Below are 71,653 nucleotides of genomic sequence, written 5' to 3' on the forward strand. Positions count from 1 at the left end.
ATGGTCGCGTGGCTTAGTGTCCAAGGCACTCGCTTTCGGACCGCGGGAACCCGGGTTCAAACCCCAGCCCCGGACAATTTTTTATTTATTATTTCTTTGGTGCGCGCGCGCCAGCTGTGGGTGAGGAGGGTTTCTGGGAACACCACCAACTACACAGGTCAGTCAGTACAAACTTCGCTTGAAAATCTGGCAGATCCCACGCACTATGGGAATCGATGTAATGCGAAGCAGCCAGCAAACAGCTGGGTACATCGCCTTGCCTTTGAGGCAGATTAAGTCATGTCATGACATCCAGTTCTATATGTCCCATATTTGTCATGCATGCATGCATGTACAATCTGGTATATACCATGCTAATGAAACATATATTCTGGTATATAACATGCATGACCTGTCATTTCACCATGCAATCGTCATACCTTACCAATTTTGGTATATACCCAGTTAACAAAACGGCCGGACGCGTACCAAACAGTGTCATGTAAATCACTCCATACATGACGTGCATATCATGATTTGCATGTTAGGACCTGTCATTTATGTTCGTCATACAGTCACGTCGCGTAATACCAATTTTGGTGTATATCAAGCTAACGGCCACAAGCGCACCATGAGCATGGCCCGTAAATCATGCCGTACATGACATGCGTGCTATTATTTTCATGTTATTTCATGTTAGCACCTGTCATTTACGTTCGTCATACAGAAATGTCTCGCCATACCAACTTCAGTATATGCCTAATAAATTAAACGGCCGCGAGCGCCTCGAGACTATGCCATGTAAATTATGCCGTACATGACATGCACGTCATGATTTGCACGTTAGGACCCGTCAATTATGTTTGTCAAATACTCTTGTCACGCCACACCAATTTTGGTATACATCAAATTAACGAAACAATCATAAGAACACCAAGACCCTGGCATGTAAATCATGCCTTTCATGACGTCACGATTTTTATGTTATGACCTGTCATTTATGTTCGTCATACAGCCATGTCATGCCATACCAATTTTGGTATACACACCATTTACGAAACGTGCACGATAGCACAAAGTTGTAAATGGCTAGACAGACAGATAGAAAGATACAAACACTCAAGGTCGCAGAATTTCGCTAAAAAATGCTTTGCATTAAAAAAATTTAGCAGCTTCACTGACTTTACGTTGCAAAGGCTGGTTAAACAGTGAAGCTGGTGACATCACACTGGTAGGCATGGTCTGCATCAGTAAAAACGAGGACATACACATTTTCCACGAGCTCTCCCAACCAAATGTCTTCCACTAAGTTTCAAAGCACAGCTCTTACGCCCGTTTCTGCATTGAGTGGCGTCGGCGGCAGCGTGACCGGCAGAGCGAACGCAGAGGATGAAAGACTGCGAAGTGAGGAGAGTGCGAGGAGGAGGGGACGACAGTGGCGAGACAGGTTCCGCGGCGGCCACCAGCGGCACCACAGTAGTGCGCAACGTCGTGCGGTCGCCGATGACGTCATCACTGTGGTATGTGGTGAGGGTGTCCACTGATACCATGTATGGAAATAAAGCGCTGCATGAACGATGTTGCAGCGGCTGTTGCGGAACGCACCCACGCGCTGCCTTCCGCGGTCTCCCGGTCAGTGAGGCAGTCGCGCTACGCTCCATCTGCGGTGGTTCATGTGAAATGGGCTGCACGAAATTGTCCATGCCAGTCACGGAACTCACGGCGTTCTCTTCTTATGGTAAACCGTGTACCTATATACAAAATACCCTCAGCCAGTCTTTCTCCATAACACATCCATAGACCTCGTCTTTGAGAACGAAGCATTGGTGCAGCAAGTCGAACATATCTCTATTCACTTCGCCGACTACAAAGCTTCCTTCGTTACAATCGAAAGACTGGCAGAGGAGTGTTTCTTGAAGAAAGAACTGTGGAAAATAAAGAGCGGTATGCAACTGTACCTACATACATGTCTCTCTAAAATTGTTTGCCTCAACTTATTGCAAGATCAAAACACCTAAACAGCTGCGCTCAGAGTTCGCATTAGAGAGTATCGTAATAGTCAGTGAATTTTTTTCTTTTTTCATTTCTTTTTCTCTTTTTTTCTCTCCCCATGGCACATATGCTTTTGCCCACAGACTTCATTTTTAGTGCACCAGTGGCGAGTAGTGGAGCATGTCATATTTCTCTGGCACATACCCTCTAAGAACTGCGAACGCTCCTCGGGGAATACCGCATTTACACGATTGTAGGTCGACCCCTTTTATCTAAACTTGAAATCCAAAGTTGGGGGGGGGGGGGGTCGACTTACAATCAAAATCACAACTAGTTTCGGTTGTAAGGGCGGTTGTGAGCAAACGAGAAATCAGGCACGCTGTGGCATGGTTACGACATTATGTTTACATTCCGGCTCTACCTGTAACATATACCGTATTTTCTCGTGTACAACCCGCACCCTCAGACGCGATTCGCGGATAATTTTCTAAAAATGATCCCCTCGTACTGCCGCGAAGCTAGCTTTCTTGCATAGCTATGAAGCACTCCGTGAAGTCACCTTTGGATACCCAAATTCTAGTTCGTTTTCTTCGGCGACATCGTAAATAAATGTTCTTTATGAAATGCGCTCGCGCTCGTATTATTATTTTTTTTTTGATGTGCGATTTTCGGGGGTCGACTTACAATTGTGTAAATACGGTAACCTCAACACTCAACAGCTCCACTGTGAAAAGTGGGCTGTGCATGTCCCGCTGTTCAGCAAAGGATACTTTAACAAAATCTTCAGGCATTTAGGTGATGAAATACCTAAAAAAAGGTTGCAAAAGGGGAAAAACCTTATTTATTAGGCAACAACATGTGCGTCAGGAAAGGTCAGACAAAAAAAAATGCCACAAATTTCTACACGTATGAGAAGTGGTAGCAGAATACACAATAAGCCACCGGAGAAGAAGCGTCACCTACATTTTCATCTTTATATTGATATCTCGCTAAGAGGTTTCCCATCTCATCTGGCATACAATCTGCCACGTAATGTACGATGTGCGTTTATTGTGGCAAGAAACTGCACAGTTCATTCTACTAAACAGAAGTGAAAACTCTGCCGACACTGCTGTCAAATGCCATGCAAGCGACACAGTAACGCCGACAGTTCAAAATTTTAGATTTACCAAGCATGGTACACATGCTACGCACATCAGTGTCAGGGTAGCACTTTTAGGAACAAATATTCTCGCACAAGACTGAAAAATTTGCTGGCGGCCAGTCATTAAATCGAGGCAAAAGCACGTACAAAACTGTTAACTACACCTGGCTACGCCAGAGGCATTATCAGCAGCTGAAAGAAAAGCTGGAAAAAAAAACATTACCGTCCTCTGCAAATTGCCAACAACGAACTGGCAATTAGAGCTGGTGAAACAGATTAATGTCCCCATTATTCTGTCGTTGCATTTTCTGTATACTGGAGCCGCTGCTTATTCTAAACTAATTGGCTGCGGGTAATTACCCCAAAGGCTTTGTGCGATAGCATGACAACGGAACAGGCAAGAGAACATGGGCAACAAGAAAAAAAAAAAGAAAAGAAAAAGGCATATGAAGCACTCATGAGCCCAAGAGTTCTCAAGTGTGCAGCAGCGCGGCTGACTTGCACCACGCCTCCATACAAACCACTTCTTTCTTTACATAATTGATGATGCCAGGTGTGGCCAACCCCCTCCCGACAGCGCTAAGGTCACTCGGTCACCTCACAAAGTTCGTTGCGCACTTCACGAAGCTCATCGGTCCCTTTACGAAGTTCATCGCACACTTCACGAAGTGCATCTTTATCCGTGTCTTCTAGGCTTCGGAAGGCTAGGTGCCCCAGCCTTTACCAAAACCAGTTTGGCGCCTTTCGAAAAAGCATCAGTAGTCCACCAACGCCTTGGCCGACGACCACGACGAAGACGACGATGGTGGTTGTCGCGACCGGTGGCAGTCTTGCGGTGGAGATCGTGACCTTGATCGACTCCTAATTAGAAAGAAAATTCAAGCAATTAAGCTTACATGTCAAATTCATACATTGCGACCGAAACGGCTGTCGCTCTCTTAGTTTGTGATTTCTTGGCTAGTTTGCTTTGCTTTGTATTTACACGCCAATATTTTTGTTATCAGGTTATCGTACAATACGGTACACTCAACGAAACGCTTTGTGGTATGCAAAAAGAGAAAACACACTGCTCCCTACAAAAAGTGCATCACACTGTATAGCGTACATGGACTGAAATGTGACATCAAGACCTTTAGGATAACACCTAGAATGTGCAATTTATTAAGATAACCACAACGTGTCACAACGAGCCCAGTCGTTAAAGGTGCTGTTGGCTTTGATATAAGTGTCAGAGTCAAAATTATGTTAAAATGACACGAACTGAGGACATAGGAACCTAAAGTAGGTGCCTTACATATCCCTAAATTGCTGCATTTCAATCCACTAACGCTGTACATGGAAAGGTGCTTCAAATTGGAAGCCACAAGACCACAATGCCCACCCACCTTCGTCGAGAGTAGTACGTCGGATTTCTGGAGTACTCGATAGGGGGCGCATATGAAGAGTCGCCCGGGGGCCGGGGCTCAGGACTGCGGCTTGGGCTTCGCGAGCGGCTACCAGAGCGACTGGAATAGCCATCATGGCCGTCCCGGCTTCCATCCGGATCGTAGTCGTAGTCGTCCCTTTCTTTGTGCCTCTTCTCGCGTTCCCTAGGTGGCACCGGCGACAAAAACGAAGTCAGCCAGTGGACGCAGGCTCATAGCTAAATCGGCATCGTGTGCATCTCAATTGCACCAAGTTCTGTTGGTTTATATTGGAAAAAAGAAGTACGCGCACAAAAGAAAAGTGTGCCTCGTGAAAGTGGCACCAAGCTGAATTGTGAGTAAAATGAAGTGACTCCATGCCTTTCAAGTTCCAATAATAAGCCAAGTACCGATAATAGCAAGATCGTTGATAGGAGAAGTACACATCTGTAAAGTACTATATCAAAGTGTGATGATGTAGATATTGAAATGATTAGTGTGTGTGCGTCTGTGTGCGTGTGTGATATTAATGACAGATAGTATTCACGTACCACTTGTCTGCCTGCCACCCACGCACTGAAGTTAATTTCGTTCTGGTCTGTCTAAGCAATCCCAGCACCTCTAGTTTCAATCCTACTGACCGGAGTGGCTTTCACACGAACCGTGAAGCTCTCCATTGTAAACACACCCAAAGTCCAATTCCATAAGCACTGATAAATGACGGTAATCTAGAACACTTCTAGTTAATATAGAATGTAAAGAATGTGTTTGCATGCGGCACAACTTAATTAGAGCAAAACAGACTGCTTTATAGCTCTCACGTCTGTTTGGTTGATGCCGAATCTTCTTACACCGACCATTTCCTGCTATTTTGTATCACCTTCTTAACATGAAACCCTTCACTGAGGTTTTTCGATACCTCTGTTCAGACACCTAAGGCTAATAAACTTCACTGTTGCTGTTCCTCACCAACCAAAAAGCTTCCACGACCAAGTATCCTTTTACGCAGAGCCAGAACTGCATCCAGCACATCAAAAGGTTGTCGCAAACACTGGTTACGAGTGGCATGTTCTTTTGATGGGTGTGTGAGGTTGGTTCCATTAGTGGCATAGTCGGACAGAGAAAGTGCTACAATGGAATGAGGGTTTTCAAAGAAGCAGTCTCACAACGTACGATAGAAAACTTTTCAACTCTCATGAACAGAGAACCAATTCAACACTCGTGAAAATCAATGCCCAATCGTGTTTATCCTAGCAAGATACCCTCTAATGTAAACAACCCCGGCAGATCAGCAAGCTATAGCAACCGAAATGTAGGTAAACGTAAAAACCAAAACGCGGAGAATGATGTGATGTGGTGTTCTAGCAGTCGGCGGTGACAACGCGTAGAGAGAGATGGGGGGTCATGGCTTCTGCGCTTGGCACAGAGCAACGATGGGCACAATTACCATCTCTGTCATCATTGGATCGGGCCCGTCCAACGGGAAGATTTTCGGCGAAGGAGGAGCGCTTCGAGAAAAGATGCCGGACCTACCTCTGGCGCAGACGGAGGGCCATTCCCCGCAGCTCCTCGGCCCGATCCTGGTGGGTGCAGAAAAGAAAAAGAAAGTTCATAAGCCACTGCACTCCATGAAGGTGCATGACCAGCGAAGCTGCACGGTACAAAAGGTTCCTCGCCATGTAATGTGCCAGGACGGTCCCTCCCACCCCCCGTTTTCGCCCTCTCCCGCACCGCTAAAACCCTTGTTGCGCTGAAGAGGGCAACATGAGGGCAGCCGTAACGTCGCTGCTGCATTTACTTGGAACGAGAGAGATGCAGGGATGAAAGGGTGGCAGCTGCGGCAGTAGCGTCCGCGAAGAACCAACACGCACTCTTGGTTGCACGCTTCTCCCATTTTTCTGGCGTGTGCCTCAAGCCACGCAGCTCTTCCTTTTTTGGCCAAGACTGGCCGGATGCACTGCACCCATAGTTGCGCTACACCTTCCTTGCAACGCAATAGGCAAGGAGCATTTCCACACGCTGCTCTTCAGCAGACTTCACTGTTAACGACGGTGCCGAGTCGCTCATGCCGCTTGCAGCGGAATAATCTTTGATCCGTGGCTGTGACTTCAGTTGTCCCAAGATCAAGCTGCACATGTTTTGACAGGCCAACAGTGCGATTTCTGGCGGTAAAAACCGTATAAGCCGAGACTTCGACGCAGCTTGGCGCAATTTACACCATTTTACCAGGATGACGCAGTAAATTCAATTTGGCACACTTTCGCACAGTTGGTGCAAGAGTGGAATGGCTGATAAGGAAAGATGCCCGAGAGCACACTTACCCAGCGTTCCTGCTGAATTTTGTCCTGCTTTTCCCGTTCAGCCCGCTTGTCGGCCTTGTCTACAGGGTCAAGAAAAAGTTGAAGCAAAAGGGAGAGAGAGAGAAAAAAAAAGAAGAAAACAAGTAAGAAGTGTGTAACAAGATCTGTTGCAGCATGTGAAATCATTTGTATTCTGAGGTGTGCAGTAGAGATGTACGAGATGTCCCTGCTGACGTCGGGAAAGCTTGTACAGTTGAAGCCCTTTATAAAAAAACACTGATGTAAGAGACAACTGGTTACAGGAGAATCCGCTGTGCCGAACATCGAAATAAGAGTTGATCAGAAAATGAGAACACGGTACCCTACTTATAAGAGACGCCTCATATAAGGGCAGTAACGACTCCCAGGTGCATGCCTCTTATAAAGGGGTTCGGCCTTAATGTGTTCAGTTCTTTCTGGCGTCACAAATGTTATGGCTTGCAGATGCATAACCATGTGGCAGGTTTTGTAATCCGTGCGCCACGAGTAACTTGTGCTCTAAAATTACACCGCAAGGAGCAGACAGGAAAAAAAAGAAAGGACAAAAACAAATGATAGGATTCCGGATGCAATGTCGACTTGCCTAGTGAACAGCATCTAATTAGTTTATTAAGCTGCTGCTTAGCTGATTTTTCAGGAGGTATATAATATTTGCACAGAAATACCGCTACTGGTAACGAAAGACGACCCAAGACAAAACACTTCTCAGATATAAGCACTCATAAGTTTTTAACTATCTTTTCAATGGCTTGTCTACCATTACCTGGGACACGCTCTAGGATTTGTCAACTCACTTATGGGACTGACTGGCTGATTCACCTTTGAGGTTAAAGAAAACAATGCGGATCGCTTACACTGCTTGTTGAGGGCAGCCTGCATCTTCCGCTTGAGCTTCTCCCTCAACGTGAGACCACCCGCTCCACCTCCAGCCGCCGAACCGGCACCTGCAGGTGTCTAGAAACAAAGAACGGGGCACCAACAACAATCAGTCACACAGAAGCCGCCACTGAAATCACACACCGCGCACTCGTTCACGCCGCCATCAAAAGCGTGCAACGAGCCACAAGCTCACAAAAAGAAACGACAAAACGGGCTGCTGGAAACACAACTTGGTTCCACTAAAAGAGCTGTAGCCATTTTCCTAACGTGGCTTGAGCTACGACTTGTTTTTATTCCTAGCAACTAAGACTACATCTTGTTGCTGTGCAACTTTGTGTGTACCTTCAGAGAGGTAACAGGGTCAAGGGGGGGGGGGGGGGGAAGAGGTAGCATTTATCATCAACAGCTGTTTGCTGCCACACAGACATACAGACATACCATCTAAATTGCCTTCATTCTGTTCCAGAACTTGCTTACTACAATGTACGTGCTAGTGTGTCATCGTAGTCCATTCCAGTACCATTTCATTGGGATCAAATCTGTTAAAATTGCTTTTGGGTCCCATGATGTGATGCTTAGCATAGTACGAAACACACAACCCAGCATCACAGTATCAACATGGATCACATTACAAATATACACCTGCACAAGGATCCCTTACGAACACTGTCTACGACTTATGAATGCTGGAAGTCCAGTAGCAGACATTCACAAAACTTCCTAGACGCCAGATGAAACATGAAGACGGAGCAAGCACAAGGTAGTACAGTCACCGACCGATAAATTGGACACCGATAATTCAGACATGCTCGGTCATTCGGACAGCCGTGTGGCACCGCCAATGGCCCCACAGAAGTAATGTGTAAAGACGAACAATATTCTGGACAGTCGCCAGCCCTACATTCGATAATCCAGACCCTATCCGAGACTGTCACACACGCCGAATCAGCCGCCATTATCTCCTCCGGCACCCAGACGATACAAAGTATGGCATCAGAGATCAAAAACGAACTATGAGGCTTCATTTAGATCACGACTTTATGCCTCGGAGATTTATAATTGCAAATGCCAACCTTGGAGGCACTGCTCAACTGCGGGGGTCGCATCGACATCGCAAACATCCTATTCTGATTCCGGTATCCTCGCGCTGCGCTGCTATCACCATTCTGTCATTTGTGTCTGCTGTACAGCGTTCTGCTACATTCTGCGTGTGCATTTTTATTTTGAGACCTGGCAGCACTCTGTCTCAAGAGATCTGCATTAAATGACACCACTTTTGGAAATTTCCACTTTTGGAAGCCTTCTACAGTAAAAGCTTGTTAATTCGAATTCCACGGGAACGCTGAGCAATTTCAAATTAAACAAAATTCGAAATAATGAAAGTGAGCAAAAATGGGTGGATTTCGGGGGTGGGGGCACGAAGAATATTTATTGGCCAAAAAAGTCGGTGATGACAATCTGCTTCTTTTCTCTGAATGCCACAGCTGCAGCTCTCTGTTCCAGCGCGCGGACGCGGCGCAGGGAATCCTCTTCACCCCCTTCAAAGCTGAAGAAGAGAGGCGCCACATTAAGTGCCTCCATCACCGCAGAAGCTGACGGGCGCACAGGCGCTTCGTCATCTTCGTCTTCCTCACCTTCTGGCTCTTCAGCAACAGGCTGCGCACCGGCTACTTGAGCGATAATGTCCTCATCAGTCAGGGCACCACACACCGATGCACCGGTGTCAACTTCAACATAATTGGCAAAACGTGCGCCCCGAAGAGTGTCGCGCAATGCCACTGGCATGAGCTCCTCAGCCCGTCCACGTCGACGTCACAACTATCCTGCGCACTTCCAGCTGCAAATCCACTGTGGCGGAAACAGTTTGCGATTGTGGTCGCGGTCACCTGTTCCCATGCGCGCACCAACATGTGCATGGCAGTGAGCAGCGTAATGCCGGAGTCCTTCCTGTCGCCCGTGCACAAAATAATTCTCTCCAGCATGTGACGCCTATAAAAGCACTTGATGTTCCTTATCACACCCTGGTCCATTGGCTGTAGGGCCGCAGTCGTATTTGCTGGAAGGAACACTAACTTTGTTGCTCTCAGCTCAACGTCGACTTTGTGCGCCAAACAGTTGTCGACGACAAGAAGAACGCGTCTGCCGCCCAGTTCCATTCGCCTGTCGAATTTCAGTAGCCACTTCCTGAGTAGGTCACCTGTCATCCAGGCTTTCTTGTTTGCGGCGTACTCCGTCGGCAGTGACCGAATGTTTTTGAAGCACCGTGGCTTGAGTGCTTTGCCAATCACAAAAAGGGGAACCTTTTCCGTACCGGTCATATTTGCGGCGACCAGAACAGTGACACGCTCTTTGCTGCGCTTGCCGCCGGCACAGCTGTCTCCCTTGTATGTGATCGTCTTGTCTGGCTGCAACTTGAAAAATAACGCTGTCTCGTCAGCGTTAAACACATCCTGTGGTGAGTAGCTCTCCAAGTACTGCTGCAGGGTGTCGCTTCTCCAAGTAGCGCATGTTTCGGCGTCCACTTCCTTTGCCTCACCGGATAACGTGCGGAATACGTGGTTGTGCCGCTCCCTGAAACGATGAAACCATCCCTCGGAGGCGACAATGTCTTCAATGTCCAAGCGCAGGGCGAAATCGGCTGCCTTGGCCATGATGATAGGGCCGCTCAATGCGATACTCTGGGCTCTCATTTCTTTAACCCAGATAATCAAAGCCGACTCCAGTTCCGGGAACTTCGCTGTCCTTAGCCTTTTTCGACTGGCGCCAAAATCCTCGGCTTCATAGGCGTTTTCAATGGCCGTCCTGTTGCGTATGTAGGTTGACAACGTGCTCGGAGGTATGCCGTGCTTCCTCGCAATTTCGTATTTGCTCGAGTTCCCTTGGTCAACCTCTCGCAAAATCTCCACCTTCTCCTTGACAGTCTTCGCGCAGTAGTTTCCCCGCGGCATCTTGCAACTTCGATGCGGAATAAGACGGCTTGACGGCGCGAACGAACAACGTGCTCGAGGAACAAAGTGACGCTGCCGGGTGCGGCCTAGAACTGCTAGGACTACTCCGCCGACTCCTCAGCGTCCCGTGGGTCCCGCGTATACAAGTGGCGCCAGGCGCTGAGATAGCGGGAGGGCTACGGAAAAAAAAAAAATTGCTCCCTGGATTTCGGAGGCCATACTTTGCTCGCCCTTTGCTCGGAGGCCACTTGAAGCTCGAAAAAACCGGTCGTGCCACCTATCGTTCGGCCATAAAAGCTTCCACTAGTGTTTGACGATGATGACGCTCGGCGGCGCGCGCTTCGAATTATCAACAGAGGCGGCAATTTCTGTTCGAATTAACGAATCGTTTTACACATGGTCTCCTATGCACTGCGGACCGGACTGCGGCGACCATTTCGAATTATCCAAAATTTCGAATTAATGAGGTGTGAATTAACGAGCTTTCACTGTACTAGCATGGCAATGTGGCATTCAAAACACGAGTTCTGCGCACACAAAACATCCAATTTCTTGCTTACCACAAGACCTTTCTTGTGGCAATAAAACTGAACACAGGAGCAAATGTGGCACTTATAGCACACCTTATACCACACCTGTCTAACATAGAAGAGTGAATCTTTTTCACACTTGGCGGCAGTTCCACATCAACACCACTCAAGGCACGGTGATAGAAACACATGTCGGAAGACGTAATTCTTATAAGTTGAAGTTGGTTTCATCGTTTCAGCACAGTTTAATAGAGTTCAACTAATGTAATTTGAGGGCTTTTTCAAAGTCCAGAGAGGCGAATCTTGTTCCTTTTTTATTTTCCTTTTCTTTTGTTTTAGACTGGCTGTGGGCGGGGGGAAAGGGGAGGGGGGTGTAGCTTTCAAGTAGAAGAGAAAGTGAGACCAAGAGCTTACTGACTTTGGAGGCGGGACCTGGTTTACCCACAGAGACGTTGGGTCTGCAAGAGAAGGGAGAGACGGCGAGAACTATTACCACGACAAAAATTTATTTTAGTCTTGCACTAACAAGTCACACTAAAGTTCAAGATCGTTCATCCCCACACGAACTGTGTTCCCGATCTATAACAGGAAGTGGCATGGCGGCATGACAGTGTTTAACCCTTTTATGCGCAACTAATGAAGAACTGTCTGTAAATGCATCAAATTTACTCAACATCATTTCAAGGCACTCAGTATTCTGTTGCAAGAAAAATGATGCCATACTACATTGACCTACGTGTTTAATAGTAACTAATCCTAATTAAATTGTAATTAAATATCTGTTAACCTGATCGCATTCATGTTGTTCTTTCTAGGCTTGTGCGAATAGTAAATGTTAGGCTTGAAGCGAATAGTGATTTGGTGTAATAATTTCAAATCGAATTCGAATAGTATATATCACACATTATAGAGAAAAATGAGCATGTTTGTCATGACCCAACTAACCTGCACAACATTTTTTTTATTGAAACAAAGAAGGCACAAATGTCATTCTTTCTGGTTCAAAGGAAGTCAAAGCAACATTGAATAGTACAGTCGAATCCCGCTATAACGAAGTCTGATACAATGAAAACTTTGATTCCCCGTCAGCCTCCCATAGAAAACAATGCGAAAAATGTCTCGTCACAACCAATACTTTTCCTGGATACTTCCACTTCAACGAAGTTTTCGCGAGTGCTACCGCATAAGGAAAAGAAGCTTGCCTAGGATTGCTGCGCAATTCCGCTAGTAACTTGACGATTTCTTGTTGGCTCGTGACTTCCAGAGCTGTGCGGCTGCGTCGCAACACCCGTGTCTTCATCAGAGACATGCTTTCTGCCATTACACGCACATCCCGGTAAATTTTTCACCACTGAGATTCTCGGCGACAGATCGCCCATACACCATGATGCTGCCGGTAGGTTTGATGCGCGTGCGGGCCACGGTAGAATCGTTCTTCAAGAACTCCCACCATGTTTTTGACGTAGCGCTCAAAACAAAACTACCACTCGGCGTCACTAGCCCTGCGATGAATGACAACCGCGGCATTATGAAGGCACTCACGCGGCCAGCGCACACCTAGTCGAAGTGTAACTACATTCTGCCGCAGCCTCTGTGAACACAAATGCAGTCGTGCCGACGCATCATGGGCGACCACGAAAGTATGCATGCATCGAACGCGCACCGACTCAAAGCAATGCTGCTTGCCACAACGCTACAGACAAAACCGTGCTAGACGCGATCACTGATTACAATGACGCAGTTCTGAAGGTTCGCGCATGCCTACTAACGTCCGCTTCATTGTTCATTGAGGGAACGAGGGAACAGTGAGCGCTGTTTCACTGCTGTTGAGATGAAATTGTAATCCCCCTGCTGCAGGTGGTGCAATAACGTTTGGCTCGCATGTTTGCAAGACAACAGATTAGCAGTGTTTTCTGACTGTGTCCAAAAAGTGCTGCAAGGTGCCTTAAGTGTGAGAACGCTAAAAGAAGTGTATTGAGCGACTCTAAGACAGCTCTACGCTAAATTGAGTAATGTGATAGAAGGCGCGTGTTGAACTTCAAGCAGTGCTATATGGGACAACATTAATAACAAAAGTTCAGAAGATCTTGCCCTACCGGGAAAAATGGGGAGCAAGTGGAGCTTTGCATGTGCGTGCCTGACGCACTACTTTCCTTTCTTCTTCCATCGCATTGCACCATGCTCCCAACGTTTTTCTTCCTCCATGGCGAAAATTGGGCCTTCATCTATGTGCTTAGCAGTACAACATTTCAGTTGCTACAGGCAACGACAGGCATGCATTCATATCCAGGCAACAATGAAATGTGGCAACGTGAGATTAGAAGTCACCTTGATAAAAGACGAGACTGCCATATCAGAAACGGCTGCTCGCCAACAAGTCCACGATTGAGAGAGCATCAATTATTGGAAAACGGCACATACAAATGCAAATGTGACCAGCGCACCTTCGAGGGCTGCATTTCTGTACGCTAGCCGGCACTGGGTTTTTCACGTACTACGCCACTGCCACCGAAGTCGAACTCATAACTAGCTTCACTTGGAAAATGAAACAAAAAAAGAAGATAGATATTTACTTGATCTGAACGAATGTATAACAAGTTCAATGTTTACTTTCCCATTCGCCCCTCGACCTACCTGTGACTATTGTGACAAACACCAGCACAATATCATTACAACCAAGCCTTGTCACTGCAAGAAAACTTCACGTAAGACTTCAAGCACGGTGTAAACGAGCCAAAGAAATATTTTTGTCTTGTTGTTTGTCGATTTTTATTTGGTACCACAATAAAAGTGCCTAAGGTTCCTTTTTTCTTTTTCCCCAGTGGTAGATCTACAGAAAGAAATTTGCTTTTCGGGCACAAAACGAAACGGCTCGGTATCTTGCGGGACAAAGCAGATGAAGGAGAGGAAATCTTCAACAAGTTGCAGTAGAACCACGGTGATACGATCACGGCTCGAACAGGACATAGGAAGTTTTTTTGTGGTCCCGACTAAGGCCCATTACCCCACAATGTAATGGAGTATGGTTGTTGCAAACCGATTGTCACCCCACGACGTTTGATACGACGTATGCTACCGCGCAGGTACTGCCCGCGCTGTCGCGGAAGACGCGGCAATCATGCACGGCATGCGCACCGTGCCGCATCATAGCCTGCAAGATTGTGCGCGCGAATCTTGGAAGCCCTAAATGCATCTTCGTGTGCCTTCACGTCTAGATTACAGATGGCGCTGGCGTCACACACTTCTCCCTCTTCAATGCGTTGAAATTCGAGGCAGTATCGTACTGAGTTTACCTGTCCCCTAACACGTCGATCCAAGTCATGGCCTCGAAATCGAACAGGACCGAAAGAGGAGCGGAGGGTCTTGGCCAAGGAGCTAGGCCTCGCAACGGGGATGCGCACGCCCGCCAACTCTCCGATTTGCATGGGAGAAAACCTCCCGATTATGCGGGCACAGCCCTAAATCTCTTGAAAAACATCCCAAACACCACCGTGATAAGAAAATAATGACAACAAAGGGCAGCAGTTCTACAATTTTCTGGCCTTCATCTATCACGTGCAAAGCCCTCCTCGTCACTTTTGCTGCAGTACTCTGATTTCATGCGAAAAAGCGTCATGCTCTTGCTCTACTGCAGCTTTCTCACTATTTTTACGCAAAATAAGTACTGGATTTACGTATTCATCCAGAAAATGATAATGCACTGATGTATTAGACACTTGTTTATTGTTTTCTTGATACTTTCGACAATTCAGCATTTTGTTAATTCATAACTTTTATCCGGTCCCACAAAATCTGAATTAATGGGCTTTTACTGTAGTACGCTGCATTTCGATTCTCCGCAAATTCACCCACAGGCATGTCCAAGTTTCGGAATGGGAGTTTCGCAACTGGTATGAGTGAAGAACTCTGGTTTGCGTTCTGTCCTCTACACCACAACGCTTCCTCAGACATGAATCCACACAATAGTCAGTTACAACCTAAGAAAAAATGTCAGCTCCTCCCACAGCCATCGCTGTCCCTCCCACGGATAATTTGCATATGTGTTCCGTCCAATAGCCCTTGCTCATTTATGTGACGTTAAGCACTTCTACAGTGCTTCAGACAGTTGACTTTCCCGTACAGACACACGTCTGTCTTGCTTGTTTTAGGTCGGAAATGTGAACGTCCTAGTAAATTTCATCAGGGATTCTGACATCGCTGTTCAGTGAAACGTAATGTTTGAAGTAGCAATGACGAACCTTTAGCTCTTAATATGTGTAGGGTTTAATTAGCGGAGAGAAAGTACTTGCGGTTCGAGCAGAAACCAGCTAGCACAACTGTCTTTCACGGGTGAACAGCGGGTGCGCCGTGGTTGTGTGGGCGGAGCCAATACTTTTTTTCTGAGGTTGTAACCTAGTATAACTAGATGAAACCCCAAGATTCTGCCTCCCGTTTTTTGCCACGGTCAGGCCAAGCAGTGAAAATAATGTCAAAAGCCAGCTCACCTCACCGCGTCCGCCGACGGCCAGTTGCGACGAGTACCGTTGCTGGCACCCGCCGCGCCTCCCTGCTGACCCCGGGACCCTTCGCTGCTGCTGCTGCTGTTGCTGCGCGAGCGGTTCTTTTTCTTATCCTCGTCGTCGCTGCTGGTCAGCGACTTGGACCGCGACCGTGACAGGCTGTGACGATAGTAGGACTTCCGGGGCGGGCTGGGCAACTTGCGTGGGGCCGGCGGCGGCGAAGATTGCGAGCGCGACCTCTGCTCCCGGTCGTGACCCTTGGGCGACCTCGGAGATGAGCTGGAACGTTTCCGGCCACGACCCCAGTGCCTGGACCGCGACCTGGATTGTTAACACCAAGTTGGTTTTGTTGTTCACTGGCCTGTTAAGCCTGGAGTAGGCCTTTATGCATGCATACTATTGCCATGACGATGATGATATGTGGGTTTTAATGGCGCAAGGGCCATCATACTATTGCCAGTGAAGTTCAAATTATTCGGTGAAGACCGGTTTCACGATCGAAATATCGAAAGCGTTAGCCCAAAGTAATGCACGAACGCTGGCCAGGACGTCCACCCAGGATCTAACTGAAAAGCCGAATTAACAGCAGCCAAAAGTGTGCCGTACCAGCAGAAAGCACACGTTTTTTTTTCTATAATAGTCCCTTTAAGATTAGCTAAAAAATCACTGGATAATACAAGAAAAAACGGTCTGTTTATTTCTCGCACCTTGACCGGCTACGTGACGAAGTCCAACGACCCCGGTGGCGCGGCGAGCTCGGTCGTGGTGACCGCGACCGTCGCCTGGAACCCCGCCTGGGACGGTACGACGCACGACCTCGGCTGCGGCTTCTACGACGAACCCTGCCACCAGATGATGACCTAGAAGGAAATAACCGAGATAACCAACAGACACAAGTTCAGGACAGTCTGTTTCAGCTCATAGACCCCAAAGGCCCCCGAGGCATCATTACCCAAGGGTGGGATTACTCCCTAAACAAACGTAACAAACACAAAGGCTGCACATGTCACGCTAAATTGACACATCCAATCCAGCTTCTAAGAATACTAACAGCAGTTAAATTGCGATACTGCTGGGAGACGTAACGGTATCCGTACCAAGCTTATCCACCATTGTCACAGTTCACAAAGCACAGAGGTTTTATTATGAGAAGTGGAATGTGATCACAATATGTGATATGCGACTACTGTGATCGCAATATGTTGGAAAACCAAACCAAGATAAATTTACTAGAGATACAAACAACAAAACAGCAGCATTTCTCAGCAGATGAGAATTCAGACGCTGTGCTGGAGCTCTTGGGCAAGCTACAAACGATGCTCATGGAATCGTGATGCAAGATACGCAAGTAAATGCAAACCATTTTTAATCTTGATTGGGTCAACTATGCCATGTAAATAAACATGTTTTGGAGCATAAATAGCGCGAAGTATCGCGACATTAAGGCTCACTGCTCACATGAATGCCTGTCAGTGCTTGGTTCTCGAATGATGAATTAATTCCGTTTGCTGTTAGAGCTCCATGAACTTAACTTACGAAATGATCTGCCACAAACGTATACTAGCTCCAAGTTCACGATAACGACTCCAGAGGCGGCTTCTTTGGGTTCCGCCCATGCAATGTGGTGCAATGTCCGTTCATTCTAGCGCCCGCCCACTAATTCGAACTCCACTGAATTCGAACAATTTTATAGTGCCCTTCAGTTCAAATAAACGAGCTTTTCATTCTAAAAAGACAGGGCGTGCAAACGCGGACACAAGAAAGAAGTAAGGACACCGCAAACGCCTTACTTCTTTCTTGTGTCCGCGTTTGCACGCTCTGTCTTTTTAGTTTAGAATGAATACTTACCAACTAGCTCAGCTTTCTGTTATTCTAAACGAGCTTTTACTGTACAAAACGGCAGCCGACTGAGCATCACCGACCACTCGAGACGATAACGCGGGTGGGCCACGCAGAGCGTGACGGTGCACTCTCTTAAGGGGGGACGCGGCTTTCGTATCGCGAAAAATGGCAAAAAAATCGATTTTTTGAAAATCACATTTTCAGTTTCTGTAGCCCTTTTTATAACCGATTCCAAAATATCTTCACCGAAAACCGCGTAGAAGTGCTATAAAAAAATTGTTGCGCCTGCCGAGGTGGCGAAAATTATTGGGGAAATCGCAAAAAAACACTGATTTTCAAAAAATCATAGCTCCGCAACGACGCCACCGGGCGCCGATATCTTGGGCTCAACGGAAAGCGCATTTCTCCATCTTCAAATTCCCCGCCGCAGCTGGCTCCTCCCTTCGAAAACAAGCGCACAAAAAGCAAATGTTCGAAGGTCGTTTCGAGCCCTCCGATTGGCCGCGTCCGCCATGTTGCCCCAGCGCGCCTCGCCATTCGTCCGATGCTCGCTCCGGGAGATCGTCGTCTGCAGCTCATGCGTCTCGAGCTCATGGCTGTCGAAAGTCGCGCTACTTCGTTGCGTGTTCGCAATCGCTCTGTGTTCACGGCTCGACAATAACTTTGAACAAGAACTACGTTTTAGTTTGGAGCTACTAGCGGAAGCTCGGTGGGATTACGATGGCGCGCCGCACTCGTAGCGAACATCGCAAACGAGTGTCTCGGACCGACTCTCTAGCGTTGACTCGTCGGATCCCTGGTTGGAGGTTCTGCTTGTGCGCACTTCGGACGTCGTGGACTTGTGACGAAGATGATCGCAGGACGACTCTTTGTACTCGCGACCGGCGCGTCTACTGCTCGGAGTCGTCACTAGGCCTAACTCCGCTCACGGCGTCGGCACGCGAGACGAACCACGAACTTTGCGGGCAAGAGCAACGCGTTAGCGGACTCGCGGCAGTGTGCTTCTTCGCAAGGAACGAAGCGCATCCCCCGCCGGCTTCTTGGTACAGCGGGTGGTCATTTTACGCATCGGCAGTGGACAACACGGCCAAGCTCGTCGCGCAGCGGGAGCGCGTCGGCGTCCCGCAATGCGAGACCAAACACGTTGCGCGCCTATTTTTCGTCGCCGCACTTAGGCATATTGCGCATCGTCACCAAATGCCGCCACCCAGCACATCGCGTGCCGACTTCCCGGACTATGCGGCCGAGCACTTAGAGGTGAAATAAAGCACTGGTGATGCAATTTAGGCGCGCTTGGGGCCGTGCTTGGTATCGCCGTAAGCGCTCATGAATCATCTGAAAAAATAAAAGCCTTGCAGAAAACCGTGTCCGCGACCGGGTGAATGATGAAGCGCATCGCAGGCGAGGTTTACAAATTAGCTTGACGAGTGAAACAGGGAGATGAATTCATATCTGCCCAGTTCGCGTCTTGAATACAACTGCTAAGGAATTCCTATTCCACCAATGTCTTGGCCATAACTGCCTGTTATTTAGGAGGAAGGAATAGGTTGCCATGATGAGAGCCGCTCTTAGTATCCTATAAAAATGATTCAATGATCAATTGCAATCAAGACTGTTAATTATGTTAATGACAGCATGAATACAAGAAAGCTGGCAAATCATCATACAGTAGAACCCCGCTGTTACGTTCCTCACTGCTGCGTTTTCCCGGCTGTTACGTCGTTTTCCGCCGGTCCCGGCATAGCTCCCATAGGATACAATGTATTGGGAACCCCGCTGTTACGTCGTAACTGTCGGACCGTTCCCGTATGATACGTCGCGAAGTGCGCCCGGAGCCGACCGAGTGACTACCAAAGAGGGCGGCCATGGCGCATTTTCACGCAGCTTGGCCTCGTTTGACCGTAATATTAGCCGCATGAGAGGCGCAAGCAACAGAATCCTTCAATTGATGCAAACTAAAGCATGGCCTTCGAGATTCAAATTGCAAAGATGGCGTCTATGACGTAACTGCCCGCGAAAGCAAGGCCTTCGAGATTGGCATTTACTATTGACAAAAGCATAGCCTTTGAGATTTGTATTGCACAAACATGGCGTGTATGACGTAATTGCTTGCGAAAGCAAGGCCTTCGAGATGGCATTCACTTCTGCCATCGCGTCGGCGTAGACTCATCATCATCGTTATTTGTCGGAGAGCGGGAGGAGTTCGAGCTGGTTGGAGCTCGCACGGTCGTGCGTGCGGTTCGCGGTCGGACTCGCCGCGCCGGTCGTGATTGCGTGTGCTTAGTTCTTTCATGCCTACAGCTGTTGGTGTTAGAAAAATCACATACGCTGATTACATTTCTGTGGATGAGGCCGTCCTAAGCTCCGCGTTTCTATCCATCGACTAGATCGCGGCTGAGCGCGCCAATTTTCGTGCTGCTCGTAAGAATTGAAATAAAATTCTGTACCACTAAATATTTTGCCGTTTTTCCTGTTTTTCGGCTCTTACGTTTCCCGTCTCTTACGTTTATTTCCTGCGGTCCCTTCAAAAACGTATCAGCGGGGTTCTACTGTATTGCTGCGTTTCGCTGCGCATCAACGCCAGGCGCTAAAATATCGACTCACGTGTGTCAAAGGTTCAGCGTGTCGTAAAGCCAGACACATGGTGCGAATGACACCATTTTACAGGAAGGCTTAGTAACCCTTTCCGCTTTATTTTCAACAGCGCCATCCGAATATTGGTCGAACTTGGGTTTGAGGCTTTCCACTACACGCTCGCGTGTTTCCACTAGTATTGCTCATGAGAGCACCATGTCACACTTGATGAGCGCACCAAAGATTCAGGCTAGCAAAAATGAATTCTTCCCTCAATTGTGCTCAAACTTTCAAACAAATCAGTTGTCTTGGCGATTGCCAGCGTGCAGCTCGACACAACTAGGGGCATGAAAATAAGTGAAGTGTATAAATAAAATGCAATTTTATGACACAATGTTATCGGTTAGAAAGGAGACAAAATAGAAGTCATAAGAAACATCTTATATTTTTGACATCCCTTCAACATGTAGTAAGGTGCTTTGAACACATTCACGATTTTCCAAGTGTCTCCTAGACAGATGTTGCAGTTTTTGTTGTTTACTTTTTCATTTGAGCCCAACACACCTAACCGATATCGGTGCAGTGGTGCAGATACAGTAGAAAACCGCTGTTACGTTCCTCACTGCTGCGTTTTCTCAGCTGTTACGTCGTTTTCCGCCGGTCCCGGCATAGCTCCCATAGGATACAATGTATTGGGAACCCCGCTGTTACGTCATAACTGTCGGACCGTTCCCGTATGATACGTCGCGAAGTGCGCCCGGAGCCGACCGAGTGACTACCAAAGAGGGCGGCCATGGCGCATTTTCACGCAGCTTGGCCTCGTTTGACCGTAATATTAGCCGCATGAGAGGCGCAAGCAACAGAATCTTTCAATTGATGCAAACAAAAGCATGGCCTTCGAGATTCAAATTGCAAAGATGGCGTCTATGACGTAACTGCTTGCGAAAGCAAGGCCTTCGAGATTGGCATTTACTATTGACAAAAGCATAGCCTCTGAGATTTGCATTGCACAAACATGGCGTGTATGACGTAATTGCTTGCGAAAGCAAGGCATTCGAGATTGGCATTCACTTCTGCCATCGCGTTGGCGTAGACTCATCATCATCGTTATTTGTCGGAGAACGGGAGGAGTTCGAGCTGGTTGGAGCTCGCATGGTCGTGCGTGCGGTTCGCGGTCGGACTCGCCGCGCCGGTCGTGATTGCGTGTGCTTAGTTTTTTCATGCCTACAGCTGTTGGTGTTAAAAAAATCACATACGTTGATTACATTTCTGTGGATAAGGCCGTCCTAAGCTCCGCGTTTCTATCCATCGACTAGATCGCGGCTGAGCGCGCCAATTTTCGTGCTGCTCGTAAGAATTGAAATAAAATTCTGTACCACTAAATATTTTGACGTTTTTCCTGTTTTTCGGCTCTTACGTTTCCCGTCTCTTACGTTTATTTCCTACGGTCCCTTCAAAAACGTAACAGCGGGGTTCTACTGTACTAGGCTGCCATTTAGAGCCGAAACTGGGTCAGGGGTGCACATGTCGACCAGTCAACTTTGCATTATCTGAAGAAAACCAATTTCAGCATCAAAATATTTAAATTTGGGGACACAATAATTTGGCAGGAAGGGCGACTTTTCGTCACAATCACGTCAACAAAGAAATTTCATTAAAGGGACACTAACGGAAAATAACAATTTATGTCAGAGTGAAAGCTGACATAAATTGACGACGTCTAAAACGGCAATGAAGACGTCTAAAACGGCAATATTATCAACAGCAGTGCCCTACTTACCGAGAAATCAAGCTAAATGTACCACACGATGAGCGCCACGAGTGGGACATTTTGGAAGTGATGCCGATGACGTGACAGAGTCGGACTACAATTAATCACTAGTAATCAAACTAGCTGCAATAAAAAACCTTCCGTGCATCAAGAGACGTAATAAAATGCTGCTTGTTCGTTTCTGTTTGATTCATGGAAAAAAAAAACCTTTTTGGCGTTGCCATGGGGAACGGCGCGCGTGGTTCAAAAGTTCCGTTTTTGCCGAACTGCTCTTCGCCCGGCGCCCTGCTTCGCTCAGGCGATCGCATCTCAGTGGTAGTTTCGGTATCGCGTGCTGCCGCGTGTGTTTTGCACACTTGTGAAAGTCGCTCTAATGCCGCATGCATGTGATGTTGCCGGATGCCCGAATGGTGCATGCCACCAGTGCACGTCACTGCGCAGTAAGGCGGCCAACGTTGGGCACGGCAACAGTGACGTGAGAGAGACCACTTTCAGGCGGGTGATTTGAAGTGCGCTAACGCGATGTGGACCACTAAAACGTGGTTTTATTTCAAAATAAGCACTTCCTGACAAAAAAGTAGCACTACGAGGTTTCTGGACCGCTATTTCAACAATCAACGTCGACTTAATATTTGCCTTTAGTGTCCCTCCACAGTCGAATCAACAAATGACTGCTATACAGTAAAAGCTCGTTAATTCGACTCGTTAATTCGGAAAATCGGTTAATTCGGACATGTCATCAGGTCCCTGTAACTATATGCATCACTCTATGAGACTGGGTGCTCGTTATTTCGGACAGATTTGACCGCAAATCGGATAATTCGGCGACCTCGGGCCGCTGGCGAGGCTCGAAAACGAAAAAAGAACCATTAGGAACAAAAGTGAAGCTCAAACGCTGCATCGCCATGCACATCAATTATCGGCTTGGCTTGACTTGAGACTGGTTGAACGCCTTTTCTTCGCGTGTGATAGCATGTGGGTATGGCGCGGTGTCATTTTTGTTGCTTTGTTCCCGTTGGTGTGCTGCATCGTTGAACGCTGTTTTATTGAGGAACGATTCAGTACGGCTCCTTTAGCTTGATCGTTTCTGGTGCTTTTGTGCTGACTTCTCGTGTGAACGCACCCTCCACCGATGGCAATGCCGGCGAAGCGGCCCAAGTACGAGGCCAAGGACTTCGCCACCAAAGTAGAAATTTTGCGTGCCACGAAAAATGGGCTCTCCCGACAAGAAGTAGCTCCTGTGAAATGACGTCGGCAAACAATACAACGTGAGTCTCCTGAGCGCTGTTGGCATTCTTCGCGTATGTGTGGCAAAGCACGCCTGAGCACGCCATTGCAAACTGTTTCAGGCACAGTGGCTTTGTTGTACCCGACTCCAGCGATGCCGCAGTGGCCGAAGTGTCGCCGAACGACGGTGCCAACGATGGGCAGGATTTCGGAAGTGTTATGCCTGATGCAGTGACACTCAACGATTATATTGGCATTGATGGCATTGCCACTGCCGGCTGTCTGACTGATGAGCAAATCGTCAAGGAAGTGATGTATGGCGACGAATCCGAGAACGAAGAGCCTGAAGAGGAGCAGCCACACTATGAGCCACACAGGCCCCCTCGTACTGTGGAGGAAGCCGCGGAGGCCCTCGTCGTCCTTAAGGGGAGACACGGGTCTTCTAGAACAAAAAATCGCCAAAAAATCGACTTTTTGAAATATTTTTTTTCGCAATCTAGACGTCCTAAAGAATCTATTGCTGCGATATTAACGCGTTCCACCGAGTATTTATTTTGTTATTGCGCTCTAAAGAGAGCTTCATGATCGCTTTCGCTCGAAAACGCCCCCCGAAAACAGGCAAATTCGATGCCGTCGTCTGCGGTAACCGTTGGCCGCAGTGCGGCCATTTTGGAATCATTCTAGAGCTGAATTCTTCTACATTCCGTTTCTAGCGAGAAAACACCTCTAGGTCTGGCGACTATGGAGCTGCACGCCACCGAAAAAGAGGAAATACTCGCGCGGCATTGGCGCGTTTGTACCACGTGGGGTGAATCCTGCTCTCCGATTGGACGACCGGAGTTTCGTCTGCCCGACAATGCGAGACGCCTTGTCAAAAATTGTTCGGACGCGACGATGGCTGGCGGGCGAGGCAAGTTCGCGACGGCTCATGCCTACGGCAAAAAACGCAAGCGTCGGTCTCGGATACCTAAGGCAGCATCGAGTGGATCGACGGCGACGAGCTCTGCGACATGCGCCAGTGGGTGTACGACATCCACCGAAGCTGCGGCCGCGCAAGCGATGCCTGTGGCCAACGGCACGTCGAGGACAATGCGCGTCGACACGCTTCTTTGGTGCGATCTTGTACGCGTTACAAAATAAACACGGAGGCGTGGCATGACAACCAGCCGCACGTGACCGCACGCAATTGGTCAATGCAGAGCCGTGACGTCTGTCGCGGTTCAAATGGGCCATTCACGTGCGGCATGTGCGGTCACGTGCGGCTGGATGTAATGCCACGCCTCCACGGTTATTTTGTAACGCGTACAAGATCGCACCACTTGTCTCAGAAGCTGAGAAAGTGGCTATTGAGCATCGCGCAGAAGAGCAACGTCAGAAGCTGTCTTCATTATCAGCTACCCGCCGAAAGCAGTCGCTTATCGGAGATTCCCCGGAAGCGGCGGGGTGCGGCACCGAGTTTACGCTGCTAAGCCTACCGCTGCTGAACCAACTGCTTCGGTGCGCGAAGTGCGAATTCTGCTCCGGCCCTTTGAACGTTTCAAGAGGCGACCGTGAGTACGGAGTGGCAGTTAAAATAGTGGTGAACTGTGCCGTCTGTGGAGATGTCAGCACCGGATGGAGCTCGCCGAGAGCAGGGGGGAATGCGACCTGCAACCCATTCGAGGTGAATGTGCTTGCTGCTCGGGCAGTTATGAGCACGGGCAATGGGCAGACCGTGCTAAACGACAGTTTCTCGGCGCTGAACGTTTCTCGTCGCGGTATGCACAACAAAACCTACCAAAACTACGTAAAAACAAAGATGAACCCTGCCGCCGTGAACGCATCCGCGGGCGTCATGAGTGATTGCGCGACAGCTGTGAAGGCCATCTATTCCAAACTGAACTTCGGGAACCCCGGCAATATCGCAGTTTCATATGACGGGACTTGGCTCACTCGTGGACACCTGTCACACATTTGTGTGGGAACTGTGATCGAACTCTTTTCGGGATACGTGCTGGACTTCAAAGTTCTATCGAACTTCTGTTTGGGTTGCGAAATCGGCCCCAAGGACGGTGACGCACGATACAGTGAGTGGCGAGCTCGACATAAGTGCCAAAAGAACTCTTCGAGCAAGCCTGGCCAAATGGAGGTGGAGGCTGCCAAAATTCTGTTTGGCCGGTCCCTTGAAAAACATGGACTGCGTTACACAACGATGTTGTGCGACGGAGATAGCCGCGCTTTCAACAGCCTTCAGGAGGAGAAAGTCTATGGCTTTGTGCCCATCGAAAAGGAGGATTGTGTTAATCACATTCATAAACGAATGGGTGCTGCACTGAGAAACCTCTTGCAGAAGAGCAAAGGGGAAGGTCGGCCAAGCCTCGGTGGCAAAGGCAAGCTCACTGCTGAGCTTGTTACAAAGCTTACGAATTATTATGGCTGGGCACTCAAGGCACACCAGGGAAACATTGATGAGATGGAGAATGCTGTCCTTGCCACGTACTATCATGTGACTTCCACAGATACAAAGCCACAACATTCACGGTGCCCAAAAGGCGAAGAATCATGGTGTGCACACAACAAGGCAGTGGCAAGGCAGCAGGCTCCTCCCAAGCACCGGTACAACCTCCCTGAATACGTTGCTGAAGCCCTCCTCCCAGTGTACACTCGCCTCTCAGATCGGAAGCTGTTGGAGCGCTGTCAACGAGGCAAAACTCAGAATTCAAATGAGAGCCTCCATTCAGTAATCTGGTCGCTTGTGCCAAAAACCAAACACGCCTCGCTCTTCACAGTCGAAACTGCTGTTGCGGAAGCAGTCGCCCGGTTCAATGCCGGAAAGAAACGTGCCTCTGAGGCCATTTTGAAGGAGCTGCATTTGAGTCAGGGCAGCACAGATGTTGAAAGGTGTCTAGAAAAGGACCAGCAGCGGCTAGCGGCATGTGACAAGAAGCATACCAGAGCAGAAAACTTCAGGAATGCCATGAAGAGGAGGCGTGTGAAAGAAAATGATAGTGATTATGTGCCTGGTGGCTTCTAGAGCGAAAAGGACTTCCATCTGTTGCTTTTTAGTAGCAAGAAGAAACCTGTACCAAGTCTTCAAACTTCTTTTTGAGTTTTCTCAAAATCCGTTTTTCGCCTATGTGCTATACTGTTGCCCACAGTATCTTTTGATCTTGTGATCAGATTTGAATGATTCTTGTTGCAATTGAAAGCTTATGAGTAGGGGTGTGCGAATATTCGAAATTTCGAATATTTTTCGAATAGTGTTTCCTATTCGATTCGATTCGCACTGAAATTTTACTATTCGAACTATTCGAACTTCCCAAAGACAAATGCAGTCAACGTCCGGTTGAAAGTGACCCCTTCAGATTTTTAATATGCTTCACCTCATTACACTCTCGTATTGCGGCAAAGCTGCCTTTCAAGCTCCGTTACGGTCGAACTTTGCCAAGAGACAAAGTCCGGTTGGAAGTGGTCCCTAGAGTTTCAATATGCTTCACCTCCTCACACCCCCGTATTGCGGCAAAGCTGCCTTTCAAGGTCCGTTACGGTCGAACTTAGCCGAGAGACAGTCAACGTCCGTTTATAAGTGGTCCCTAGATTTTCAATATGCTTCACCTCATCACACCCCCGTATTGCGGCAAAGCTGCCTTTCAAGGTCCGCTACGGTCGCAAATGTATTAACTCAAGAAAACGCTGCTTCCAATATGGAGATGAAAGATGTGGCCGAGTTGGGGGCTCAATTAATGCTGTTTTGGTCCTGAAATTTGGGCAGGAAGTCTGAAAAATCGGACGCCGAAGCTTTTTAGCATCCAAAATTTCAGATGTTCTTAATATCGACGTCTACGAGGCAGATTTGGAACTACGGACTTCAAGGGAGCACACCCTTGTCTGCCACATCAGTTGGCCTTCCACAGAAGTTGAAAGAGAAGGAGAGGCTGAGGAAATGGCATCTCTGCCTATCACGTGTAAAGTGTTGTCGGCAACACTTTGGTTGCACCAAATCATGTACATAAATACAATTCGGCCTCTACATTGCCTGATTCTTGATAAGAAAAACAACTATGAAATATGACCCTACCAGCGCTTCATCAACCTCGCGAAAAGAAACACTTTCATGTTGCTATCTCACAAGAACATACTTGGTGATTCACTGCAACTTTTTCTGTAATTTCACTTCGAATTATTCGAAAAATGTTTGAGAAATATTCGAAAATTATTCGAAATTATTCGATTCGATTCGCACTCAATCTTTATTATTCGAATTCGCTTCGCACCCAAAATTTTGCTATTCGCACAGCTCTACTTATGAGTTCCTATACACAATAATACTACTAAATTATGGACTTCGTCAAGAGAAAATTTTTTATATGCTGATAAAACTGATAAAAATTTTCATGTTCCCAACCATTACATTACAGATGGCAATAACTTTTATAAAAATATAGCTAAAATTACAGTAATGGTTTAGTTGTGATCCTTGATTGTTCTAGAATATGGCCATATCAAGTTTTCTAGGATATTCAATGATTAAATTGCAGAACAATTGGGCAATTTGATCACTCATTATTTATTTAATATCTCAAAAACTACTTGAGCTAAGAAAAAATGGATTGCATATCTGTTTATAGCAGGTTAAAATATACATTGCCTGAAAATTTCATTTGAATATGACAATAAACAAAAGTTTTTTTTAGAAGACCAGAGTCTCCCCTTAAAGAATTTTGTTTTGGCACTGCAAACAGCATGCGAGCTGCTGAGCACCTTGAAGGGCTCAGGAAAATTGTGTCCACGCAAATTTCTGCTCGAAAACAGAGACGCATTCGCGATTACCTTGTAAAGTAAAGGTATGTTGAAAAAACTATTGCATTTATTGTGTTTATTTCGACCATTCGATAATTCGGACATTCGGTTAATTCGGACATTTTTTCCGGTCCCTAGAAATCCGAAATAACGAGCTTTTACTGTATCTGAGGAGTGGAAGAACAACTGTAGAAGCTACACGAAAATGAATGACATTTTCTACAAACTTTTGAAGCACTAAACTCGGGTATGCAATAACAAAAATGCTCTCTTGAGTACAGTCTTTAGTCCTTTATGCATAAGGGAACTCGACGTCTAAGGTCCTTGACGATCACTTTAGATAATTTGCGCACGCACCTCGAACTTGAGGAACGCCTTCGGGACGATCTCCTCCCGCGGCCAGAACCGTGAGACGAGCCACCACGTCGATCTCTCGACCTGCAGCGAGAGCTGGTATCATTCACACAATACCTGCAAAGCTATAATGCTAAGAGATTCGTCAAAAAAAAAATACCTCCAGGGTCACAACTAAGAAAGGAGGTGCAGGGCAAGAGTAAAAACAGAACCACTTTTTGGAATTGTTGCTGTGAAAAACTTAGTTTATCTATGTAACAATGCTATAGCAACAGAGGGTGCTATTGCGGAGTGAGTCTGTTGCGATCCTATGACTTTTTTATGTCTTCCGCCTGCCATTGGTCAAAAGGCGCAGCCCGGGAATGTCTACCAAGGGCAGACGGCAAATGGCTCTGAAAGGCATTAAAAAAAGTCGTAGAATTGTAACAGAACTGCTCCGTCATAGCAGCCAGATGGCGTTTTTCACTAGAACATTTGGAGCAGCTGCCAAAATCCTAGAGCGAGCAAGCTGACTGCACCAAGTTAAATCTACCAGTGGAACAGGGGAATGCTCTGCGTGAGATTACCCCAGAAGTTATTTATGCACATGTCACGTTAACCGGTTCTGGAAACTATTCCTGCTTCCGCTCTGCACGTTTCCATGACAATCTTGGTTGCCGCTGAAAAGCACAACCAAGGTTGCTGGCAGAATGACAAGTGACACAAGCTGATCGTCCTATTTCCGCCAGAATCCGCGACTTGATGGCAGAGCAAGTGAGAGCAATCCGGCACGGAGCGAGTGGCTCTGAAACGACCAGCGGAACGTGTGAACCCACTCCAGATCTACCGGTGAACTATGGATGCACTACTGCAAGGCAAGAAATCCTGCTCCGGATCAACCCGTGAAAAACGCCATGAGTAAGTCAACGGCAACTGGGCCTTCCTAACCTTGAACGGTCTCGTGACCTTCGTTTGGATAACCCGCTGCTTCCACGACCGCCGTCGCCTCTGGAGGACGACACAGCCGCCCTGCTTCCCGACGACGAAGCTGCTCCACCAGCGCCAGACACCGAAGAACCGCCGGCTTTGGCCTGGCCCTTCTTGGCGGTGCTGTCGTCTTCGTCGGACCCGTCGCCGCCAAAACTTGTGATGAAGGTGATCTGACCCATGTTCTGGGGGGATCTAGACCGCGACCGTGAACTTGACTGTGCTCTGAGAAGACAAACAAAAGAAAGAGGGAAACAATTCGTGGCTGCATGAAGTGGCCTAGTAAAATTGGCTGTATATAGAATACCCCTGGCATCAGAACATTCAATCATTAAATATGCATAGAATGACACAGTCCCACTGGAAGATAACGTCAATTAGTCTAAAACCAACTTGACGACAAAATCCATTTCATTGCACGACTTAGAAATTATACTTTTTTGTTTTGCTTAAACCTATACGTGTAGAGAGGAAGAAGAACAGTATTTCACAGTGGGCCACTATTTTAGCTGGAAGCGCTCAGCGTGAGCTGTTGGCACTAGCGCTGTGATTCTTGTGTCGGAACGTATTGGATTCAAAGAGAATCTGAGGAACAAGATAAAACAGCTTGCTGAATTTGGCTTACAAAATTTTATCACTGTTCACGAGATTCCAATGTCTGTGGTACAAATCCTTACCTGAACGGCTTGTATGTCGGGCTGGCTCTGGCTGCATAGCTGCAAGAAAAACGGGGTAGACGTGCTTTTACAAAGATTTTATACAAAATTTGCTTTTTGTCATGCAAGTAAATGCAGATTAAATGCAAAATATCCAGGACAAAAAAAAAGGAATACTAAACTGACCTTGGTGGACTGGTGACCTTACGGTTCTTGAGTTTCTTCTCGCGCAGCGCCCGCCTCTCTCGGCGAGACTTTCGCCCCTGCGACCATTACAACCGAGAATTTCATTAAGCTTGATATCCAACTGCCTTTTCACTCATGCAGCGCTCGCACAGACGAGGACAAAGTTAAAGGAGTCCTGAATCATTTTTCCAAGTAATCATCGGAAGACCTCAATATCGGAGTTCATTGCTTCACAAATTGATCGCCGAAAAAATTTCCCAAATCCGTGAAGAACGACCGAAGTTACAAGGGTTCGTCTCGCGTTTTAGGTGCTTTCCCTCTTCTCTCGTCCCGACAAGCATGCTAGAAGCTGCACAGGAAGAGATGGCACGGGAGAAACAAGATCAGTCAGCGCATGTCATGACCTTGAGCATGCGTGATGAAATGCTGCTCTGTCCCATTGCGATTCCTGTATGCATGTGTGGCTCCCTGTGTAATGTTAGCACACTATGGAACAGACTATGCGTTGGCACATGGTGGCACCCCCTGGCAAAAAGTGCATCTAATCCCAATGCCGCTCTTGATTTATGTCGACTATTGGCCAATAGCATGCTATCTGCTGATAGACATCGAACAGCAGGTGCTGGCAGTTCTGAAGAGGGTGAGCACAGGCCTCTGTATGAAAAGAGGGCGCCTGAGAAAATGACAACTTCGCGCTCCTCTTCTAAACTCTCTTTGCCGTGCATGACTGCAAGATTTGGCTGATATGTTCAGAGCAGTGTCTGCTATCCACAGGATGTGTTTTCTCACCAACCACGAAGGGGGTTTATGACCCCTTTAATGAAGGAACGGGATATGTGCTAATCAGTGCTCAACATCATCCTCAACTTTGTGAGCGCTACACGAACAAAAGACAAATGACTGCCAACCAGTAGCTATGTTTTCAATTTCAATAACAGACACTACACAAAGCATCCATTAACAAAGCACAAAAGTGTAAAGTGGGCACCCCAAAAAGCAAGAAGCACACGCACTCTACAGGACGAGCCTAATTATAAACACTTGCGGCCACTTTGTTTTAAGCTGAACTGTCATGCGCGCAGAAAAAGCGTTAGCTGCCCATGCCATGCACAGGAAACACTAAAGAACCAGGGCAAACACTAGCAAGAATTTACCAGAGATACCAAGCACTACCCAACTAGCCAACTTCAGCTCATGCTGGAATCACGTATTCAGAGCCTTCTCACTCCTGGTTTGAAGCCCGTAATGGCTTCCTGAGAGTTTTCTCTCAAAATTAATCTTCCAGTTTATGTTATTCTACTGATTATAGTTTTGCATGATAGTTTCTATGTGCTACATTACTTCAACGGCAGTACCATCTTCTCTTCCAATCCTTGCCCCGAAAATCGGTGTTACGTTTAGGCGACTCCAGAAACTGCTTTCACTTGAAATGTTTCACTTTAATAAGTAAGCTAATCTCCTCGACATCCTTCCCAAGAATGCAAGTGCGACAATGGAGCTACAGCCATACCACTAAGGCCACGCCACCATATACAGTCGATCCCGGGTATATCGAACTCGGATATATCGAATTATTGGCTATACCGAACAGTTGAGAAATCCCCTTGAATTTCCCATGCAAAAGTATGGGGTTGGTGTGCACGTATATTGAACTCCCGCACAGCGAAACATCCGCTATATCGAACACTGCCCCACGCCAAAGCCCAGAAAGTGCATTTTTCCTAACAACTATTGATCATTTTTCGGCCGCGATCTTATAAGTTCCAATCCCTCGTCGCGCACAGGTGACGAAATTGCGTTGCTCTAGTTCGTCGCGCAGCGCTTGTCAGTTCACCGGTATATTTGACGCGCGGTCCGCAGGTTTTAACGCATGGGCTAGTGTTTTTCAAAGAGGCTGATTGCCGAGGGCACCAAAATGAGAATTTGAAGTGACTTCGCAGTCTTGTTGTAATGTTTGCATTCCCTTCCTTGTCTCTTCGCCCATGATGGCATGCGGGCCCGCAAAGAATGGCCTTCGAGATCCGCAACCTCGTGACGTATTTTTAGTGTTTTCGGTTTTAAAACGCCGCTCTCAGAGGCTACGCTTTTTTTCGCATTTCTCGCCAAAGTAGCGGCTGCCTTCTGCAAAGCCACAAGTGCCATTGGCATCGCCAACGTGTCGACGGTGGAGAAATGTTTCTTCGTGCAGCGGTGCAGCGTTGTATCTTGCAGAATGTGTACTGTTTGTACTTCGCACTTTGTTTTTGATAAATCGTCATTCAGGAGTCGAACTAAACATTGACCCGCTCATAGCGATAAAAATGATGACCGGTGCTTGAAACGACGTCAAGTAAAGCACCGTCGTGCACTGTTTCCTTACGGGCCTTGGTGCCAGGTGACGACTTCGGGTGCGTCATGACCGCCGACTACGGCGTACGGTGCGTCAGTGAATTTTGCGACTTAGCGTCTGCGGGCTCCGTATCGGACGGGAGCACAGCGAGTGACTTCATCGGTGCAGATAACGACGTAGCTGTTTCTGACTGCATCGATGCCGAGATCATAGCTTACGTTGCCGGTGCTGCGGAAATAGACCCGTGCAGTTTGAAGATGCCAGCCGCCGCTGCCACCGCTAAACCCTTTACCGCACTACAGAGCTCGCATCAGTGTTCAGCGTCGATCACCGCTGTTGTGGCGGAAGGTGCTGAATTTACTTGTTTGGAAAGCTTATATAATATTGACGATGACTTGATGAATTCACGGCGCGCAAGAAGCAGGACAAGTTGACGGACTTTTTTCATGCGAAATAAAGTGTGCTAACTTGCAAAAGAAGTTCTCGCCTTGTTATTTAGCATATGTGAGCGAATCGTCATATTCGTGCTTTATACGATTTTAGAAAACTGTGTCGAGGCCTGCAGTGCTTTAATTAAAGCCTTAAATACACATATTTCGTATTTCGAATTATCGATATATCGAACTATTTCGCGATCCCCTTCGAGTTCGATATATTCGGGATCGACTGTATATGCCATTGGGAACCCGTCGTCCCACTACAAGAACTAAATTTAAGCTGCCTCACCGAGTACATGGCTTTCTCCTCTTCGAGCTCTCTCGCCTGTTTCAGCCTTTCCTGCTCCTCCTTGTCCAGGTGGAGGTACCTTCGCAAAAACACCGACAACACACTCGCAGCCGACCCAACAACCGGCAGAGCAAAACAGCTGACCTGGCCATAGCAAATTACACAATTAAAGGACACCTGCTGGCAAAGACGAAACACAACACACAGAACCAACAGCCTCCTCCACACGCCCCCCAAAAAAAGAAGAGAAGGGCATCTAACCCTTTGCAGTTCGAAACCTTTACCCACCTTCCATCTATTCTGGTCCAAAACTAAAGAAATCAAAGCTCAAATAAAAGAAGTTTACTCACTCATTTAGAGATGGCGCATAGTGCGATGAGAAAACACTCGCGTGAATCAACCACAAAAGCACTTGTCAAGCAGTGCCCAACCACAGACCGCTGCAGCCGCATTGCGTTGTCAGGAGGGGCCCCGATAACGGATCACAAAGGGTATTAACCTAAGTTTTTCGAAGACTGTGGCTGAAGTGTCTAACAGAAAACAGATTGACGATACAAGCACACCTGACAGACCGACACGAAGTAGTACAAAACTCTAGCAAACTATTGCTGTCGCAACCATGCCCGGCACGCAACTTTGGCATCTAAAGAGCATCAGCGTCACTTACGAGATGAAATCCGTAGACTCCATGCCGTAGGCGTGCGAGTGGTCGTTCATCTCTCGCGCTTGCTCGATGGTGAGTTCGTTCACGTCGACAGTGACATCTGACGGAAGAAAAAAAGAGCGCGACCGACTGGGTCATGGAACAGATCAAGCTTTCCACAGCATCTAATGACGACCAATGCAGTGGCACTCGAATTTCAATTTTGACCAGCTGCGTCCCGAGTCTCGACTAAACGAGCATTTTCACTAGGGGTGTGCGAATATTCGAAATTTCGAATATTTTTCTAATAGTGTTTGCTATTCGATTCGATTCGCACTGAAATTTTACTATTCGAACTATTCGAACTTCCCAAAGACAAATGCAATCAACGTCCAGTTGAAAGTGACCCCTTCAGATTTTCAATATGCTTCACCTCATTACACACTCGTATTGCGGCAAAGCTGCCTTTCAAGCTCCGTTACGGTCGAACTTTGGCAAGAGACAGTCAACGTCTGATTGGAAGTGGTCCCTAGATTTTCAATATGCTTCACCTCCTCACACCCCCGTATTGCGGCAAAGCTGCCTTTCAATGTCCGTTACGGTCGAACTTAGCCAAGAGACATTCAACGTCCGTTTGGAAGTGGTCCCTAGATTTTTCAATATGTTTCACCTCATCACACCCCCGTATTGCGGCAAAGCTGCCTTTCAAACTTCGCTACGGTCGCAAATGTATTAACTAGGGGTGTGCGAATATCAAAATTTTCGAATACGAATCGAATACGAATATCCACCTTCGAATATCGAATCGAATATCGAATATCAAAGGAAAAATGCCTCCACAGTAACAATATTTCATTTACCAGGTAGCTATTTGAAAAAAAAAAACATTATCAGCCTGACTGGCAACACAACATACACTGCTATCTCCAGAACACAATGTCCAGGCTAGCACAATGCACATCACAACACAAGCAAATATCACGGCACAATGAAAGTAATGACTACATGTTATCATGAAGAAATATGAGTTGCTCCACATGATCAGGCAGCAGGCGCTCCCTCGTAACAGAGACACCCCCCCCCCCCCCTGCCACTGTAAAGGCACGCTCACTTGGAACAGAAGTGGCTGGTATAGGGAGTTACATAGGGCAAAGCTTTGCCAGACTGGGGTATCTGAACAGTCCGCCACCAGTCACGTGGGTCACTGTCTTCTTCAGAAGTGGTCCCGCATAGTGAACGAGTGGTAGTGCGGCACGTTACGGCCGCATAATATTGAAAATGTACGGTTACATGATCGCCAACAGCGCTGCACGTCGGAGATGCACCAGCAATAAATCATACGTATTGGGGCGCTTGTCGCAGGCAGATATCGTGCCTCCGTGTACTTACGATGTTTATCGCTCCTCTCGGCAACGTTTTTAGCGATACGAACGCAGCAGAAATGTGGAAGACGAGTTATTTTATGCATGATAATCGAATCGCATATTCGAATTTTTCGAATATTCGAAGTTAACGAATATTCAAAACTTTTCGAATACACGATTTTCGAATCGAATACGAATATTTCGAATGTAATATTCGACGAATATTCGAAACTTTCGAATATTCGCACACCCCTAGTATTAACTCAAGAAAACGCTGGTTCCAATATGGAGATGAAAGATTTGGCAGAGTAGGGGGCTCAATTAATGCTGTTTTGGACCTGAAATTTGGGCAGGAAGTCCAAAAAATCGGACGCCAAAGCTTTTTAGCATCCAAAATTTCAGATGTTCTTATATATTGACGTCTACGAGGCAGATTTGGAACTCCGGACTTGAAGGGAGCACACCCTTGTCTGCCACACCAGTTGGCCTTCCACAGAAGTTGAGAGAGGAGGAGAGGCTGAGGAAATGGCATTTTTGCCCATCACGTGTAAAGTGTTGTCGGCAACACTTTGGTTGCACCAAATCATCTACATAAATAGAATTCGGCCTCTACATTGCCTCATTCTTGATAAGAAAGACAACTATGAAATATGATCCCACCAGCGCTTCATCAACCTAGCGAAAAGAAACACTTTCATGTTGCTATCTCACAAGAACATACTTACGGATTCTCTGCAACTTTTCCTGTTTTTCACTTCGAATTATTCGAAAAATGTTTGAGAAATATTCGAAAATTATTCGAAATTATTCGATTCGATTCGCACCCAAAATTTTGCTATTCGCACAGCTCTAATTTTCACATTTCATTATCATCACAACATGGCTGCTGTGATTTGAAACGAAGGTCAGTACACCCTTACACTGAAGGCCAGCAGAACACCATAGCTACTGAACGGCTGTGGTACTTGAAGCAATACCAGAGCTTCCAAATCGCAACCCAACAACGCAATAAAAAGAAATCATAGCAGTAGTTAAAACTTCACAAGTACACCTCCACTAGTTGCAGAGTTTATTCCTAGCAAGCTCCTAACCCTTTAACCTTTAAAGAAACGCTACGGAAGAAGAATGTCTGCAAGCTTCAAAAAGTGAACAATAGGAGCATTCCAGCAGTAGTATATCATCGGATTACCAAACTAAGATACCAGCCCACAGAGACTGGTCAACAGGATGAAGCCAGCAGTAAATACTACAACTGCGTCAAAGCCGTCAAGCTCCTACACAAAACTCTTTCTACAAAAGTCACAAAGTAAGAGACGAGTCATCTCACCGAGATCGATATCACTGAGGTCCTCTTTATCTTCCTCCTCTTCCGGCTCCTCATTATGATTGGCCGACGTCGAAGGAACAGGGGTGCTGTCCTCATATGTGTAGCCAATCGCAGCCTTCTTCTCGGCAAGCCTGGGCAAACAGCGAGTTGATTCGCTTATGAAAGCGAACACCTGTGTCTACAGACAGAAGTGGACCGAAGACTTAAAATGACAGTGGTAATAATTAACGCCTAACTGGTTACATCAAGGCAGAAATGACACACACTAGCAGTTTAAACATCCGAAAACAGTGACAGCTGGAATGTCAGTAACATTACGCTAGTGAGGATGTGCGTGCCGATTTTAAGCGGCCGTCAAAACAGATATGTGCTACGCTACAGAAACAAGAGCGTGCACTGCGTCTCGATTATCGGCAGCCGAACTGGTCATGAATTGGTCAAAGCTTGAACTATCCTAAAAGTGCTGCTAGCAAATAAAGAGAGACCACAAATAGGGTCAACAAACAAGAACACTCCTAGGAGTGAAATTTACTTCTGGCAATTTAGAAATAAGTTATCCATATCAGAAAGTCGTTCGTAAGAATTCAAGACATTGTGCAACTTTTATAAGTGTGTCTTCCATTTCTCAGAGAATTAAAGTTACAGTATCAATGGTAAAACTAAATAAGTCTGAGATGTGCAGGAAAAACTGAGGAGTTGACAAAATTATGATGCGCAAAAATAAATAAATAAATAAATAAATAAATAAATAAATAAAATCCTAAGTCAAACTGGACTGTCAAAGAAGTTCAAGTTCTACTGCATGAAGGTTTAATAACAGTTTCTTGGCTTAGAGTTATATCTCATTGTAACAAAGTTGCATCTGACATGAAAATAACTTTTTTTACGTCCGAACACTCATTATGAACGTATGTTCTTAACACTGTATTTATGACAAGAGTATTATTAATTTACTCCGTCATAACCGATAACTCGTTACATCTGCATTCACAATATCGAGGTTTGGGTGTATACACACAATGCATCTGTAAGTGAACTAGGATGTGGCTTTTACTATCGGGACTCAAACCCGCAACCTAGCAACCCGGCAGTGGAATGCCACATTCGTCAACGCCGCACCAAAGCCATTGAAACGAGACACACTTTTTCTTTTCCTCCTCCGTGGTGCCAACAGGCTTCCCGACAGGGCCATAGCGTTCCTCCAAGAAGATCTGATGCAAGAACTTGTCCTCTGACACTGCACAGGATCACGGGACATGCGGAGAAGGCGTGGTCACGGGTTTTTCACACGCAGAAAGCCACACGCGACAACAAAAAGCTCGAGGAAATTGTTGCGCAGAACGGCGGGGTACATGTCACAAGACACGACATCAGAGAGGGAAGCAAGTAGAATTTCATTAACAAATTACCGGTTCTACATTAATGAAAAGGTCGTTCTTACCACAGGAGGAGAAACCCCTCAATGCTCACGCACCAGCCCACTGCAACGTAATTTGATGCCCACATACTCTTACTGCAACAACACCACCACTCGGCATCTACGCTGCATTAATCCCGCATTAATCCTCAACATTAATCCCAAATCTACATTATTCCTGCAACACCACTCACTCTGATGACATCTATTCTGGCATAGTTAATTTTTTTTTCTATTCAAAACACAGTATTCTAAGACGGCTAAAAACTGAATTTGGCATGTTTTGAGAACATCGTACTGGGCACACCGAGGCTCAAGTACAAGAGAAAAGCTTTACATCCACACACGTCACAATGACATACTGTAAACTTTGGTACGAAAATTTGGAGATGAAAGTATGGCCTTTACAGTTAAGCTTCTAATAATCAACCTTTTGTTGCGAAACTACTGAAAATTGAGTTCTTTTATCAACCTGAACTAATTCGGCTATTCTTTTCAGAGTCCGTTAAATTGGGCATCAGCCACAATCTACTTTTGCTCATCCTTGTTGCATTTTACGTCTTGAACAGCACTTAAAAAATCTCAACAAACCGCCAGGGACCATAGCTTCAAGGGCTCGGGCTGGTGCCAACACAGGGTGAAGGCTTTCACCTGCTTATTTGCAAAACTAAGTTTATTGCTACCAACTGCTACTACTACTACATTGCGATGTCATCTTATACAGCTCTAATATCCCTCACGCCACAAGCACTTACCATAACGCTGCGTGTCTGGTAGTGCGTCTCTGCCAGAAATACCATGTAAGTCTCAACATCCCCTAACTTTCACAACAAAAACAGTAAGGGGCACACGACGTTGAGCAAAGGAAGTGTACCGTAATTATTTGGTTCCCATGCCACTCAATGGTTACGAACATTTTGCACATCTACTGCTATCATGTGCGAAATGTTACGGAATATTCAGGCAAGCACGACCACTCCTGACAAGAAGCTGCTAAGCACAGATTGTAATGTAAGTACACACCTAGCCTGAATGCCAATGCTGTTACCATCACACAGCTATGCCTAAAAATCTGCACAAATTTTTGAAGAGTCAGCAATCGTGCCTTTTTATTTTTACACACCTCCAACATTTCAACACGTTCATACTGCTTAAATTTTTTTATCTTCCCTAATTGTCCATCGGAAAGCGGAATCTAAATGAATGACGAGTACTTACCTCCAAGAAAATCGTTCTGAACGAGTGTGCGGTAGCGCTCGTAGTTGATTTGCCTCTCCTCTTCCTTCTGCTCTTCGGTCAGCCTGTTTTGAAGATCAGTACGGCCACGTGAATGCACCAAGAGGATAACAAATTTGGCAGTGGCACTAGGTACAGTCGAATTGTGTTATAGCATTGCCTAAAACACAAAAAATACCTTCGGTACATTCAATATTCATGTACCCAAGCTGATACCAGCTTGAAGAGAGTTTGCGAATGAATTTACCAGAAACGAGGCATGCATCATGCGTCTACCGGTCATACATGTAAAAGCTCAATTTGCTGTCACACACAACTGTCACCGTGAGAATGTAAAAAGTGCACGCTTACTCTGGGCCTTCATCGGAGGCCTTGAACTCTGGTATCGTGTCCAGGTGGGCTCGGACGTCGAATCGGTCAATCATGACATCCCTGTTCCCCTGCCAAGGCATCCTGCAGACACGCAAGGACTCATGAAAGTTAGTGCCTGTAGCAACACAACGGCAAAAAGTGTCCACCGATTGCTCCCTGATCTGCCATACTGACGACTATCAATGGAACCAGCTTTAACAAACATGTAGACGACTCTCAATCACCGCTTGAAAGGACATCGACGACCAAAAGCTCGCATGATAACATGCTCGGACATGGTTGCTTTGATTTTTAGTTGCGTGGTGCTGTAGTATGCATCTTGTTCGAAGCGGGAAGCATCAAAGAAAGAACAAAGCCACAGACATAGAATTACTAACAAAAGGGGCCAAGAAACATTTCAATTTATGCCCACCCTCCTCCACTGCACCCGCACAAGCAGTGCTGCACACGTCACGACTTAAGCGACTGACTGGCCAATCTTTCCATGTGATTAGGCCTCCTATGTTAACACACAGCATATGAACAAGTGCAGTTTTAAAGAAGGACGCCTGCCACTGTCTAGTAAAGAACACTTCAGAGCAATTCTTGAACAGGTGGTGTCACTGGAGCCAGTGACATCTCATGTTAAAGAATTTTTCATCTCTTCAAGCTTCCTTATTCTATTGAACTTCTAACTTATGCAGACTTCATTCGTGGGTGACTTACATAGTGGCCGGGCTATCAGCCGCCTGTGCGATTGCCAGGTCGATGTGGATCTTGCAACGTCGCCCATGAAGTTGAAGAAACTGGGCTGGGTCTTGCTTCTACGAGAGCATCAGAGAAAGACAAAGTCCCAGGCTGTGTTTTTATGAACAGAAAGCACACAATGGCACACCCAATTGTGAGTAAGCACTCAGGCTTAAAAACACATACTCGCTTCACGCCCCTTTCACAAGGGCACTGAAAAGCCTTTTAGCTCAAAAGATTTCTCCCTAAAAAAAAAAAGTTTCACATGAAGACATAGAAAAGAATGGCCCCCTTTCAAAAAGCAGTCTTTCCTGGAAGCAGAGTCTGTATAGTCTAGTCTAGTCTAGTCTAGTCTAGTATAGTATAGTATAGTATAGTATAGTATAGATGTGCTAAACACCCTTCCCATGTTCACTGAACTGCAGTGCTCAGAGTTCCTGGAGACAATAGCCTCTGAATTCCCTCTGGTAACATTCATAAGAAGCTGTATGACAGCAGTTCAGCAAGTGGTCGAAAGGGGTAAGCAGCAAAACCAAGACCACCTTTCTTTTCTTTTTTTTTTCACACCCCTTGAAGGTACCCATCTTTGTTGTCGTTCTTAGGTACCACCAAGCTACTCACAACTCCTGGTGAAGCCACGAGTATTTCAACAGTGAAATATAACACTTCTTTAAAGGGACACTACAGAGAAAAACGAATTTTCTCCGGATTAAAAAAAATTACTGCTTCACGATACCAAAATCACCGTGCCTGCCGCGAGAAGATGCCTGGTAAGCAAGAAAACTGCGGCGTTAATTCCACACAATTTCAAAACTAAAAACTTGTGCAGTTAGACACGAGGCAAACATTTGAAGAGATGGCTGTAGAACAATGTAGTCAGGTTGTTCCATTCCGTGCCTGTCCTCCAGGAATACGAATTACAGGAAACAATTATTGAGTGATTGAAAGGGTGTGACAGTGAGATTATGGTGCTGCCATGTTGCATACCCAGTGGAGAAAGATAATAATTTGCTCATGACTATCTTATAGTGCTTGTTAATTAACTGATACCGAAATATGAGACGAGAAATTCGCTTTCTCTTATTGGTGTACACGAATTATTCACTTATTGGTCTACACCAGAAGTCTGAAACTCACCTCATCTAGCGGGCCACAGTCATGAAATTTAGTCTCACAAGGGCCGGGACAGTGAAGACGGAGGGAGAGGGGGGGGGGGGGGCAGTAGAGAGAGTTTGAACAAAATGTCACCTAACGTTATTTTCAAAGAACGCCTTTCCCATATCCCATATATGGGTCATTTGATGTCAGGTTTCGAAAAACATATCAATGCTGATTTCAACAATGACTAAATCTTGGACGCCGATTTCGAAATGCAGCTTTCGTTCCACAGTGATGTTTCAACTCATAGTGACAGCATGGGGTGCCTCACGAAAAAAAATGCTTGAGAACAATCTCGTCTCTGTAGCTTACCCGAAAACAAAGCACTGTTAATTGCAATAGGTGAGTACTATTTAGCGACGTCGCAAAACTTCATTTCGTGTGAAGCCGTGGGCATGCGGCCTGCAGGCCGCGTGTTTGAGACCCCTGGTCTACACAAAGTAAACACAAAAAGAGGCACTCACGATCCGCTCGTAGAACTCCTTCCGGCGCTCGGCCCGCTTCTTGAGGTCGACCAGCATGCCGCGTATCTTGCGCTCCTGCTTCCTAGCCTCATGCCACATGTTGTCTCGCGACGAGCGAGTTGGGAAGAACATGTCCTTCTTCTTCGTCGTCGTTGTATCACTGCGGCCCTGGTGCGACGAAAGCCGCCAGACGTTGCACGCGCATCGAACACAAAAAGGGGCGCAACCACACCTGCGTAAAAACAATGCGAGGAGATCATGGTCAATCCAATGTGCGCGAAAAAATCCACAAGCTGCAAGGCTCTCTTGAATCAATCATTTCAATTGTGCTCAGCACAAAGCAACTACATTTCACTTACAACCATGCTCAGTTACAATCTAAGAAAAAATGGCAACCGCACCCACAGAATCACAGCACACCTGCCCTCCACCTGTGAAATAGTCGTGCTAGCTAGTTTCTGCTCGAACCATAAGTACTTTTTTTTTGCTAATGTGAACACTATGCATATCAAGAGCTAAAGGTTCGTCGTTACTACCTATCTAAAACACTACGTTTGGCTGAGCATCAATGCCAGGATGCCTGGCGAAATTTACCACAACGCTCAAGTATCTGACCAGATAAACTGAGTTTTTACAGCAAGTTTGTTCATGACTCTCAAAAACTGGTTCAGAGTTTAAATCTTGCACAATAAAATGCACACCAAATTAGGAACTTGATTAGTGAAATTTTATTATCGGCAAAATGCGCATTTTGATCTTAAGTGTACACAGTAAACCAGTTTACACCCTTAAAGGCCAACTCCGGCGATTTTTCGAGGTCGATGGATCTCAATGAAATTCGCTGGGTACGTTCCTTTGCACGTTTCTGTCATTTATGCCAAATTACAGGCTTGAGACATGCACAGATTGTTTGCAAATGAATTTTAAAGATTGTCTGCAAACGCCCCCTTGGCTTCCAACAATTATTGGCAACATTGCGTCTGTGACGTCAGTATTGGTAAGGCGGTGGAAGTGACGCAGCCGAGGGCACCGCTAACTTCGGCCGCTACAGCGAGCGTCTGCTGTGCTGGCCAAGGCACTTTCATTATCAGACGCGGCACTGTCAGTCGCAGACATTACAGCTGACGCGCGGCGTGCTCACCTCTCCACTGTGCGCCTGCTCGTCCCGGCTGTCGCAGTTTTCATACTCCGCGGCGGCATGACCGGCATGCCTTGCACGACTTCCGGTTCGTTCGTAACAACGTCTACGTCATACGTAGACAGTACACTCGGTTGGGTTTCGGTTTCGCGCTTTTTTGCTTATTTAAAATTATTCTCCAATTTGCCGAGTATTTCTGCTATCGGGCCCGTAACAGGAGCGTCTCAGGAACATAAAAGCACCATCACTTTGACGTGGCCAAAATATCGCCGGAGTTGGCCTTTAAGGGCATTTTAGCATGTCTATAACTAACACCCTTACACCTCAGAAGAAAGGCGTTTTCATGAAACAAAACACGTGATATCATGGTGGGCTGCCAATCATCTAAACACCCTTATCATTGAAAAAAAAAACGTGAAAAATAAAGTCTACCAGCCAGGAAACATACAATTACAGATGGCACCAGGATAGAATCTTTTTCAATACACCATTTCTCTCTAAACACTGTGTACACCCGTGAACCAATGTTGAGGACCAATCGGTGCTGCTAAAACTTTTTCTTTTTTTTTACAGCCCCAGCATGTAAATTGAAATGGATTGGTCCAACCTAAGAGTACATGTTCGACCAATGCAACGTATTGAAGCAATACTATGCTGCGGACATGTATTAGAAGAAATATTTTTGTTTCACGATGGTGCCATGTTTCCCATAGTTTTGCTTGCTACTGTGCGTATGCTAGCTTTTAATAATAATAATATCTGGGGTTTAACGTCCCAAAACCACGATATGATTATGAGAGACGCCGTAGTAGAAGGCTCCGGAAATTTCGACCACCTGGGGTTCTTTAACGTGCACCTAAATCTAAGTACACGGGCCTCAAACATTTTCGCCTCCATCGAAAATGCAGCCGCCGCGGCCGGGATTCGATCCCGCGACCTTCGGGTCAGCAGTCGAGCGCCATAACCACTAGACCACCGTGGCGGGGTGTATGCTAGCTTTTAAACCTTTCGCAACCTCTTGATGAGTATAGTCCTCATTAGATTTCGCAACAAAATGACCGACGACGACTATACTCGTCATCAACGAAAATTGGTCCCACACGAAACCAATTAGGAATATACTCGTCATACTAGTGTTGCTTGATGCTAGATGGCCACACTTGTCCATGTTGGGCCATTTGTGCCATGCCTTTCATTTTATTGCTATTTCTCATTGTATTGCTATGCGGTGACGCCACCTTGGAGTTATATATTTTTGTGCTATTAGTGAAATAAAGGAGCCCCATTAAAGAATGGTACCGTTTTATTAAGGAAAAAAAGTTCTACAAATTGAGCAAAACAATTTTTTAGCCAATTTTGGCACGCTTTTCTTTTTTCCTTATGGTAGCGAAAGGGTTAAAACCACACTGAAAGGCAAAAACGGGCAAATCTTCCTCATTCAGTAAACAAAATAATATCAACAGGTGCACACATGCCATGATTTACACACATGCCGTGACACAACGCCAATGATTTACCCGTCTTATAGTGAAATATATTGACGTTATTTGCTATGTCATTGTGCGCAGAGGAGCACGATTTTTTTTTCATCACCAGCGAGCCCATGCATTTGAGAAGCGCCGAAACAAGCGCAGCGAGGGCAGTCGATTGACTTGATGGGCTGATACCGGCGTGCAGTAGCGTAACCAGAAATTCTTTTTCGAAAAGGGAAGGGGGGGGCTTTAACCACACTTTATGTATGTCCGTGCGTGCGTTTTTATGTGTGCCTGTATAAATACACATGCAACATTGAAAAATTTCGAAGTGATTTAAACACACTCCTGGCTACGCCACTGCCGGCGTTTCTAATGGATGCGCTTTCGATCGAACCCGGTCGTAAAAATCGAATATCTCATTCGCGATCGGCTCATATTGGCAAGCGAGCAAACTGCGATCGGGCGCGAGCAACTGAAAGTGTCTTACTTGAAGCTAGCGATTTTATATGATCACAAAATGCAGCACAGACGCTTGCGAAACCAACGTCATAACCCACCGTGTTCAAAAAGTTGATTGATCGATTGATTGACTGATTATTTTTAATGACACAAGGGCGTCCAGCCAAGGAGTGCCATGAAATTTCTAGGGAGTGGATATTCGCCCGGCATCCGGCTGAATTGCGCGAGCGGAACTTGGCCGGCAGTGTCTCCTCATTGGCCGGCTGTAGTCACGTGGTTAATGCCGGCATCCTGTGGCAAAAAGCGCTTTGCCGGCACGGGTATTTGCCGAGTGTCATTTCGCGAGCGGCCGTCAAGCGAAGAGTGCCGGCATTTAGTGAGAGAACAATTATATGCCGGTAGTTTGACTTCCCCACGCCGTCGCCACATCTGAAAACGCACGCCGTGACGGCAACAGTTGTCCGGTTCTGGTTTGGCCGGCAGTTTGCTTTTGCGGCCGGCCGTCAAGCGACGAGCGCCGGCACTTAGCGCACGGGTATTTGCGAGTTTCATTTCGCGAGCGGCCGTCAAGCGAAGAGTGCCGGCATTTAGTGCGGGAACAATTACATGCCGGTAGTTTGACTTGCCAACGCCGTAGCCACGTCTGAAAACGCACGCCGTGACAGCAACAGAGTCGTCCGGCTGTGGTGTGACCGGCAGTTTGCTTTCGCGAGCGGCCGGCCGTCAAGCGACGAGCGCTTAGCGCGGAGACAATTATTTGCCGGTAGTTTTACTTATCCATGGTATAGCCTCCCCTGAAAACAGGCTGTGACTACTACGACGGCACAAGTCCTCCGGTTGTGGTTTGACCGGCAGTTTGCTTTCGCGAGCGGCCGGCCGTCAAGCGACTAGCGCGGAGACAATTATTTGCCGATACATGTCAAGATAGTGTGACGTAGTCCCGCCACGTCGGTGACAAACATGGTGAAATAAAGGGGAAAAAAAATCACCGACGATTACGCGCAACTGTTTAGGTGTTATCAGTGCCCTCAGTGATAAAATTCTTGAAGAAGATGTGAAAACAAAGCCAGATTTGCTGAACTGTGGTGTTTTGGATGAGTGCATGGACATCAACCTTGTAAGGCCCTTTTTCAGCAGTGATGCATGGCTCTCTATAACGAGCACAGTGAAGGTGAAACATATCAATGCACCAGTGGGAATGTGAACAGTGTCACGAAGAGCTTGAGAAGTTTGACTATTTTTTGTGATTGGTGTCTCTGCTGGTACCATATACCTTGCACATTGTTGAAGAGGCAGCCAAAAAAGAAACTGTGGCAATGTTCCAAGTGTGTGACTATTATATAGGTCAACATTGTGCATTGGCTTTCACGTCAACATTGTACAAACAACTTTGTTACTTGTTATTGATGGCTTGCATTGATGTCATTGAAAGCACCGTGTTGGAGCACCAGCATGTGGGGATGCGGCGTTTAGTGATGCCACATTAATGTTATCAAAACATCACATGCATGTACTTTTGTTATTTGCACACAGAGATGTTCCTGCCATGTTCTTTTCACAGACGAAGCTTGTTTGTCATCAGAGCCACCATCGTGCAGTGCCAGTTCATTGAGAAGCTGCGTCTATGGCATCATGTGCAAGCCATTCTGAAATGACCTTTTGTGTACCATGCAACAACAAAAAAAGTGAGAAATGTCATGGAGACAATGAAGGGTTTGACTGGCACTGTAGCTGGTATCATACCCCTCCATCTGATTTGAGGTAGCCAAAGAAGAAACTGTGCAATGTTCCCACTGCGGGTGACTTTTGACAATATATTTATGTGCATATCTTCCATGTTAAAATTGTTTGAAACTGAGACGTGCTGCTTTTTTATATCACCTGACGTTACCCTTTGTGTAGAGTTTGACCTCTACTAATTGCCATTATCATACCCCTCCATCTGATTTGAGGTAGTCAAAGAAGAAACTGTGCAATGTTCCCACTGCAGGTGACTTTTGACAATATTTATGTGCATATCTTGACCTTTGACAATATCTATGTGCATATCTTGACCTTTGACAATATCTATGTGCATATCTTCCATGTTAAAATTGTTTAAAACTGAGACGTGCTGCTTTTTTATATCACCTGACATTACCTGTTGTGTAGAGTTTGACCTCTACTAATTGCCATTATCATACCCCTCCATCTGATTTGAGGTAGTCAAAGAAGAAACTGTGCAATGTTCCCACTGCAGGTGACTTTTGACAATATTTATGTGCATATCTTCCATGTTAAAATTGTTTAAAACTGAGACGTGCTACTTTTTTATATCACCTGACGTTACCTGTTGTGTAGAGTTTGACCTCTACTAATTGCCATTATCATACCCCTCCATCTGATTTGAGGTAGTCAGAGAAGAAACTGCAATGTTCCCACTGCAGGTGACTTTTGACAATATTTATGTGCATATCTTCCATGTTAAAATTGTGTAAACTAAGACTTGTGTTGCCTTTTATAACGCCTGAAATTACTTTTTGTGTACCGCGCAACAAGAAAAAAAAAAGCAATGTGAGTAGTGTGTTGTCGACATTCAAAGACAAATTCAGGATAAGATGGAAGCTTGCAGAGATTTAAAAAATCATTGAAAAGGCATGTTGCTAGAGCCAACACTTCGACAGGTGGACTTGTTATCATCAAGGCTGCCCTGACAAAGCAGGCCCGTTTGTTGAAATGTTGGCTCCAGCGACATTCCCAGGCCAAGGACTTTTTCATCTCATAGAAACGCACAAGATGTTCAGTAGCGCCTTTGCTGATATCATACATAGCCCTTCCATATGTCATCAGAGGCAGCCAAAGAACAAAAGTATGAAACTTTCGTGTGAGTATTGTGCATTTCAGAATTTTTCGTAACTTCTAAATGTATGACATTTATTTTGGCAACATAGAAATAAAAAATTGAAACACGACCCCCCCCTTTTTTTTTTTTTCACTCCAATGTGCACTATGAAAGGCAACGGTACACTTGCGAAGTTCGCAGGGCATCCTAAGTGGAGGATATACCGTCAGGTTCTGAGTTAAACGAAGGAACAGCGCAAATGCCGGTCAAACCACAACCGGACGACTTGTGCCGTCGTAGTAGTCACAGCATGTTTTCAGGGGACGCTATACCATGGATAAGTAAAACTACCGGCAAATAATTTTCTCCGCGCTGAGTGCCGGCGCTCGTCACTTGACGGCCTGCCGCTCGCGAAAGCAAACTGCATGCCGGTCAAACCACAACCGGACGACTTGTGCCGTCGTAGTAGTCACAGCTGCCTGTTTTCAGGGGAGGCTATACCATGGATAAGTAAAACTACCGGCAAATAATTGTCTCCGCGCTAAGTGCCGGCGCTCGTCGCTTGACGGCCGGCCGCAAAAAGCAAACTGCCGGCCAAACCAGAACCGGACAACTGTTGCCGTCACGGCGTGCGTTTTCGGATGTGGCGACGGCGTGGGTAAGTCAAACTACCGGCATATAATTGTTCTCTCACTAAATGCCGGCATCTTCGCTTGACGGCCACTCGCGAAATGACACTCGGCAAATACACCCGTGCCGGCAAAGCGCTTTTTGCCTCAGGATTCCGGCATTAACCACGTGACTACAGCCGGCCAATGAGGAGACACTGCCGGCCAAGTTCCGCTCGCGCAATTCAGCCGGATGCCGGGTGAATATCCACTCCCAAATTTCTATTTATCTTTGACCAGGGCTACAAAGAATTAAAACGATGACTTAACGAACCTAAACCTTAACTCCGCTTCAGTTGAAAGGGAATTTACCGCGTTTTAAATTTTCAGACAGCGATGTGTAAATAATAACGGAGCGCGCCCCTCCATGCTTTCGCAAATGTTCAGCGCACAGATGAAAACGAACACAATATGCATGCTCGCTTACGCCTGCATTATCTTATCACATTGAAGCCTTTTCCTTTTGTCTACAGGCGCAAGACTTTGCTACGCACTCGGCCGAAATGATAGGGAAGTTTGGGGCTTCAAACCTTGGAGAAAGCGTGCGTTTTTTGGACACGGCATTTGACATGCATTTTCTGACAAGCGATCGCTGGAATTCTCGCAATACGGGCAGGGTTTTCATGCAAAGATGAGAAGCATCTCGTCGTTCGTGTAAACATGGAGATCCGAGAGTCAACGAAAGTGCTTTCAGAAACGGGGAGCGTGAAAAACTAAAAACATTTAGACCCGGCACACAGGCTATCCTGACAAACACGCAGACAACACGAGTGAAGTCGGCGAGGATTCGAATGTTTTTTTGTCGTGAACAACGAAAGCCGCGAGGCAGTTTAATCTCGCCGCGTCGCAGTTTTTTTCCACAAGCAAGTGGAAATGCTGATAGGAAGAATAATGACAGCGTGCTACAACAACACAAGACTGAACGTTCGCGGTGTCCGACTCGTTACTAAGCCTCGCGCCAACAGATTTTACCGGGCGGATTCGCCCGTGTACTCAAACAAGAGTGTCTTGCACTCACCTGGGTTTAACGAGCGGATTCGGTGACCACTGGCAACGTGTGAGCCATCGTCACTTTCACCCCACTAATAATTAATTAATGGAATATGCAAATAGCCTAACAGGCTACGCAAACTCCCGGTTTTCTGCGATCCGCACTCGTGAGCTGAAGAGATGCACAGTAGAGTACGAAAGCGCGCGTAAAATTTAGCACTCCGTAAAGAAGTAATAGTTGAAACTTTCTTGACAATGTCACAGTTGTTGCGTAACCTGGCGGCGAAAAGGAACTAACAGTAATTTTTGTTTTGCAATAAAATGTTCAAATGTGTCTTTTTAAAACAGCAAGAGATGGCGCGCAAGTAAGTCTATTAACGTAGTTAAGAATACGTGTTGGTGTTTTGTTTGGCCTGTTGTGTCGCACTCGCTTTACAGAGCACCCACGTGGTGACGCTAGTGACGTTATCGACGCTATCTCAGTCGCTTTCTGGTAGGGGTGTGCGAATATCAAATTTTTCGAATACGAATCGAATACGAATATCCACCTTCGAATATCGAATCGAATATCGAATATCAAAGGAAAAATGCCTCCACAGTAACAATATTTTATTTAACATGTGGCTATTTGAAAAAAAAAAAAAACATTAACAGCCTGACTGGCAACAGAACATACACTGCTATCTCCAGAACACAATGTCCAGGCTAGCACAATGCACATCACAACACAAGCAAATATCACGGCACAATGAAAGTAATGACTACATGTTATCATCAAGAAATATGAGTCGCTCCACATGATCAGGCAGCAGGCGCTCCCTTCTAACAGAGACAACCCCCCCTTCCCCCTGCCACTGAAAAGGCACGCTCGCTTGGAACAGAAGTGGCTGGTATAAGGAGTTACATGGGGCAAAGCTTTGCCAGACTGGGGTATCTGAAGGTGCCTACAGTCCGCATATTAAACGAGTGGTAGTGCGGCACGTTACGGCCTCAAATTATTGAAAATGTACGGTTACATGATCGTCAACAGCGCTGCACGTCGGAGATGCACCAGCAATAAATCATACGTCGCAGGCCGATATCGTGCCTTCGTGTACTTACGATGTTTATCGCTCCTCTTGGCAACGTTTTTAGCTATACGAACGCAGCAGAAATGTGGAAGACGAGTTATTTTATGCATGATAATCGAATCGCATATTCGAATATTCGAAGTTATCGAATATTCGAAACTTCTCGAATACACGATTTTCGAATCGAATACGAATATTTCGAATGTAATATTCGACGAATATTCGAAACTTTCGAATATTCGCACCATAGGCGGAGAGTACGGGGGGGCTGGGGGGCTTGGGCCCCCCCCCGGACTGCCTCATGGGGGGGCTGAGCCCCCCCTGGCGCCGGCCCAGGGTATTTTTTTAAGAGCTTGGCTTAGGTCCCCGGGTCGTCCTGTCTGGTAGCTATTTCATAGGAGGCCCTTTATGCCCACATCTTTTTCATTTCAGCCATTTAAAGTTCGGCGCATGGGCCAGTGACAAGTCAAACATTCAATGGAAAAAAATCACAGCATATCCACGTGGCGAATGATGATGACTGGGGCGAAGCGAACTCGCGCTGCAGCACGGCGATGGCATTGGCGCGAGCGTGGTCTTCTTGATGGAAGATATTGTGACTAGATTGTTTGAGAACCACAATCTGTTGCACACACCGCAACTATGGCCGAAACTGTTATCAAGGAAGTCCCGCTGGAAGCGCGCGTCGGCGCCTTCGGGCAGAGCCTGCGTGATGCGTTTTGCAGCCACTTGACGTGCTCGCACAGCCTCGGGCTCTGCCTGCCGGTACGCGCGCTTTCTCGCCGCTTCACGGTCCTTCACATTTTGAAGATCCGATTCGCGCCGCAGCCGTGCAGCTTCGGCCTCGCGGGCTCGAACGGCGGGGTCTTCGCGCCGCAGCCGTGCAGCTTGTCGAGCAGCTTCGGCCTCGCGGGCTCGAACGGCGGGGTCTTCTCGCCGCAGCCGTTCAGCTTGTCGAGCAGCTTCGGATTCGCGGGCTCGAACGGCGGAATCTGCTTCGAGGCGTCGACGTGCAGCTTCGGCCTCGCGGGCTCTCACCTCAGGATTCTGTCTGCGAGCGCGCGCTGCCGCCGCCTTCCGTGCCCTCCGTTCCGCAGCCTTGTCTTCCATCTGGCGACTCCGAGCTAAAGAGAAAGCGTGCCAAGAGGGAGCCTCATGGCGCGCGTTACTTCTGAAATGTTGTCTACGGGTGTCGTTGAAAACACGAGACGTAGTAAAGAAGAAAGAACGCCACACAGGCGAACACGCAAACGAGAGTCTCACTCGTCAACGTCGTCTTCTTCTTCTACTACATACCAGAACGCGCGCTTCTCACGAGCTAGAGGTGGCTACTACAACGCTACAAACAAACGGAGGATGCACAGACCCACGGCATAAGGAGCTTCGTCCCTAAAATGCCCCTCAAACGGATTTTTACGTGCAGAATAGGTTCTGCTGATGAACAACTGAAGCGACGACTTAAGCTACTACAAATTAAAAAATTCACCGGCGATTACGATACTGCCTAATTCGCTGAGCGCAGCCTTGTGTTCGGGCAACGCCAGCGGTGTTTGAAGTTTTGACTATCCGCAGTTGTAGCAATGTAACATTCGTTACATATTGCCACAGAAACTGCCAGCGCTCGAGTGCTACGCAGTGCATCGCAGCTGTCGCGAACCAACTGAAACGCCCACAGCCCCGTTACGACAAGCGAAGCCAGCCGCAATGCACGTGCCAGCCCTGCATGCGCACGAGCTCCGACGGAGGGGCCAGCGCGCGCGACAGAGGTGGAAAGCGAGGTTAGAGGCCACTATCCCGTGATATCGCCAAACTCCGCGTTCGCTCTCTTTCGTCGTCGTTCGCGCTATCGGTTACGCCGCCGACGCCAACGGCGATGCCGCTCAATGCAAGAACGGACGCCTAAGAGCTGCGCTCTAATTGTCTTGAACCCCGTAGTGAATGGTTTTGAGAACACAAAAATGATACTGAGAATACAAAGCAATCCCGACACAGTCAGTCAGGGAACGCTTTCGCACAAGCTTACTCGCCAATAAAAAAAAAAACGGGTAAGTTCTTGGTTGCCTACTTATTGGTACCCTTCGACATGCCTGCTTATAAAAGTGCCGAGAAAAGATTGTACGCAGTTTTGATTTATCAGTAAAGGGTTTTACTAATAGTTCGGCCACCAATGAGCAACTCCAGATTCATAACCGCAGCTTCGCACAAGGTGTAGTGGTAGCAAATGGTATTTACTACCATCTCAGAATTACTTTCGGCCATCTTGAATTGAACTCACTGGCATATAATTAAAGCTTCCCGTGATAGCATTAGCCTACTGTCTCCTGTGTGGCGCATGTTTTAACAAAGTAAAGTAACCCCACGCATTGCGTGAATCGATTTTACGCGACGCAGTCAACGAAGGCGACCTTTTTCGCTTCGAGCCAAGAGTTATGAGGTGGACCGATGTCTTTGTGTAAACTGAAAAATAAATCTGGGGTCTTCCACTTCCAGATCTTCATTGTGGTATTGCGGGCACCTAAGAGACTAAAGTTACGTTAAATTCTTTAATTTGGAAGTTGGACTCCTCTCTCTCTCTCTCTCTCTCTCTCTCTCTCTCTCTCTATATATATATATATATATATATATATATATATATATATATATATATATATATATATATATATATATATATATATATATATATAGGGAGAGTGAGAGAGAAATGTGGAAGAAGAGCAGTCGGGCCCCCGCCGCCCCCTCCGGTAAAATGAAAACTCTCCGCCTATGATTCGCACACCCCTACTTTCTGGTCCTCTCGACAACACACCTTTCGTCCATACTCCATGGGCATAGGTCGGCACTGTAAGAGAATACTCACTCATGCTCACTCACCCCAATTTTTACCGCTTTCGCACTCACTCACGTTCATACTCACGCCTACTCAGACTCATAGGCACTCACTCACGTTCATACTCACGCCTACTCAGACTCATAGGCACTCACTCACATTCATACTCACGCCTACTCAGACTCATAGGCACTCACGTTCATACTGACGCCGACTCACACTCATAGGCACTCACTCACGTTCATACTCACGCCCTCTCACACTCATTGACACTCACTCACGTTCATACTGACGCCTACTCACACTCATAGACACTCACTCACGTTCATACTGACGCCTACTCACACTCATAGACACTCACTCACGTTCATACTCACGCCTACTCACACTCATAGACACTCACTCACGTTCATATTCACGCCTACTCACACCTATAGGCACTCACTCACTTTTATACTCACGCCTACTCACAGTCATAGACAGTCACTTACGTTCATGCTCACGCCTACCACACTCATAGACAGTCACTCACGTTCATGTTCACGTCTACTCACACTCATAGACACTCACTCACGTTCATACTCATGCCTGCTCACGCCAATTGGTACTCACTCGCGTTCATACGTGCACGCCCACTTACGCTCATAAGTACTCACGTTCATACTCAAGTGTACTCACAATTATGGGCAATCGCTTACGTTCATACTCATACCCGCTCATACCCATCGGTACTCGCCTTCAGTTCCTACTCCCGCCCACTCACACTGGTAAGTACTCACTCGCGCCTACTCACACCTACTCACAGCCATTTGTACTCACGTTCGCTCATGGCTACTCACTCCCATGGGTACTCTCACATTCATACACTAGTATGTTACCTTCATACTCATGTCTGCTCACATCCCTCGTCACTCACTCATACTCACGCCTTTGAAATGAGTCTACTCATGAATGAACATGCCAAGCATTCCGCTCTACTCACACTCACATGCGTTCATACTGAAGAACACTCCCGTTCACAGATACTCGCGTTTACACGCCCACTAGCTCCCATATTCGACAATTACCGCTCACACCCACTCAACCTCGCCGGGTCTCATTGAGATCTGTCTCTCACACTGGACGTCTTGTATGCATTCGCATCTAAGATGATCTCTCATATATATTCGCGTTATATCCAAACGTGCAGATTTGCAATGAATAGGGACACACCGCGGATGGTAACACTCGTGCAAGAGAGATGTCCTACGTATGTGTTTTGTATGCGATGTCGGGACCGCGGAAAAAATTTTCGAATTAACCGAATGTCGAATTATCGAAAGTATCAAGAAAACAATAAACAAGTGTCTATTACATCAATGCATTTGCCTTTTCTTGATCATTACGTAAATTCATAGTACACATTTGGCATATAATAGCAATGTAAGTGCCGCAAAGTTATTCGCGACTTCGTTCACAATGTGGCCGCGGCTCAAGACAGCCGTGTCTTAACACCACGGAGAAAGTCCGTGCTTAACACTAAACGTGTTCTGCCCCCCTTCCTTATTACGTACCGCCACCACCCACGCGCACGTGATGATAACATTTTCGCCGGAAAAATGATCGGCAACTGAGCGTTCATTCATCATAATGCCGCAACCGAATTTTATTCCAGCACGTGGACTGCGGCTGAAGCTCTTCATCTTCAACAGCTTCCACTATGTTCGAGTTGCGTGACATTGCGCGCGCATTGCCCGAAGTCAAAAGGAAGCTACCGAGTGCCGCGTCCGCTGCGGATGAAAGCGTGGTTGCTAAATTAAGACGGGATCACAGCGTCAACGCAGTTCCGAAGGCGCGCGCGCGGCCTGCCCCCACAGTCGAAACGAAACTGCTCAGCACAGCATCCGCTGTTGAATAAACCTGGCTCGTTAATGCACAATAATGGGTGGCGACTACGCAGTTCTGAAGCGACGCGGTGAAAACGAAATTATTGCTTGTCGCAGCTTTGACCCGCAGTTGCCGCAGGCGCTATAGACACGATCATAGATATATCGCCCACGCAGTTCGCGTATGCCGAGTAAAATCGAAGATGAAGCAAGTGGGCCGCAGCCGTCGAAGTCTTTAGTCGCCAATAACGCGATTATGGCTAGATCGTAGATGGCGACCACGCCTTTATGAAGGACCGCAGCCGTTTGAGTTGTTCACGAACGCTGTTTTCCCTCCTGTGAGTCGAGCATTTGTGGCGCTTCGTGCTTGGAGCGCTCCGAGGATCGTCCGAATTAACCGGGTTGCGGTCAAATATGACCGAATTAACGAGAGTTCGATAAAATTAAACAATGCATAAGCTTGCCAGGACCAGAGAACACGTCCGAATTATCCGATTCGCCGAATTAATGGGGTGCGAATTAGCGACCTTTTACCGTATAACCTTTCATTTTCGACGACTGACCAAATAGCAAATGTATGAAGCGCTTATTTGCTAACTGCACCTTCACTATTTATGCCAGGGGTCTCAAACTCACCTCAGCTTACGAGCCGCAGTCACGTAAATTTACTCCCGCAAGGGCCAGGGCACAGTGACGAAGGTAAGAGTGGGGGGCGGGTAGGAATAGTTTGTACAAAATTCCAGCTAGTGTTGCCATGTGAAAGACCTTTCCCATATTTCATAAATGGGGTCATTTCTGATGGGGATGTTGCGCGAGGATTCCAACGACATATCTTCCTCCAAAATGACTCAAATATGGACGACGGTTCTGAGAGTTTGTTTCCCTGTTAGGTATCCATGTCCAGCAATCTGGGACATAGAGTGCTGCGGCAAAGTCGACCCTAAGGGGAAGCGCTCGGCGTAACGCTATGGAGAGCGTTCTTTAAAAATTGATTACTGAAGAATGCCTTAATTTTCGCAAATTGCACTTAAGGGACTTAACGCTGACAACGTTCTTATGCTGTACATCGCGATTAGTTTGAATTCGCCGGCTGGATGTTTTTCCCGAGACACTTTCGTGGATCCGCTGAAAATGCATGGGGTGATTTTTCAAAAGTTAATTGTAGCGCAACGATCATCTATTCGCTAATTGCACTCTAGTGGCATGTACAGTACGACAACCCTTCCATGTGCTTGCAGTTTGGTATGATTGCGCTGGCTGGATTTTTTTCCCGAAGAGTTTTTCTAAATTCTACTGCGGGAAAGCAGCCCTGCAGGGGTAAAAAAATGCCTGTCGCTAAATTGATGAGAAAGTGCATGTTGATCACGTTAAAACTCAGAAAAATCTGCAGATGCGATGCACATTATCACGCTGACGTATAGGAAATTGGTAATAGTAATAAATAATAATAAAGAATCTAACAATTTATTTGAAATTTATGGGCGCAAGCTCATAGTGTAGAAGCACATGTATTGTATAGATGGTATTTCAAGGTATATAGTTACGATCAGATTATAGATCATAATTTCATATAATGGATTTCTACTGCTCATTTTTATCCTTGATTAGTAATGAAGATTAATTACTATCTATTAATTATATGCAACCTAGTGTTCAGTGCTGTCAAACGAAAAGCATCCGAAATGGCGTTGTAGCGTTTTAATAATAGCACTGACATCTATATTTATTTAGTAATCATGGTCATCCTCATAATGGTATCTATCTATCTATCTATCTATCTATCTATCTATCTATCTATCTATCTATCTATCTATCTATCTATCTATCTATCTATCTATCTATCTATCTATCTATCTATCTATCTATCTATCTATCTATCTATCTATCTATCTATCTATCTATCTATCTATCTATCTATCTATCAAGCCGCCTACGACTTTGTGCTCTCTTGACCGTTTCGTTAACGGGATGTGCACCAAAATTGGTGTGGCATCACGTGACTGCATGACGAACATAAATGACAGGTCATAAGGTCAAAATCTTGACATGGATATCATGAACGGTATCATTTACATGCCACGGTCTTGTCCTCTCCCTGCCGTTTCGTTAATTAAATGTATACCAAGATTGGTAAGGCGTGACAAGAGTGTATGACGAACATAATTGACTGGTCGTAACGCGCAAGTCATGATATCCATGTCATGTACATCATGATTTACAAGACACGGCGTTGGGGCGCTCGCGGCCGTGTCATTAAATGAATATGTGCCCAAATTCGTATGGCGCGACATTTCTGCATGATGAACATAAATGACAGGTGGTAATATCAAAATCATAAAATGCATGTCATGTACGGCATGACTAACATTCCACGCTCAGGGTGCGCTCGCAACCGTTTCGCTAGTTTGATAGATACCAAAACTTGTATGGTGCGACGTGACTATATGCCGAACATAAATTAGAAGTAATAACATTAAAATCATGACATGTATGCCATGTACGGCATGATTTACATGCCACGCTCATGGTGCGTTCGCGGCCGTTTCATTCATTGGATATATACCAATATTGATATGGCATGACATGATTGTATAAAGAACATAAACGACAGGTCCTAACATGAAAATTGGGACATGCATATCATGTACGACATGACTTTCATGCCGCGCTTATGATGCACCTGACGAATACACCGCCCATAGAAACATCAGCCAACTGGTATGAGGCCCTTTCTAAGGCGAAAGCCTTAGGTGTCTCATCAAACGCGAAAATTGACTGCCGGCGTCTTCGAGATTTGGCGACATGTGACGATACTTCGCGAGACCGGCGGCGGCGTCGAAGGATGCAAAAAAAGTAATCGAGGGTCTAGAGTCACGTGATGCTCACGTGAATATGCGCGTGCCTGTGTACGTGCGTGTACGTGCAGTCAGCGTACCAAAAGTCACATTACCTCAGTGTAACATGACATCATTAATGACGTCATTCTGTGACGTCATGAAGACGTCACAGATCGCCAGATTTTGAGACATCGTAGTGGCGACCAAGGTCAATCTAAATAGGTCGCGAAAGTCGGAACGAAAAGTGGTCGGAAACCTATTGCGACAAACATCAACGCCCGCGTGACCATTATAGCGCTACTAGGTGAGGGGGGGACAAATAATGAAAACAAACAAGTAATTAAGCGTTTATTTTCATTACTTTTAATTTTATTTGTCACGAATTAAATTAGCAGATTATTTTAATCAAAGTTTAGTCTTGGGTATGTGGTTGAGTGGCCAATTTGTTTCGTTTATTTTCAGAAACAGCGGGCACATGCAGGCAGTCTGGTTACATGGGCCAACGGTTTTGCGCATTTTCAGATGCAAATGGCGTCGCTCGTTTTTGCGCAGTAGGTTTGTGCCTGTCGTCCGTAGGTGATTTCCTCGCATAAGCGTTGTTTTCTAGTCGTGGTACTTGGCAGAAGGTAATAAAGCCCATCGCAGCCATCGGGAACCGTTTCAGTGACTGTGTTTTGCCAGCGCACGGCCGGCGTGCTGTCGCCCTTCGGGACGATGAGTCCGCCACGCTACGCGAAGAAACACTGCGCTGTCTACGGATGCAAGAGCAACACGTGTGCAAGGTTTGTGTGCACGTTGAATTGTTATGCTACTTCTGATTTCTGTGTTATATATTTTGGGGTAATATCCTGTTCAACTGCAATATTTCGCCAATAAAATACACCTTATTTATCAAATCTGTCTTTTTCGTCTTCCCGTTATCTTGCAGGCTTCCATTATGGAGCCGTCATAGTGATAAGAAAAAGAACGTGCAGCTATAAAAAAAAAAGTAAGAAGCGGCGCCCTGTAAAAAAAATCCATAAATTCGCGCCCATCGCGTTAAAACGTGACGTCATTTCTGCTTCCGGTTGTGACGTCATCTTTTTCTTTTTTTTAATTCTGTTTGTCCCCTCCTCACATAGATGGCGACTGTTGCAACAACTAGCCACCGGCTTGACACGTGGGCTTCTACGGAAGTTACGCTACCAGTTTACATATACCTTGGTGGCGACATCGAGGGACATCGTTGCTTGGTCAAGGCGGGCCAATCACGGAGGCTCTGCAAAACCTTGTGAGGAGCAGAAAGCTTGCAATGCCTCCGATCCTGGAGGCATGTTCAAAACCACCTTTAAGGGAAGCTGTAGAGCTTTTAGAATTCGGTAAAACATTGTTGTTAACAAGGACCAACATTATTGTCGACGATGGCGTAATTTTTTCCGCTGTTTTGGCAGCAGGAGCTTTAAAATACGCAAAAGAAAACTTCGTCTTGCTCCGCCCACGCGAACGCGCCGAAACTAACCGGAACTACGTCATCGTCGGTAGCTTTGGCGGAGCCGCGCAGCACAGTCGTATCTTCAACCGTGGCCTCCGTGACTAGTTCCGGCTGGGCGCGTTTGTGGAACTGATCGCAAGGCCATGCTTTCTTTAACTGTGCTGATGTTTCCAATGACACGGCACGCCGAAGATGACGTCACCGCGTTCACTCAGCATCTCAAGAAGCCCTGCGGCTGCAGCCGCGGTTTTTGCCAAGAAATGCTATTTGCGTTCATCTGTGAATTATTACATTGATTTTCGAGTGCAGCAGGATCAAACTATGATTACACACTCCAAAGACATTTTTTTAAGTGCTTCAGCCTCCCTTTAAGTTCGGAAAGCTTTTGAATATGGCGGGGGAGGGGAGGATCAGCACGTCGACCGAGAATAAAAAGAACAGGAAAATGGATTTCGCCTTCGAGTCGTCTTAGGCGATTGCATAAGTAACCCTTCAGTTTTTCCTGTTCAGACAACCTCTATAGCGCACCTATTCGGTGCCTTTGACAACGCTGTCCCTCATCTTCACAAATTCAGTCATGCGATACTACCAATAAGCACTTCACAAAATTCAGAGGGCAGTACTAACATTTATTAGTCCAAAGTCGCCGACATGGGTCACTGGGGGGCAAAAAGATACGCCCCGTTGAACACAACCACACATTTATGCTTCGTCGTTAACGCGGGAGTGTCACACACTAAGCTTCGCCGAAATTAAGCTTGGGAATGTTCTATTGCAAGCATAAGTTAGTCCGTGCGTAATCTGGAAAAGTTTACATGCGCATGCTATGCGCATGTGAACTTTTCCAGATTACGGACGCTATTGCTTCGCGATGGGGTATTCCAGTTACCACGGCGGATGTTTATTCCGCCCCTCCGATCTTGCTTCTGCTCCCTAGGCTGTCTTCTGGCGCTGCTGTTGCACGTGAAATGTTTCAATGGAGTGCATTTTACTTCGTGGGATACGAGTCAAGCAATTTATTCTCATGGTATCAGGAATTTAACGCAACAGCGTTAAAGAGTTCGTTTCGCAGAAATTCCGGTGTCGGCGTCAGTGACGGCGTCGCTGGTTGTGAGCGAAAAATGATGCATCTTGTCCGTGACCGAAAAATGGAGAAAGACCCAAATAAAATAAATAATAAAAATCTTCGGTTTCGAGTGAGAATCGAACCGAGGCCGTCTGATACAAACAGGTAATCTACCGCAGAGCCACGCTATTTCTTGAAATGTCTTTGACAAAAAAAGAACACTACATAAATAATCGAGAAAGATGCAAATAAAATAAATAATTAAAATCTTCGGGTTCAAGTGAGAACCGAACCCAAGCCGTCAGCGTGGGAAGCACGTGTTCTACCACGTGTTCAACTGCTTCGAAAAAAAAAAAGAACACTATATGAATGTCATGTAGTGGAGGGAGTCTCCTTAACGCATGCAATATTGCGTGGCAGACACGTAGAATCGCACCAGGCGTCAAAACATGTGAATTACACGATGAGTGCGTGTTTTAAAGGCCCACTTGTTACAAAGCGCTGAGACATATTTAAGCATCATCATCAGCAAAAGCATCAACACACTGAACAGCTGCGTAAGTTCGCGTGTTCCCGGTACGGTAGGAAGAACTTTATTTAAAGATCCGGAGAAGTGCCACCCCTTAGGTGTTCCCGGTAAAGCTAAAGAAAAAGATGGCTGATCCCTCTGTCATAGGAATCGGTATAACACGAAAGTGAAACGTGTCGTCCCAGTAGCAGTTGATTGTTTATAGTGCATTGGTATGTCAGAGCTTGTTTGGGAGACATAGCACCGCTTGATGTGGACGCACTCACGTTGACACCTAGTGGCACATCACCGTACCTACGACTAACGCCCATGATCATGATTTAACCCTTGCTGCAGCTGAAGTTCTTAACATATATGTGGACACCGCATATGGTGAAACCCGTGCATATATGGCATCAACGGGCACATAATAAACACTGAAACTTGATATGCACTCCTTCAAAACGTCGTTAAACGAGAAGAGAAACGCTACGCGCATCGTGTCTTCTAGCGTGGCCGTTAATTCACACAGGGCGAGCAGGGAAAGCGTTGCGACAGCCAGGCGAGCGTCGGAGAGCTGTTTGTCGATATGGATGGATGCTATGAGCGAGGCACGGGCTAAAGCCACCCCGCGGTGTTTAAAACGTTGAAGACATTACATTTCCAGTGTAAACGCACCATTCCAGTTTACATTGGAAAAAACGGCGCGTTTTTTTTTTTAACCAGGTGGCACACATCTCACCGACCCGTTATATAGAGGACGCCCATAGCATCCATCCAAGAGCACTGAGAGAGGAAAGTGTTAAAGTTAAAGGCGCGTTCATGTAGCCTCCGTTATTTTTTTGGCGGTAGCTCAGCGGGCTAAACTCCTGCCAGCCATCGTCGCGGACCGAGAGGTCATGGGTTCGACTCCTGCCATCAAAACTTCTTGACAGTTTTTTTTTGCCATTTCATGGCCTTCATTTTGCCGACGTATTTCAGTGACGGAAATACGTCATGAAAGTCTCAGTGGACCCCGGCATAAAGCACTTTCGTGTTAGAAAATAAACAGGAATCCGGTGGTTGTGTTGCTGTTCTTGCACACAATAACGCACAGATTAAAAATAATGGCTTCCCGGTGCGATGCGCCAATGATATTCTCGGCACCCAAAAAATCGATAGGTTTGTGTCTAAAATTAACATGTAGAGCACTGGTGAAGACGCCCGAGAAGCAACATGTAACGTCAAACGTGTAAAGTGATTTGTTGAGTGCAAGGAAAAAGTATACAGTTTATAGGATTCCTCTGTCCAGCGGCTCATTATACATTAGACAGACGGGCAGGTGCCTTAACGAAAGGCTACAGGAACAAAAGAATATGTGTAATAGAGTTGCAATCGAGGGGAATCACGCTCAGCACTGATCTGCCTGCAAGCGTAACCCGAAGTTCAGTGCCAAAACTATGTTGACACAGCAGGAACCGAATTAAAAAAAAAGACAATTGTAGAAGCGTACGCTATGCCGTCGGGACAGTTTGGCGCATGCGTGAGCTCTCCGTCCGTTGCACTTAAAGACAAGCAAGTTGCATTTCTAGTGAAACAAAGATTTTGGTCGCCGTACATCTTTCATCTTGGATTCTGACTTGGCATTTTGGTAACGTAAATTTCCAAGAAAAATACAAGGGTTTTTACAATTGTTAGCAATCACGTTTGCCCATGCGCGGTTTGCCAACAGTGCCCTATCCTTTTATGTTTTTACCCACCCCTTCTTGTCTACTTTTAAATCAGTTGCTGGATGCGCTTCGTCTCATCGTTCGTGTCTGCCTTCTTTGTGAACTTTGAATCGCTGACTTTTTCATCCATTATCTTCTAACTAATTCCCACAGAAGATCTTCTGAGAGGGTAAGGCATTGCGTAGCCATCTATAGTATGATATAGCAAGTGGGCCGGAAAGGGATGTGATTGTGAGGAGGAGTGATATGTGGGGGTGAGGAGGGGAGAAAGGATGAGGGGAGAGGGTAATCATAGCATAGCAATGTATGGAAAAGTATAGCAAGGGGTGAGAAAGAAAAGTGAGGATGAGGAGGGATTTGAGGGTAAGGAGGATGGCAGAGTGTAAAGCATAGAATATACTTGTATATTATAGTAAAGCAAGGAGCGGGAAAGGAAGGAGAAGGTGAAGAGGAGGGAAAGGAGGAGGGTAATGCAACCAGCGCCGCTGTTTCCTCAGTCTTCGCACCATAGTACGGAGCTGCCCCAATGTTAACGCGACAGCGTTAAAGAGCTCGTTTCACAGAAATTCTGGTGTCGGTGTCGGCTTTGGCGGCGGCGTCGTTGTCCGTGAGCTAAAATTCGAGACAGATGCAAATAAGTAAATAAAAAATCTTCGGCCCGTCTGAGCATCGAACCCAGGCCTTGTGCATGACAAGCTGCTGTTCAACCACGAAGCCACACCAGTGCTTGAAACTGCTTCGTAAAATAACGCTATAAGAATGTCATGTATTGGGAGGGGTCGCCTTAAAACATGTAGGGTAAGGCGGTGCAAAATGCGACAGAAATGTGAAAATAATGAATATTATTTTTTATTTCACTTGTTACGCACCATAAAACATCAACGCCCGAACTTTCTTTTGGGTACGAGGTATGTGCTACATAAATATGGCGATGTTGGGACTGTTGAAGTTTGAAGTTTATTCTAACATCACGAAAATACACGTGACATGGTTCATGAGTATCACAGAAGGAGGTCCCGAAGTAAACACTGTCAGGAGGACCTCCTAGCGATATTGATAGCATAATGAAAGCATATTAGAAACACGAAAAGAAAACAAGAACACAAAAAAAGAAAACAAAAGGTTATTTAAAAAGAAAAAAGTTTATTTTAAAATGAAACAAAAATGCACCAGATGTCTCACTTTACCCCAATCTGCGGAGCAAAGCGAGACGCTGCGTGGGGCGAAACGAGACGGTGTGAAAAAATTTCATCCCTTCAGTTCTTACACTACAGCATATGAAATTCACTCCGTGGGCCCTCACGCAGTCTTCATGAACACAGTCTTTGCACTCCATGCATTGAATCAATACAGAACCCGGCGCTGTGTTACTCCAAAACTCTCGAACAACCTTCAGTTCATTTTTCAAGTCGTTTTCTACCCAAGAAGCTCTAGATGATATCCTGGTGCACGTCCGCACCATCCTAAACAAAAGAATATTATACATAATGAGCGTAAATAAATGGTTCACTCAATAAGACACTCTCTAAGGCAATTCAATGTCTTTTTGTCGCGTTTTGCCCCTCTCACATGTCCATATTCAAAAAATATTTCCCCTTTGGCCCATGGCACCGAATGAACTAAACTTTTGGGGGCATGTATACCTAACAACGTAAATATTTGCGTTGTTGGACTGACGCCGGAGTAGCTTTATGCACGCGTCAGAATTACGCCCCTTTTCGGCGGGTCACGAACACACTGACACTGCTGACATCAGCCGCGCAATTTTTCCCGCGTGAACGCTGTGAGCGATCGTCAACTTTTGCACAAAAACGTCGAAAACTACCGGCACCTATCGCTGAAATAGAGAAACGAAGAAAAGGTACTTTTTGTATTAGCTGTAGAGGGCGGCAAAGTCAAAATGTCGCGTTTTGCCCCGCGTCTCGTTTTGCCCCGCCTTACCCTAATATTGCGTGGCAGAATTTTAGAATCGCGCCAGGCGTCAAATTATCTGAATTGAGCAAAGAGAGGGTGGTTTAAATGGGCACTAAAGGCAAATAAAAATTTACGTCAGAGTGAAAGGTCAATGTTTGAGAACGCCTAAAACGTCAATATTATACATAGCAGTGCTCTAGTAATCAAGAAATTAAAGGGAGTGTCTACCGCTTGGAAAAATTTTTCTGATTGTGGTGAAAATGAGAAGATCGTTCGTCACATCGGCGGCAACGAGCATGCTTTTGCCCCACAAAAAAGTAAATATATTATTAATTCGTTGTTGAAAATCGTGAAAGAATGACCGCTAGCGTCACCCAACGGCGATGTGGTTCAATCCACTGGTATGACAAGAAATCCTCGAAAGTAGACTCATTTTGCTTAAAAACAAACATTTATAACGCGAAATTGTATTTTACGCACTTGAGGCGCCTTTCGGTTGCGTCAGAGAGTAATTTTATGCCTTTTTTTTCCTCACGCATCCAAACAGGCGCCCGGTGGCGCTGCTTGCGGCGCCGTCTTCGATTTTTTCTGCTTCAACTCATGCGCTATGCCATGCGGCTCTCCGCGCTGGTCGCACTGCGCCGCTGTATTGTTGATAGGATGCCTCACATGTCCTGCGCTGTGAAGGCGCGCATATATTGTCTCTTTTTGATGAATCGACTTGGCTTGGATTGCGGCAGCAGAGCTAAGGATAAACGCATATACTGCGATTACAGAAAAACAAGTGTTCTGTAATCGTATAATAAGGCATTATTTAACCGCTAGCGCGCTGAAAACGACTGTTACATTCATAGTGTTCAGCGAAAATAAAGTAATCCTACAGAAATCAGATGTGCTTTCGGTTTTAATTTTTACCGGCACAACAATCGTCATCGCGTCCACCAACCAGTGTTGTGGGCATGTTTCACGCCAATGGAAGAAGATCGAACGCAGATGGAAAAATTCTGTTTTAAAAATTTCTACTCACTGTCCAGAGAAACCGCTGCAAGGTTGGACACTTCAGACGGTACGCTTTCTATTGCGGTACAAAACAGAAAAGAGATGAAGGACGGTAGACAGTCCCTTTAAGGTAAATGTAGGACACTGTATGCGCCAGCAGTGGGACGTTTTGGAACGAGTCCGATGGCTTCAAGAGTTCAGAGTACAAATTATCACTAGTAGTCAAGCTACTCATTATAAAAGAGAACATTCCGAGATTTGCAGGACGTTGTGCAACACGGGTTGTGCAAAAGTTTCGTTTTCGCCGGGCTGCGCTCCGCTCGCGCGGTCGCGTCTCAGTGGTAGTTTCGTTATCGCGTACTGCTGTGTGTGCTTTGCACGCTCATGAAAGTCGCTCTAGCGGAAACTCCGACAAAAGGCCGTGGCCATGCGATGTTGTGTAATGCGCCCTTGAGAGCAGAAACCGCGACGTCCGCTGCCGGGCAGTAAAGGCGGGCAATGTTGCACAAGGCAAATGCTACGTTAGGCCTTCTCAGGTGCATGATTTGAAATGCGCTAACGCTGTGCGGACCACCTAAACCTGATTTTTTCATTAATAATAAGCATTTCCTTGGCACGAAACAAGCACTGCGAGGTTTCTGACACGCTATTTCAACAATCAACGTCGACTTAACATTTGCCTTTAGTGTCCCTTTAAAGCTGCCCAACCATTACAAAGTGCACAGATGCGCGTGGCACCTAACTGACGCGTAGTGAGTACTTCGGAAATTAGCAAATAGAAGAATAATGGCGTAGTGGGCGCTTCGCAACTGCACTTGCAGTAGACATTCTAGGATAGTTCGAAACAGCCAATGTTACGCGCACGAACGTTCCTTTCCGCGCGGCACGGTTGAAAACGATGTGCACGGGGCCCGATCATGCTGTCGCGTTCTACTCTTGAAGGCGAAGTAAGGCTCGCTTCACTACGTCTATTGTTTTGTACAACGTAACTAGAAGCATTGGGGCGTCATTTTATCCATGCAGAAACATATTTCGTGTTTCTGTGGGTGTAATGAGTTTGAAGGGCATGATTTTCGCAGCACCCTACGAGCAAGAAACATATCGTGTACAAAGTCAGCTTACAACTAGAAGCTACTGCATTTGCAGCACAGAAATCAAGTAATGAAATGGGAAATTTTTATGGTTAATTTTAATCTGAATACTAACATCTGTGTCTTTCAAAATCGTTGAATGTCTTCCCATACCTCTTTACAAGTACCCTACTTTGCTGAATTTCTGTAGTTCCCTTTCTCATCTTGACAGCTTGGTAGAAAAGAGTAGACTCAGGTAAATTTACAAGTAAACAATCAGAAAACAGTTCTCGCAGAGTGTGCCGAGAAATGCCCTTGAGTTCTGGGGCCGTTGCCTCACTGCAAAGGGAGAGCGATGGGAGTTGAAACATTGAAGGACCCTAAAGCGGTTAAACCAGCTCAAGAAAACTGGCGGGTGACTTCCCGCTGAATTGATAAAAAACGCAGGCCTGTCGTCGTGATGGCGAGACAACCTCACTACTGTGGGAGAGGGACAAAAGAGAGACGGACGGTCGCTAGAAAGCTCATCTGGATCAGAGCCACACGAAAGCCAGGGACTCAGTCTGTCAGTTATAAAATGAAAATACACAGTTAAAGAAGTTTTGGCCCCTATTCGCGACCAACCTGAACGTCATACTGTAAAGCGCCCTTTTAAATAAGAAAGTAGAAAAAATCACAACAAGAAACTCCCGGAAACGTCCACATGTACACATTCATTGGTTATCATGCGAGCGCGACAAATCACTATAACTCCGCTTCTACCGGACCGATTTCAAAAATTTTTGCAGCAGTCGATTCGTGAGGCCGTACGACGCACATTCTACACGCGGTTTGCTGTGCGCGCAGAGTGAGTGAGTACAGCGCCGCGGTTTGCTGTGCGCGCAGGACGAATCTGGTCATAATCCCTCAGTCAGAGTGAGTGAGTCGGACAAGCGCCAGCAAACGAAGTTTGCTGTGCGCGCAGGACGAATCTGGCATCCCCCTCAGTCAGAGTGAGTGAGTCGGACAAGCGCCAGCAAACGAAGTTTGCTGTGCGCGCAGGACGAATCTGGCATCCCCCTCAGTCAGAGTGAGTGAGTCGGACAAGCGCCAGCAAACGAAGTTTGCTGTGCGCGCAGGACGAATCTGGCATCCCCCTCAGTCAGAGTGAGTGAGTCGGACAAGCGCCAGCAAACGAAGTTTGCTGTGCGCGCAGGACGAATCTGTCATACACGTCCCCTCAGTCAGAGTGAGTGGCGGACAAGCGCCAGCAAACGAAGTTTGCTGTGCGCGCAGGACGAATCTGTCATACATCGTCCCCTCAGTCAGAGTGAGTGAGGCGGACAAGCGCCAGCAAACGAAGTTTGCTGTGCGCGCAGGACGACTCTGTCATTTCCTACCCTCAGACAGAGTAATGCCAAGCGCCAGCAAACGAAGTTTGCGGTGCGCGCAGGACGAACTCTGTCATATCCTACCGCCTCAGACAGAGTAAGGCCAAGCGCCAGCAAACGAAGTTTGCTGTGCGCGCAGGACGAACCTGTCATTACTCCTCCCCTCAGACAGAGTAAGGCCAAGCGCCAGCAACGAAGTTGCTGTGCGCGCAGGACGAACTCTGTCATTACTACCCCTCAGGACAGAGTAAGGCCAAGCGCGCAGCAAACGAAGTTTGCTGTGCGCGCAGGACGAACTCTGTCATTATCCTCCCCTCGACAGAGTAAGGCCAAGCGCAGCAAACGAAGTTTGCTGTGCGCGCAGGACCGAACTCTGTCATTTCCTACCCCTCAGACAGAGTAAGGCCAAGCGCCAGCAAACGAAGTTTGCTGTGCGCGCAGGACGACTCTGTCATACATCCCCCCTCAGTCAGAGTGAGTGAGGCGGACAAGCGCCAGCAAACGAAGTTTGCTGTGCGCGAGGAGAATCTTCATACACGTCCCCCCTCAGAGTCGGCAAGCGCAGCAACGAGTTGCTGTGCGCGCGAATATGGATCCCCGAATCAGTAGAGTGAGTGAGTCATCGGACAAGCGCCAGCAAACGAAGTTTGCTGTGCGCGCAGGACGAATCTGGCAGATCGGCCAAGCCCAGCAAACGAAGTTTGCTGTGCGCGCAGGAGATCTGTCATCACTCCCCTCAGTCAGTGAGTCGGCGGACAAGCGCCAGCAAACGAAGTTTGCTGTGCGCGCAGGACGAATCTGTCATACACGTCCCCCTCAGTCAGAGTGAGTGAGGCGGACAAGCGCCAGCAAACGAAGTTTGCTGTGCGCGCAGGACGAATCTGTCATACATCCTCCCCTCAGTCAGAGTCGGACAAGCGCCAGCAAACGAAGTTTGCTGTGCGCGCAGGACGAATCTGGCACAACCTCCCCTCAGTCAGAGTCGGACAAGCGCCAGCAAACGAAGTTTGCTGTGCGCGCAGGACGAATCTGGCACAACCTCCCCTCAGTCAGAGTCGGACAAGCGCCAGCAAACGAAGTTTGCTGTGCGCGCAGGACGAATCTGGCACAACCTCCCCTCAGTCAGAGTCGGACAAGCGCCAGCAAACGAAGTTTGCTGTGCGCGCAGGACGAATCTGGCACAACCTCCCCTCAGTCAGAGTCGGACAAGCGCCAGCAAACGAAGTTTGCTGTGCGCGCAGGACGAATCTGGCACAACCTCCCCTCAGTCAGAGTCGGACAAGCGCCAGCAAACGAAGTTTGCTGTGCGCGCAGGACGAATCTGGCACAACCTCCCCTCAGTCAGAGTCGGACAAGCGCCAGCAAACGAAGTTTGCTGTGCGCGCAGGACGAATCTGGCACAACCTCCCCTCAGTCAGAGTCGGACAAGCGCCAGCAAACGAAGTTTGCTGTGCGCGCAGGACGAATCTGTCATACATCGTCCCCTCAGTCAGAGTGAGTGAGGCGGACAAGCGCCAGCAAACGAAGTTTGCTGTGCGCGCAGGACGAATCTGTCAACACGTCCCCCTCAGTCAGAGTCGGCCAAGCGCCAGCAAACGAAGTTGCTGTGCGCGCAGGACGATCTGTCATACACGTCCCCTCAGTCAGAGTCGGCCAAGCGCCAGCAAACGAAGTTTGCCGTGCGCGCAGGACGAATCTGTCATACACGTGCCCCCGGTCAGAGTCGGCCAAGCGCCAGCAAACGAAGTTTGCTGTGCGCGCAGGACGAATCTGTCATACACCTGCCCTCAGTCAGAGTCGGCCAAGCGCCAGCAAACGAAGTTTGCTGTGCGCGCAGGACGATCTGTCATACACTCCCCTCGGTCAGAGTCGCCAAGCGCCAGCAAACGAAGTTTGCTGTGCGCGCAGGACGAATCTGTCATACACGTGCCCTCCGGTCAGAGTCGGCCAAGCGCCAGCAAACGAAGTTTGCCGTGCGCGCAGGACGAATCTGTCATACACGTGCCCCCGGTCAGAGTCGGCCAAGCGCCAGCAAACGAAGTTTGCCGTGCGCGCAGGACGACTTGTCATACACGTCCCCTCAGTCAGAGTCGGCCAAGCGCCAGCAAACGAAGTTTGCTGTGCGCGCAGGACGAATCTGTCATACACGTCCCCTGTTGTTGTTGTGTTGTTGGTTGTTGTTGTTGTTGTTGTTGTTGTTGTTGTTGTTGTTGTTGTTGTGTTGTCAGAGTGTTGTGTTGTGTTGTTGTTGTTGTTGTGTTGTTGTTGTGTGTGTTGTTGTTGTGTTGTTGTTGTTGTGCGCGCAGGACGAATCTGTCATACACGTCCCCTCAGTCAGAGTTTTGGTTGTTGTTGTTGTTGTTGTTGTTGTTGTTGTTGTTGTTGTTGTTGTTGCTGTGTTGCGTGTTGTTGTTGTGTTGTGTTGTTGTTGTTGTGGTTGTTGTTGTTGTTGTTGTTGTTGTTGTTGTTGTTGTTGGTTGTTGTTGTTGTTGTTGTTGTCTGTTGGTTGTTGTGTTGTTGTTGTTGTTTGTTGTGTTGTTTGTTGTTGTTGTTGTTGTTTGTGTTGTTGTGTGTGTTGTTGTGTGTTGTTGTGGTGTTGTTGTTGTTGTTCAGAGGTTCCCCTTACGCCAACCTGTTCTGGCTGAGCCTGGAAGAACGACAGTGACGCACCAACAACCGCACGCACCTTTTAATAACTTTTCTGTAATCTTATACACGGAAAACATGGCAGGTCAGCCAATGTCCTAGCCGGCTAACCCATCCATGATGAACATGGTCGTGCTACTAAACAAACAAACAACCACTAAATAAAAAGCGCAAAGTAGAAAATTATCCAAAATAATCACGACAAATATGTAAACAACACGACGTCCAGCGCATAAATATTGCGCAGAGTCTAAGGGGCATATCCAATGCGTACAGGGTGGTCACGCATTCGTTCGCGTAAGCACTCGCTCACGTGGCGGCTGCCTTTAATCGACGTTTCTTCCCCGATCTGAGCGAGTTCTCCTTCGAAGCAGACGCACACCGCAGGAGCCGCTCACGGAATCAACTCACTTTCGCCGACCTCCAGCCTTCTCCTCTTCACCCTAATTAAGTGCAAAAAAAAAACCACAAGACCTATTAGTGAACACACATGTTCAGGTAAGTGTGACAAATCTAAGCTTACTTGAACTTAAAGTCCTTCAAAATGTGATTAAACAATCAACATCAGCATTTCTTGTCCACTATCTTAGTCTTTCCTGCTCGGAATATTGACGCAGCACTACTACGTAACACAAGCTTGCACTGGTATGCCGTTCAGGGCTCACACAACGAACGGCTATCGTTACGTCCGCCTCAAGTTCTGACGTCGTATGGTCCTAAATAGGCTACTTGATGCTACGAACCAACGCGTTCTTCGACTTAAACCCCTATAGTTCTGAACGAATAGTAAACGTCACGTTGTGACGAACTAGGCGCGAAATACTAATGCAGTCAGACTGGAGAAAGAACACAGTTCTTTTCGCTGGATGTGTTGCCAATTCATCACGACATGGAGCTACCCAACTCACCCTAACGTCTAC

At 46.7% G+C, this 71,653-nt stretch overlaps 1 protein-coding gene across 4 annotated transcripts; it reads right to left on the bottom strand.

Annotated features, from left to right (window-relative positions):
- Positions 1-2,772: 2,772 nt before the first annotated feature.
- On the bottom strand, positions 2,773-49,561 carry LOC119373951 (CLK4-associating serine/arginine rich protein). Of its 4 annotated transcripts, XM_037644012.2 has the most exons (21): positions 49,410-49,561; positions 41,831-42,062; positions 40,188-40,285; positions 39,462-39,563; positions 39,093-39,175; positions 37,601-37,694; positions 36,458-36,588; positions 33,791-33,887; positions 33,124-33,202; positions 30,069-30,145; positions 29,904-29,942; positions 29,188-29,451; positions 28,264-28,344; positions 16,421-16,573; positions 15,699-16,034; positions 11,633-11,672; positions 7,712-7,811; positions 6,840-6,898; positions 6,052-6,098; positions 4,501-4,704; positions 2,773-3,976 (listed from the first exon to the last, which is right to left on the bottom strand). In XM_037644012.2, exons 2-21 carry the CDS (start codon positions 41,960-41,962, stop codon positions 3,871-3,873), a joined length of 2,322 nt encoding a protein of 773 aa, XP_037499940.1. In that variant the 5' UTR covers positions 41,963-42,062; positions 49,410-49,561; the 3' UTR covers positions 2,773-3,870. The 4 variants fall into 4 exon arrangements, 1 of the variants encoding a protein (XP_037499940.1); XR_005180029.2 differs by lacking the exon at positions 2,773-3,976 and having other exon boundaries at positions 4,546-4,704; positions 5,966-6,098; XR_005180030.2 differs by lacking the exon at positions 2,773-3,976 and having other exon boundaries at positions 4,546-4,704; positions 11,629-11,672.
- Positions 49,562-71,653: the final 22,092 nt, after the last annotated feature.

Source organism: Rhipicephalus sanguineus, chromosome 11 (genome assembly GCF_013339695.2).
Source record: "Rhipicephalus sanguineus isolate Rsan-2018 chromosome 11, BIME_Rsan_1.4, whole genome shotgun sequence".
NCBI classification, from domain to species: domain Eukaryota; kingdom Metazoa; phylum Arthropoda; class Arachnida; order Ixodida; family Ixodidae; genus Rhipicephalus; species Rhipicephalus sanguineus.

Coding starts and splice junctions, on each gene's coding strand:
- LOC119373951 (XM_037644012.2), bottom strand. CDS start 41,962: ATGTTCTTCCCAACTCGCTCGTCGCGAGACAACATGTGGCATGAGGCT. Junction 40,286..41,830: donor AGGAGTTCTACGAGCGGATC/GTGAGTGCCTCT, acceptor ATGCTCTCGTAG/AAGCAAGACCCAGCCCAGTT. Junction 28,345..29,187: donor AGGTCACGAGACCGTTCAAG/GTTAGGAAGGCC, acceptor CTCTCGCTGCAG/GTCGAGAGATCGACGTGGTG.